The following is a 60,948-nucleotide window of genomic DNA, read 5'->3' as shown; positions in this document are numbered from 1 at the left end:
CTGTCGGATTTTTTGGGATATATTAAAACTTGAAATTAAAGAAGCTACTGTAATATATTGTAAATCAAAAGCTAAAACCAAACGAGAAGTCACACGCACCTTAGAAAAAGAATTACAAGAAAAGATGATTGAAAGAGACCAATTAAATTTGTGTTACTCTAATTTAGATGATCATATCAAAAATTTAGAATCAGAACTGAATAAGATTTACGATGAGAAAGCCATTGGTGCACAAATCAGAGCCAGAGAAAAATGGGTTGAATTTGGAGAAAAAAATAATGCATATTCTTTGGGACTTGAAAAACAAAGGCAAATTAAGAAATCGATAAATAAGTTATTAGATGAAAAAAACAATGTTTTAAAGGATCAAAGTAAGATTTTACTTGAAATGAAAAACTATTATGAAAAATTGTTTTCATCACAAAATCCGAATGATACATTATCTCAAGAATACATTAAAAATACAAAATTAGAAAAAAAATTAAATGATGAAGAAAAGCTATTGTGTGATGGTTCAGTTACGCTTGAGGAGTGTTCTGAAGCAATACAAAATATGAAATTGAACAAGTCTCCTGGACTTGACGGTCTAACCGTAGAATTTTACAAAACATTTTGGGAGAAGCTTAAATATTTACTTGTTAAAGTATATAATAAGGGTCATGAAGATAATTTATTGACTTACTCGCAGCGGTCTAGTGTTTTGTCGTTAATATTTAAAAAGGGGGACCCATTAAAATTAGAAAATTATAGACCAATTTCATTATTAAATGTCGATCTTAAAACATTGTCCCATGTACTAGCTCAACGACTGAAAAAAGTTTTACCAAACCTCATAAACACAGATCAGTCTGGATACATAAAAAATAGATTCATTGGATTTAATTTAAGGCAAATACAAGATATTATAGATTATGCAGATATATATAATATAGAAGGGGCTATTGTTTTTGTCGATTTTAAAAAAGCTTTTGACACTCTTGAATGGAAATTTATGTTAGATACTTTATATCACTTTGGATTCAATGAATCATTCATAAATTGGGTTAAAACTTTGTATACTGATATTCAAACATGTATTATTAATAATGGGTGGATTTCAGAAATGTTTAAGAATTCAAGAGGGATTTGACAAGGGTGTCCTTTATCTGCTCTACTTTTTATAATATCCGTTGAAATATTGGCACTGAGACTTCGAAATAACGAAGATATAAAAGGATTTCAGATACAATTTGATAGAAAAACACATTGTATTAAAATAAGCCAATTAGCTGATGACACAAATTAATTTTTTAATGATAAAAATGACATCGAACTAGCATTGAATGAAATTGAAATCTTTGGATCTTATTCGGGATTAGTTATAAATAAAAATAAAATAGAAGGGATATGGATAGGAAAACTCAAAAATAGTAAAGACAAAATTGCAAATATTAGCTGGACAGATAAACCTGTAAAAGCTTTAGGGATTTATTTTGGACATGATAATGAAGAATGTGAGAAATTAAATTTTGAAAATAAAGTAGATAAAATGGATAAATTACTTACTCTTTGGAAAAAGCGAAATCTCACTATATTAGGGAAAATTTTGATAATAAAGTCTTTGATTATACCACTCTTCACCTTTTTAGCTAGCTCATGTGTATTTCCAGAAAAATATAAAAAAGAAATAGAAAGAAAATGTTTTAAATTTATCTGGAATGACAAACCAGATAAAGTTAAAAGAAATACGATGATTGGTAGTTATGAAAACGGGGGTTTGAATATGATTGACATTGAAAGTCACTTTGAATCACTAAAAGCATCATGGATAGGTAGAATCTTAAATAAAGATATTGCCAGAAGGCAACTTATACCTTTAAAATATTTACAAGGCTCAGGAAAAAATTGCCTAGCAGTTTATATGAATATGGATTATAATAAAGTTGATCAATATCTACCTAATATTCCAAAATTTTATAAAAATGTATTAAAATGCTGGATGAAAGTAGGAGGAGGACAGACAGATATACAATGTAATTTTGCAAAAAATTGAAAATAAATCCAGCTGGATAGCTGAGTTGACATCCATAAAAAAAGCAATTCCAAAAGATTGGTTACAATGTATTAGATCAGAGAATTCCACGAGAAGTATAGTCAATGTAAACAGACAATGTTTGTCAATAAGTGGTAATTATATTGACATTTCTTTTTTGTCAAATAAATTATTATATAACAGATTAGTAAAGAAAAAAGTGGTGAAACCGATTGGTATAAATTTATGGTTAAATGTACTACCATTACAGAAAGAATTTCATTTGAAATCATTGTACAACTTTATTTTTCACTATTTAGAAGAAAATAAATTGAAGATGTATCGATGGAAACTTTTACAAAGTAAATTTACCTACTAAAAAGTTATTGTTTAGATGGAAGGTAACAGACAATGATTTATGTAACAAATGCTTTACTGAAGAAGATTATCAACATTATTTTATGTCATGTTCTTTTTTAAACGATTTTTGGAGAAAAATTCATAATTTATTGCAAAAAGTAAATATAGAAAAAGCTATCACATTGAAAGATATTGTTTTTGGCTATAAAATATCTGATAAATATTATTTTGGCTTTAACTATCTTATTACTATTATTGGGTTTTCAATTTATAAATCCTACTATGTATCTGATCAGAAAATGAAAAGACTTGATGTATTTTGTCTATTCATTAGAGAATTTACAAAACAAATGTATAATTCAAAGAAGTTAGAAGAAGTTAAATTTTTAGTTAATGTTAAGAAACATTTATTAGAATGATGTTTTATTTATTAATATAATAGAATTGAAAATTATATTTATTCTTCACAAGAAGCTTGGACTTGTTGAAGACAATGTAACAAGCAACTGATGGAAATAAAGAAATGTTTAAAAGAAAAAAAAGAAAAAAAAAAACTATTGGAGCTACCCATAATCATGCATTTTTATAGGTTGCTCAAAAATAGGACAATTGACAAAGATCTTATACTTGAGAATTTTAAATCATTATGGACTTTTTAATCTGTTTTTCATGATATTACATATGTTTATGCGACGCAGGTCGCCACAGGGTGTATTATTCGATCACTTGAATAACAAAATGTCCATAGAAACAGTAGAATTAGAATGTAAATAAGTTTACAAAATTAAATCACTGTACTCTATTAATGCGATTGAAAGCTTAGAAAAAACACAGGTACAGACACTGATAATTATTTCAATATACAAGAAAAACGCGGCTGTACTTTAAGATTTTATAAATTATTAACTTCATACATGTACAGAATGCAGGAGAATACGATGCTGTCTAAAGCCCGAAGTAGCTTTGTATGAAATTTAAATGCAGCAAAATATTTAAGTCATGTTTTAAAAAATAAAAGACAATGGTAAAATCAATACCTTTGTCGTCAAGTGACTATGCAAATCCAGAAGGACAGTTTCAGAGAATTATTCCTTTAATACTTTTCAACTAATAAATAAACATGAAAAACACCACTTTTGAATAATCTACTACTGGAGGATTTATACTTGCAAAACCCATTCCGTTATGTATGATAAATCAAGTAAAACATTAACCAATTTATGATCGTCTGATGATTTTATCATTTGAATCATTTGGCTTGGCTGGTATTAAAATCAAATCGTTAATTTACGCATTAATAACTGTAAATGTACTGCAGTAGAATTCTGTTGTGTTCAATATTCGTAGCATTTCACATGATCGTGTCTTTCTCTAATCCTCAAGTACACTAAACGGCAACAGAGTGTAGGACAGAATGATTTCATACCAGTAACTTCGAGCCATCATTGGTACTGCATAATCCGTTCCAAATTCTCACGATATCACAATATGGACACTTCATTTCAAAGATGGTGGGGTGAATATAATGCAAACACATGTCGGAAGAGACATATTTGACCTACAACCCTGTATTGTGGCAAAATTTAAAAATAATCCGTACCCAAAGCGATATTTTACCCATATCGATGTCTATACGTGAATATATTGGCAATATAGAGGACGATATGTCCTCTATTTTGTTAATTTATTGTTAATATCTGACCAGAAAAAACCGAGCTACGAATTTAACACCGGATACACATGAAGTCGAGTTTATGTGTTTGCTTTTTTTCAGATAAACAAATTTCAAAACCTAAAATGTTAGCTGTGTAAAAGCAAACTCCGGTTGAGGTCTGGTGGTAGAAAAAGCATATAAAAAATTTAGTTAAAGAAACAAAGTGTATGGCTTTGGCATGGATTTAAGAAATGCCTATTGTCTATTATTGTCATACTACCGTTATACATTCAATTATAAAAATAAGAAGATGTGGTATGATTGCCAATGAGACAACTCTCCACAAGAAACCATATGACAAAGAAATTAACAATTATAGGTCACCGTAAAACCTTCAACAATGAGCAAATTCCATATCGCATAGTCAGCTATAAAGGGCCCCAAAATAGTAGCTTGTGAGTACATTAAATAAAAACCATACATTTGTATGTCTGTGTTAGTAATATATCTACATTAGTAAGATATTGAAATAAACTTTAGAATTAAATTGTATCATTATGAAAAACGTTTAGTTGACGCTAAAGTGTCTGAAAACTTTTTATTAATGTAACGATCTTGTAGTTTTTTTTAAAAACCATTACGTATCCACTTGGATTTTAAAAGTTTCATTGACACTGACATCAACATACTTTATTGTTTTATTGACAATATATTTCTTATGTTTGGTAGGCTTGCTTTTATAAGACAGTCGAATTTCATATATAAGCCTACTTGTGGTTTTTGTGTCTTCCCTACTTAGTTGTTTTCAGCATACGGCCGATCAAAGAACGTAGTTGTTTTCAGTATAAGGCTGATCAAAGAACGTATCAAGAGTATTTCAAAAAATGTAGTATTATCATTCCATTTCTCATTCCGCCATATAAAGGATTTCTTTTCACTGAATTTTCAAAAGTGTGTTGACTTTAAAATTGTTATTGCATCTTATACATTTGTAATATCTCATATGTTCCAATGGAATTTGAAATCGTAATACTACACACAAAGTTAAGTCTTCTTCAAGAATGGATGCATCAGAAATAAACTTCATGACAAAAATATGTCAGTTTTTCCATTGCTAACGTACCGATTCTAGTTTATAAATCAACATTTTAGAGGAAGATAACATATTTCACAGTTGATTTGATACTCCATGGCTTGTCTTTCCGACCATGATTTTCTTAATGGAGTTGTGTTGTGACAATGAAGCTATTGAACCAATGATTCATAAATATGTTAGAGGTTGTAAAGACCTTTCTTCAGATGTATTAATGACGCCATCATTACTGGTTTGTCCGCTATGGGTATCCTAATCCCAATACCGTCCTCTTTTTCTTAATTGTGATATCACCAAATGTGACTTATTATCTAATTTGTTCTAACCATAAGCAATATGATGGGGTTGACTAGTGGCACGGGAACTGACTACGCACCTGGGCACCTGAGTTCATTCCTTGTTTATTTGTCAAAGGAATTCGTATTGCTTTTGCGTTTATTTTTAATGTTATATATTGTGTGTCACCCTTTTTACTCTAAATGTCTGTCTGTAATGTTTTTACTGGTAACACTTGTTATAAAAAGAAAAGGAGATATGGTACGATATCCAATGAAACAGCTATCCGCCAGGGTTCAAATTACATGGATGTAAGCTATTATAGGTCTCAGTACGACCCTCAACAATTAAAAAAACCCATAACGTATAGTCAGTTATAAAAAAATTGCCTTTCGTCTTTAAGACTTTTTTTTTCAAAATTTCATTTTGTGTAATTTTAGGTTAAGTTAATCAACACGTACCAGAGGCTTCTGCATTTTGTGATGTCGAACGGTAAAACTAGAGCCGTGCATCAATCCGCTGCGGCATGATTTTTTTTCCGTTTTTTTTTATATATGCGTTTTGTTTTGTGTTACCTTTATCTCTAATCACATGAATGGAAGATATTTTCTGAACAATTCACCCACTTAAAAAAGTGTATAAGTATTTCCGGTTAAGGTGTTTTTCTTACAATATATAAGTAAATTTATTTCCTTTTCAATTTGTTAGTTGAGATGTTTATCATGAACTGACATATGAAAAACAGTTCGTAGATCACTTTCTTTATTCAGTAATGGTTTCCAAAGTTTCAGTTTTCCCTTGCGATGATTTGAATATTACTGAATTCAAATACGCCAAGCAGATTACACCAATGACAGGACGGTTGACTGGGTATTTTGGGCTCACAATAAACGTTTTTACGGATAAGTTTATATTTTTTCTCAATTTTAGGAAAATATATTGCAAAAAAAAAAAGGAGATATTAACATTTTCTGTCGATCAGGTCAATATTATTCGTAGCGTACTTCCCTCAGGTCAACTTTTTTGTAGAAAAACATGTTTTTTTTAATATAAAGTTTATATTCTTTTATAATATATTTATTAATCGCGCAGATTTATTAATTTTATGAAAAAAATGATAAAACAAAAGAGATATTAATTAATTAACAGTTTTTGTCGATCAGTGCAATATATTTTCCAAGCGTACATCGGCGACTATGAAATCAGTCCGGTCAACTTTTTTTGCTCAAAAATATTTAATTTTTTTTTTTTTTTTTAGATTTTCATAATATATCTCAAAGTCTTAAAGGTCTCCATATAAAAAAAAATCTACCAAATAACAAAAAAGTTATGACCAATTATATCTCATTCGGTCAATCGTCCTGTCATTAGTGTAACCCACGTCAAGTCATTAAGAAAAGAAATGGTTTTACAAAATTGTGTTTTTATAAATAAAAAAAATATATATTATATACATTTTAAGTCAGAATGGTACTCCTTTTTAAGTCAGAATGGTACTCCTTTTTATTCGGCTTGAATTGATGTGGTTGCCTTGTTGATTGTATTTTTGCAGTTTAAACATTTCAAAATCTTCTTAAGTTCACACAAAACTATTCAAGCTTATATGGTCTATAATTTTCATTTGAGTTAACTATCTAAGATATATATCCATACTCGAAAACAGCAGTTTAAACTTTGTCAGAGTTAACAGTTACTGTCTACTTCTTACAATAGTAGTAGTGAATCATATATAATAATATAAATGTAGACGGATTTTAGCTTTTTTTAAATATAAAATATAACGTTTTTTCTTCATTATTGTAAATTCAAGACGGTTTTTTTTTGGGTTTTTTTTTGTCATTTTTTTTTTAAACAACGTTTTTTCTTCATTATTCAATATTCGAAATACAGGTGTGGCATCCTGCACGAGATAGCTTGTTGAGTAATTAATAATTAAGGGTGAATGGGTAGCAGCTAAATAATCATGTCAACATTTGACAGGTGTTCAATACAATAACCTCAGGTAGTGCTCCAAATCAACATGATCAACAAAAAGAAATTATAGGATCAAAAAGTTATAAAATTTTAATAACTGCTTATCAAGTAGGATAAATGTTAGATCTCTATTTTCTTTTGTTTCAATAACATTCCAAATATTTCTTTTGATTATATTTGAACAGTGCATCAGCTTGGACAAGCTTAGACAAACATTGATATAAAAAAAGATGACTAATGATAAAAGCTCTACCATTGCATTGCTAAAATTAATTAATTAGATTAATTGATAAAACAAAAAATGTTACAAAAAGATTATATTGAACAACCAAACTTATATAATAATCTTATCTTTCAATATATTCTAACGAAGAGTAAATACATTGTTTATAAGTTCCCTGTGAAAGGCTCTTAGAGTGAGGTGGATTCTTTTCACGATTTTGGGTGGATGAAAAGGGGGTGCGTATTATACTCAAATGCGTACTAATCACGGCTGATTACGGGAAATCAGTTTTTTTTAAGTAATTGAGTAAAATCTACACACTAAAGGCAATAAATCTCACGTTCAGCTTTAACTGAAACACAATGACTTGATTGTGTTTTCTGCATATTCCAAATAGCAACTCTTAATCATCTGAGTTAGCAAATAAAATTATTGTAGCTTGTAAAAAGAATAAGTAATGCATACTTAGACTGCATATATACTTTAAAATGTTATTGTTTGTGTTTTGACGCTTGATCGGAAATCGCCTTATTAAAAAAAAACAATTGACGACAGAAAGGGTGTTAACACGTTTATAACGGAAAGTGCAACGGAAAATGTCGAGATTAAGGAGGTAGTATTGTACATCACCCTACTATCCTTAGTATTAAATCAATGCTACTCAATGGAGGGTTCTAATCATAGTGAGTTCATATATATGTATATTCTACTTTTAAATGGAAATATGTTTTGCTTTAATTTGTATATTTGTTACAAAAACGCGTATTCAATTTATTTTTACTGTTAATTTCAAAATTTTAGGCAGTAAGACCAAAATTTATCTGTGAGATGTTTAGCGATTCTAGATGTTAATTTACATATTACAAAATGTATTTTAAAGACATGTTTTATTATAAAAGCAAAGCCTCAAGCAGACAAAAATCTAAGCACAAAAAATCGCAACGGTAATCAAAGAAATACACTTTGTAATACTGTACCACATGACTACCATCTTTTTTATTCTAATTAATTCTATATAACGCAATGGAGAGCTTCAATGTTTGGGTTATTTGTATATTCCAATGTTGTTTTCAAATGTTTCTTGCTTTGTAAATTTCGAGTAACATGCCTCAATTTATCCCTGTTAATTTTGATTTTAGAACAGCAGGACAGTTATGGCCTGTGTATTTTTTTTATCCATTCCAAAATAGCACTAGTTTTATTTTTGTAAACATATACATTTTAAAATAAAATGCAATACTCTGACACATATTTAAGCACAATATGTTGTTGTTGACAACTTTTGTGGTTTCTATATATTCAAAATCAAATCAAATATTTAATGCAATATCATACGTCTGCTTAATAATATTTCAGATTATACGTACATTGGATGCTTTGAAGATCGCGTTGAAAGATTATTGCCTGCTGGACCTTACACAACAACAAAAAATGAAATGTCCACCAACATCTGCTTTAACCACTACAATTCTAAAAGCTATAAATATTTTGCAACAGAGGTAGGGACTTTTTTTCCTAAATACGTATTTTAACTTTAATTTTGAGGTATGCTTAAGATATTAACGTTAAAAATTCAAAAAAATTGAGACCATAAATTGTATTTGTATATTGTATATTTATATACGTACTGTTGTATTTTTTTCTTCAAAACATATTCCTCAGTAACTAGCAATATTCAACATTGTTAGCTTCAAATGGACAAAAAGTAAGCCTCTCATTATAAAAAATAAAGCAGCATAATTTTGGGCCAGCTTATATTGTAGACATTAAGAATTGGTTCAAGACAGATAAGCCTCTGACAACGAAGCATAATAGTAAGGGCTGTGTCTGACAATGCTTGTTAGATGAACTCTATAGCCCGTGCAATATGATATACATATACATATACGGCTCTGGGCAATGTTCCACCATCAATTATAGTAAGTTGTGTGTACGACTCCAATCTCAATTGAATAGGATTGTCAGTATTTCTACGGAAAGTCGCTGGATCTTTCCTGGCACTCCTGCTTACTCCACCATTAAAAACTGACCACCACGAAATATCACAAAAGTGCTGAAAGTCGCATTAAGCACCAAACAATCAGTCAATCAATCAATCAAATCTAGCATATTCTCTTAAAATCATTCATGTCGCGCCAATATAACTAAAACAAGACTACTATAATGTTTTCACATTGGCTCGATTCGGGTTAGTCCGATTTGACAGCCGGTATAGTTTCGTAATGTTTGCATGTTGACCTTTGGCTTCGTTTTAAGCCAATATAACAAGCAGATTACCAACACTACGGCAAAGTGAAAAGCTTTACAAAGTGTACGATAAGTGCACTAGATTATACATTGTATTCTAGTACTTATGTCTATATTGTTTGTAAACGTAATTACAGTTCGGAACCGAATGCTGTTGTGGTCATTTGGGAAAAGTCGGTTCTGGCCAGTATCCAAGAAAAAAAGAAACAGACTGCAACAAAACATGCAAAGTTCATGTAACAACAAAATGTGCTGGCACATGGAGAGCGTCAGTTAAATAGATATGGTGAGTACATTTATTGCTTTTCAAACTGTTCATTAAAAAATATTAGAGCATGTTAAAGACACAAATGTGCGTATTGTTGAAATAACGCAAATTGTTTGTACGCCATGCCTTGTCTTGTCTTTCATCTTTTTTGTGTGTGTAGTATTGCACTGTCCCGTTTGTCGCTCTGAAAAAGTAATGCCGAAAAAAGACACAAAAATAATAACATTATCATTATCTAATAATAATCATGCTAATAGGATACAATAACATTCTCGGCACAAAAAAACTTGCTTTCTGTGGTGGCAATTTTTTTTTCCTTCATTTGTTTTAGACCTGCTGTGTAGTTGTTTTCTTTAGAATATAACACCTATTTCATCTTTAAGATTTTTAAGAAATAGATTAAAAATTTAATTTCAAAACTTACACTACATATGCTTTTTAAGTTAGAATTCGGTAAATTATCAATATTATCAACTATTTAATACGAAAATTTTGGCTATCCTGAACATAGCTATTGTTCTCTATTATAAAATTGAAAATTAAAACAACGGACATTTTTTCCTATGTTCTTATGTTTACTACAGTGTATAGGCTATGTCTTCACCTGTAATGGTCACTGTAATAATTGTCATAAACCTTCCTTCTATTGTCCTTACTGTTGCTAAGCTATTCATGCGTTTTCCAACGCTTCATTGTTCTATCGACTATTATGTTTCCCTAAGAAAATGTTATCACTTTATGCAATCTAATGATATTCAAGAAACTAAGCCTGTGAATGATGTATATGAAACACGAGAAGATACCAACAACTAGACTGATTATTTGTATGAACAGATCAATGTCTAGAGAGTTAATTTTTAGAAATATTATTTTGTGAATAGGTCACAGTCAATTATTTTTACTACATTTATATATTTATTTTGACTCTCAAGTCATGACGTCAATATATTTCAAAGAAATAATATATGGCATTACGTTTTCATTAATCAATCACCATAATATACTTTTTCCTAGGTAATCAGTTATCGACGACAAAACATACACCAACAAGTCCGAAACAAAGTCAATCTGTTATAGGTAAACCTTAAATAATTTTATAGTTATCAATAAGCACTATTTTAGTTTCGCGAGGAGCTAAATAACACTGACGACAATTGGTTGTTTTTGTGGACTTACGATCTTTAAATAGAAATAAGTATTTTCTAGAAAATAAGAGTTATATTTATCCTGATAATATTTAATCTTTCACTCGTTGAATATTTTCAAATTAAACCATTGTGGTGACGTCAGCCTATTCATCTACCGTGGATTCTTTTTCTAGAATCAACGCTTCCTAAATCTGCCGCTGCAATTGACTCACCAAATTATATTCAATTATTTCTTTTGTGTGCCTAATTTCATTAAGTTTGAATGGCTAATTTACTGATTTCTGTTCACTAATGGAATTAATTTAAAAACTTACCTTTAATTTTTGTAATTTTTATATGCCTTCACTGGGAATCGAACCCTTCCTTGAAATCTGTTATGTGTGACTGACATCAACACATCGACGAAACCTCTCGGCTACCAATGGGTTACACTATAGATGTCTATTTTATATATTTAAATGAACATCTGATATACATCGGTTCATCGGACACACAGGGCTTGTACCTTTATATAGACACAATAGGCAGTCGTATAGTATGAGTTGGTAGCCGCGAGGTTAGCATGGTTAAAATCAATGAGTTAAAGATAAGGATTTGTCGGTTCAGGTTCGAATCCCTGTATTTTCTCTTTTGTTCCAATTCTTAAGTTATCCTGTTTTTTTTCTAATTTTGCATGTTATAGTGGATAGTTTTGTAATAATAGCGAGTTTTACCGTTTTTTTATTATTATTATTGGCTATTTCACATGTTTGAAACAAAAATGATTACATTCTATTTGTCAATTTTTGTTTTATAAATATAGTATGATTTCATCTGTTTTACTACATAATTTTGCGAAGGTTTGTTCGCAAATTCCTATGCGAGAAAATCGTGATGTGCCTAGAGTGCTAGATAAATTTCGATAACATACTTATTATATATACTTTATATATGCTTTTTGGTCGGGTTGTTGTCTCTTTGACACGTTCCCAATTTCCATTTTCAATTTTATTAGAAATAATTTCGAATATGTCTTATTTTGTATAAACAGATAATATTCATATGCCTGGTAATATAAAGATCTTTAAAGGTAGAAGTGTTATATTTGTATTTTGTTAACCAATTAATTGTGATCTAAGATTTAGCAATGCATCGTTGGACACGATAACATGGTTATTTAAACTCACTTACAATACCTTCTAATTAAGAAAAGGCTTTAATTTTGAAAAGAAATTAACACAATAGTTTAAGTTATAGATACCATGGATAAGCGTAGATTCATGAAAAACAAACCATTCGCTCTCCGGGCTCATGGTTTCTTTTTCAAGAATCCACTCTTATCCATTGTATCTATATAACATAATATCTTTTTTTGCCCTGTTAGTTTAATTTTTACTAAATAATATTAGATATTAAATTTGAATTGATACGAATCCAGTAGATATATTCCACTGATCGAAAGACCATTTTATCAAATATGTGTCACGTGAAGATTTATTTGCCATTAACCTGAATATTGTTCGCAAATTCCATTTCCATAACATACGAATTTCCCTGTTTGTTAGGTAGGTGTAGAAATGTGATGTTGGATGAGAATGACTGTTTTTGTTTTTATTAATTTTGAAATAGATTAAAATACTCTAATGTCATTATAATAACATTGTGGTTATAGTATGCACAATTTGATATCAGATTTGTAAATAAATATGTTGACTTGAGGTACGCCAAATATCATTATCATCTTAATTATGTCTACTAGGAATGTATTTTAGACTAAAATGAAATTTAGATTAATTCATGTTTAGTTAAACCGTGTGTCTAATAAGATTAACAACAAATTTAGAGCAACGTCAATCACACCAAAGTGAAGAGTTTCAAAACAACAATGTAGGATACGTGCAATAGTTTAATCCTTCTTTTCAAGTACTTATGTCTATATTGTTTACGAACGTGTAGTAACAGTTCGGAACCGAATGTCTTTGTGGTCATTTGAGAAAATTCAGTTTTTACCAGTATCCAAGAAAAAAGGAAACATATTGCAACAATAATCTCATGTTTAGTTCATGTTTAGTTGAAGCGTATGTCTGATACGATTAACAACAAATTTAGAGTAACTCCTTTAATATTTCCTAAATATGACTGTATCAAGTCTGTAACAACATTAACAGAATTATGTAGTATTTCTGAGCATGTAATAGTATTAACGGTACCAGATGCGCATAAATGTGTCCTCGGTGATGCGCAATACCAAATATTTTGAAAAAATGAACCTTTTACAATCGTTGAAAAGTTGATAAAACCAAATAAGTAAAGATAAAAGCTAACCATTGTCACTTAATTATAAAAGTCTAAAGATAACTCTGAGCTGAAAAGTTTAACGATTTCGGCAAATGTTTAAAAAAAAAACAAAAATACAAGAGACAACCTTAAAACCCAATTAAAAATTGTAGCAACAGGACATATTGGCAGACTATGCATATAAAATTATTTCATTTTAGTTTTGGATGTTGTTTGATTCTTCATGTAACAAAAAAACATAAAAATTTACAATATTTTATCAACATTTTCAACATTGTTATTACATGTAATAGAAACGTTTCGCAATATATCTTTTTTCTCTAAACGATACCTTAAACATTGAAATTCATAGTTCAGTAGGATTCACAATTTTTTTTGCATTTTTACAATCTGAGCGAAACTGATCTAGGGGAAGTTGGCCATACCCTTTGACAAATAATAGTTTCATGTTTAAAGTAATATTTGCGACGTCTATGATTGATTGATTGATTGATTGATTGTTGGATGCTGAACGTTCCTTATATGATTGCAAAACGCTACCTGTTGAAACTGATATGTTTGCTGTTTTACACAACATGTAAACATTCCACTTTCTAAGACGAATATGACATATATACGCGGAAGATATCAAACATAGGACAAGACAATGTTAATTGTGTTTATAAGATCTCAAATTTCCTTTTTTTGGGGGAATATCAGGTAACAGGGGCTTTGAATAATCATGAGAATTGTACTATATCTTTAAAAAGAAAAAAAAAAGAATATTAAACAATTTATACACTGAAGAGTAATCAAAGGTTTGCTTTAACCAAACGTCCTTATCTCTAACGATACAAAACAATATCATTATGCATTATATATAGCCTTATATCTGAATAAATAATGTCAAAATATAAATGTACATATTATTATTTTGTAGCTGAATTTTCAATATACACGGTGGTTATCGAGCCTGTCTTGGTCTTATTATTCGTGGCTGCTTTAGTTGTCTCCCTTGTCGTTTGCTTCAGAAGAAAGAGAGGCAAGGATCATAATATAACAGAAAAAAACTGATTTACCCAGTTATACCACAGTAAATTACAATGAAATGAAAGATATCGTTGTCCCTGAGATGAATGAGAGCAGACATAGATATAACGCAGCTCAATGTGAACCAAACAACATTTCCGCTTCCATTCAACAGGAAGAAAACAACTGCAACAATTATGAATCATTATCAAACAACCGCAAGTCAGTTGAACATATTTATCAATCGGAATCTGTTCACAACAATCAGTTATCATTGGATGAACATACATATAAATCAACAGAAGAGGCAATGCAAGCATCGATGGGTCCAAACTTAGTGCAATATCAATCACTAACTTACTCTCTTGAATCAGATAACCACGTTTATTCATCAACAGTTCTATATAGTAACGTGCTATAAGTTAATAACTAAATTTAAAATTTAATACTGAAATTGTTATACATAATTTAATCTATTTATTCAACCTATTTCTGAGGTTAAAAGGGTAAAGGTACATCGTTTCCTCTCTGAATTTTCGAATTTGATTGATCAATGTTCAACTTGCATTTCTTCATACAGATAAAATCAGGATGATTTATTTAAGTAAATCATAGATTGTGCTACACCAAAACGCTTAGACGAATTTACAATTTAACAAATATATAGCACATGAATTAACAGTCAGTACACAGTGAGGTAAATCACTCTAGACCCATATTTTTTTTTCTCCGATTAATCTTTCTCCGTCCTCTTGCTTGGTGTATGGTTAATAAAGAGTCCATCTCAACAAACAGAGGCAGTCATATCGAGGCTGATATGTCTTTGTCAGGAGAAACCGTTCTATCATATCTATGGACTAAAACAATGTAAAACAGCGTTTATACTGCTCTATATTTAGATGTTTTAAGTTTGGTTGACAAATGGAAGCTATGTCAATTTCTACGATCCCCTTGAGTTTAAGTAAATTAAAGTATAAAGAGATTCCAATGGATATTCTATTAAGCAAGACTTCGTTGACCTAAAAAGTAAGATAACAAAAATACCGAACTCCTAGGAAAATTCTTAATTGAAAGTCCCTTAACGAATGGCAAAATCAAATGTTTAAACACATCAAACGAATGGAAAACAACTGTCATATGCCTGACTTACAGGCATTTCCTTATGTAGAAAATGATGGATTAAACTTGGTTTATAGCTAGCTAAACCTCCCACTTGTACGTTTAGCTATAGGTGGACAATTATTATTTCATTTCGTAGAGCGGTTTGGAATGTTTACAAAATTGTGTTTCGTTTGGCCTGTTTGAACCTATATTGATTATATACTTCAACCCCAAAGCAAAACAATTGTTTATTTTGTAATAACCATTGTAAACACATTCAATTTGGTAGACATAATTTTGTATACATCATACATTTTACAATACACCACAATAAAAATAATCTGGTGAAATAGACACCATAGAGATGTATACACATGTCAAATCAATATAGAATTAATTGCAAACAAAGAGTAAACCTGTACATTAAAAAAACCTGTTTGTTTTTACAGATATTTGTAATTGTAGCTCTATTTCGTTGAGTAAAATACGTTTGATCTGTTCCCAAAAGTGTTAAACAAAGTCTTGTAGCTTCGAAAAAGCTGTACATTAAGAAATATTCTAAATTGCTTTACATAATATATATAGAAATGTGCTTGCCAAATTACGTTCCAATTTAAATAGCTAGCTTGTGATTGCTTGTTTCTTAATTTACAAAAAGTAATTGCATCTGTGTCGAATAAAATGTCTAAATAATTTTCATTCTGAATTTGGTGTTTAATAAATTGGTAAAGAAGACCCTTATGTAATGTTTCAGTGTTTGAAAACCATTTCGGAAGAAATTAATCGACAATAGAATTGGGGTTTTGGTTAACGACTTACAATTCTAATTGGTTTGTGTCCACCATAAGTGTTCATGTCCACATGTTTTAATCGATTTTCGTTCCAATGTAGACACTCTGAAATAAAAGAAAAATATAATGTTTCAAATATATGTACAAAAAAGTGTTTATTATATATTTACAGCTTCATCAAATAGATCGTATTTACATTTCATGCGCAGTGTTTTCGTTCTCTTTTTTTATATTAGTCTTTCGTACATTGCTTTTAATTAGTAGTTTGTCAAATATAATCATAAAACTTTAGATAAAGTCCTTGAGCGAAAAAAATACAATTTCAATTTTATCAGAGTTAACTGTTAATGTCATTTGTTAACAGTGATCGCGAAAGGTATCCAATTTAACACTGTATGTCTCCTGTAATTCTTATTGTAAATCAGTAGTATCCGCAAAAAGATGAAAAAAATAATTCAATGTACATGTATCTATTTAGTAAATGATCTTTTCTGTCGAATATATAAGTCAAGCAATTTGCATATGTAGACAACACAAATCATCAAAATCATTTAGACACACCGATGAAACATTTCGCCTGCTTATTTGGGTTTGAGGCTTCCTGATGACGGTAAGTAAAAAAGTGATGATGACAGATAATCATAAAGCGACATTTTCTTGTTGTGTAGCAAAAGTCTTTGGAGATACCGCTGGTCGACTACTAGTTCCCAAGGGTATACATAATATACCAGCAAAGTAGTCAGTGATTCGACTATAATGATATATAGCATGCATTCTGCGAGAGTCATCACCGGCGAGACAAAAAATAAGAAAATAGTTTACCTTGTCTAACGCAAATATTGCGGGGTATGCATATAAAAAACACTTTCAATTTCTTTAATTTACTTTATTCCTTCCACAAATCTTTTTGTGATACAAAATATGATGTTTTGGTGAAATCTGTTAAACATTTTAAAAGCACAGTTTAACTTAATTTCATTAATTTCATTAAAAAAGTACTGCAATCATATGAAGAACTAATAATTTATTTATAGTTTCATAACACTTTCTGAAGCCTGTTAGTGTTTGATTCATGAATTATCTCCGTCTGAAAAGTTGTGAAAACTGGTATTTAAAGCTAATGTAAACGAATTGCCATATCAACTATAGTTATAGGTCAAATATTCTCCGTGTCTCTTTTTTGTTGTTGCCTTGAATCCATGAATATGTAATTGATTCCGACATGTACATGAGTCGTGCTTGATTCCACATTCAAAACAAATATTTCAGATACTCGTTTAAAACCAAATCAACATCTGGTCCTTTATTATCCGTTTTATTTGAAGCGAACATAAATTCTATTAAACAATTAAACAAAAGACTTATCAGAATAATTGTCCAATGTGTATTTGTTTGTCTTGGTGATTATGGGTGGAAGGGGGCGGGGGGGGGGGGGGGGGTGGGGGTTAAGGGTGTCAGTGTGTGTTAAGGCTTCATAAGAGTAAGAAGACATTTTCCGAACATACATGTAAGTACATTTTGGTTTCAGTTTATTGAATAATAAAGGGTGGTTAACAGTATATTGAAACCAAACAACAACAGAGGGATTAAGATCCTCATTGGAATGTACCATGTAAAAGAATTCAAATGAATTTTGAACACTATACGCTGTTAATATCACTACTCATATAGGTTTTTGTCATACTATCTGATAACGACTTCCTGAATGGTTTAATGAGAAATGAGCAGAAGAATGAACGGTCAACCGTTACTGGATTGAGATTTTTGCCAGACTATTTGTACAATTTAGAAAGCCGATACATTGTGGGAATCTATAGTATTCAGTAGTAGCTTTCATTTGTATATGACAACCTGATAACTGCTATTTATTAAGCAACAACTGAAATCATTAATAAGTTAGTTTTCAGCAGTGATTTCATATCATCTTTACTGCACAGTCATGTATCTGTTATTGTTGGATGCATATTTCGCAGTTATTCAGCTTTTCCCCAGTGTTTAATGCGCTTCTTGTCACGTTTGCTTCGCTCATATGGATTATCTAAGAGGAAAATAGTATAAAACTTCATCTATGACTTAAATATTGTACAGTGATTTGTAGTGTGCTAGTTAAATAAAGGCAACAGTAGTATACCGCTGTTCGAAACTCATAAATCGATAGAGATAAAAACAAATCCGGGTTACAAACTAAAACTGAGGGAAACGCATCAAATATAAGAGGAGAACAACGACACAACAAAAAACACAACTGTTACATTAAAATGTAACACACACAGAAACGAACTATAATAAAACAATGGCCATTTTCCTGACTTGGTACAGGACATTTTAAGAAAAAAATGGTGGGTTGAACCTGGTTTTGTGTTAAAACTCAATATAAATTTTAACCCCCCCCCCCTCCCTTATTTTCTTTTTCTTATTCAAAATAATAATTTTGTGTTTTTTTTATTTTCATTTCAAAATAACAATTATTAAACGATAATATTAAAAGAAAAATTTCTTAAAAGACTAATACTCGTAAAAAAGTTTTTTTTGTTTTTTTTTAAGTATCGGAAGTGACCTTAGTTTAAAATCTATGATGATAAAAAGGTTTGATGTTTACATGTTTATAAGGAAACTGCAACGGATATTTTTCAAAATAAAGTTCGTAATACATGTACCATATAACTAGTGTATTTGCCATATAATTTAAAGTTCGTGCATTTAACGCAGCGGAGAGATTACACAAAAGAAGTGAGTTAAACTACTTCAATTGATTCAATTTTTCTTTCCTGTATTAATTGAGAAAAAGCCACTGGTTAATTTTTTTCTTATTAATTGCAATGTAAAGGCACTGAGAACATAGTTTCCACGTGAAATGTTTTACAAGTTAAATGTCAATCCTTGATAACACTAAATGTGTTTTAATATGTAAACGCACTATTAGACCTTTTCAACAATTGTCTACACCGACAGTTGACTACGGCTACGACAGGTAAGATGTAAGTGGTCGTCTCAAAGAACTAATGGTTGTATATAATGGTTACCAGTAACTGAATTGAAAGGATTTTTTGTTGCCTATATGTATTTACCACAACAAATTTTTTTTGTTGTAAACCATTTACTGATTTAAATTCTTTAATTTTATTTTTGAATCAGTATGAATGAGGGTCTTGAGCGGGTTTACAGAATAGATATAAATGGACCAATACTACAGAATCATGGGGCAAAAAAATAAAGAATAGAGAAAAATAGGCATAAAAAAAGAATAGAGAACAATGGGCAAAATAATAGAAATAGAAAATGGCTTAAAAAGTAAGAGAATACAGAACAGGGATCCCATCCAGACCCCCATGAATGAATGAAAGGGAGATCTTTAATATTCTATGCAATATTTTTAGAAAATGAGATTAAAGCTACTTTAAACTAGGAAAATAAAAGTAGTAAATATTTAAACAGACAATTGTTTTATGTCTACTGACATGGGCGTCACATTTCTATAATACAAAGTCCGTTATTTTTGGCCTCAAGATTCCTTCGTACTATGTTCAATTTAAATCTGTATTTAGTGACGAGTTGTACAGAACATTTAGATAAAGTGAATGCTCTATTTCATATGTTGGTTATATTTTGTTATTAATTCCAAAAGCACATAACAGACTTTGACAATAATGGGAAAAGGCAGACATGGGTTATGGACACGGCACGAATAAAGCATAAAATCACACAATGCAACACATAAAACAGACATAAAACAGACCGCGTGATCTTCAATACTGTCGGGTAATCATTACCAAGCAACGCGATCTGATCGGCCCAACAAAAAAAAAAGATCAAATCCCATGCCGCAGCATAATATTGTAAAATAAAAATTATTCCGAGAAAAGAATATATCATTGACCAATATATTCCGGGCTTGGAACCGTCGCATAACACATTCGGCGGGGGTTTTACTTATATAATTGGATCTAACAGCTCCCCCTATGTTTGGTCAGAGGTGAAATAAAAAAGACAATTGGTAAGCATAGTGAAACTAGATAAGAGTAGAAAACCGAAGCGTAGATCAACAAAAGGGAAAATCAAGAAACAAAAACAAATCCGGGGACAAGAGAAAAGGGCAATTTTCTCATAGAAAACCAAAGTTATATGAGTAAAACCTGACACCCTTAAACGCAAGTGCTACGACAGGCTACGCAGTACTAGCTTCTGACTAGACACTATACGTGTTTCTAGTAAATGTTATGCCCGGTAACGGAAAAAATGTATCAATAACAAAGGGACAACTTATAACAGTCAATTATATTCAATATGTACAGGAGTATAGTGAAGATCTGTTGAGAAACGCAACCTCTACGATGTCCACAAGTGTGTTTTGGACGCGTAACGGAGAGACAGAAACTCCCGTTACAATTTCCTCTCCGTAACTTAATTACTATGGGGATGATAAAATGTAGAGTAAAAAAAATAACATTCCAAAAACTAGTTAACGGCTATTGGCAAACGGTGCGGTCTTCCATTGAAAACTCGTACAATTAAATATTAATAATGATATTACCGAAAAAGCAATGGATTCGGATGTGAATAGATTGCCGATTATTATTTTTTTTTATTCGATTTATAGAATTAAAAAAGAAATGGTTAGTAAATAAATGCTTACATATAATAAATTTTATATGAAAGAAAGGGAAAAAAACACAGAAAATCCACAACAGCTATATTTGCTTAATATCTGTTCTTTTTCAAAATAATACCGTTCAATGTGTACGTATATGTTACATGCATGTTATACCTGAATGATTTTTATCTTTGATACGACCCCTCTATTTTCTCCTGTAAACTGTAGGTGTCAATAGTCGGTGTCGAGAGTTGTTGAAAAGGTCTATTTAAGCACAAGATATTTTAATTGATAAGATATTTGAGTATGTTGAGGGTTTCCCTATGTTCAATATCAAATCAAACAGTAAATGAGTTATTCTATTTTCGCTCAACAATATTTCAGCATTACTCCAAAATGTATACATACATGGGATGCTTTAGAGATAGTGCAACAAGACTGTTTCCAGTTGGACCATACACACCAAGAAATAATATAATGTCCACCAACATCTGCTTTAACTACTGCAATTCCAAAAACTATGATTATTTTGCAACAGAGGTAAGAACTACTTTTCCTAAATACGTATTTTAACTTTAATTTCGATTAATGCTTAAAATATAAACATACAAATTCCCGGAAATTGAGTTCATGAACTGCATTTGTATATTGTATATTTATACACATATACTATTAGTTGGTTTGTTTTTCAAGACATATTGCTCAATAGCAAGCAATACGCAACATGAAAAGCGTCAAATGGATAAAACAACTAGAACTTTGATTAGGATTTTATTACTCCCAATAAAGCACCAAAATGCTTGACCAGGTTCTCAGGTAGACATGACGAATCTATTGCAAGACTTGGAGTTATCAGACAACTTAGGGTAAAGATTCAAGACATGTCGAACGGGGCTTTATACTCGCAAGCTCATGCATGTACTGCTGGGGACAACGTTGTTTATTAATGATTTAACTCAAGTTAATTACAACACAATTATGACAAAACGCTGCACCAATATGACTATAGCCAATGTGGATTCTTTCACCATCGATTTGATTCATTTCAATCTGATATGACAGCTGGTATAATTGCATAATACCCTCGTTATTTGGCCTTTGCTATAGACACCTTGACTTAAGGCTTTGTCTTATTAAACAATATAGCTGTAATTAAACAAATATATGCCAAAGTTTTCTAACCCTCTTTTCTAGTACTATATTGTTTTACGTACTTGTAATTACAGTACGAACACGAATGTTTTTGTGGCAATGGGGGAAAACTCGGTTCTGATAACTATCCTTTAAAAATGGAAACAGATTGCAACAAGAAATGCAAAGGGCATGAAACACAAACATGTGGTGGCACTTGGAGAGTTTCTGTATATAAAATAAATAAAAATGGTGAGTAAACTTGTTGATATTTTAACTTTTCGAAAAATTCTCCAGGGCTCTTGTTCACTCTCATATTTGCATAGAACTATTCTCCCTTCGTCATTAAGACTGTTAAGCTCAACTATGCAAATAAAATAATCATGCACCTTTTAGTGTGGTTTGCAAAAGTTCATTGTTTTATCTATCAAGTATAATGTATCCCTCTAAAAAATGCTATAATTTTTGTTGTAAACTAATGCAATGCTTATGTTTTACACAGAAATAAGCATTTCAATGATTTAGAGAACAAGAGAATATATATAATGATAAGAGCGAATGTGGATACAAACAACTGAACTGATCATTTGTTTAGGCTGATCGATGTGTAGACCGTTCACGGGAAAATAGCGCCTGATCATTTATAAAAAAATATGTCACAATAAAACTAGTTTTTTTCAAATTCTGTATGTTAAATCATTCTGAAGTCATTACACTTTTCAGTACAATACAATACTTCTCTTTTTTTTTATTAATTCTGTTACAATGATAATATACTATTTCCCTTCTAGGTCAAACGGTTTTGACGACAACTCATACACCAACAAGTCAGAAACAAAGAACATCTGATATAGGTACTTGCAAATCCTATTTTTTCATATTTATCAATGAGCACTTTTTAAGTTAAAATTGCTATTTTTATGATGAACTCAATAATATTGTTCGACGGTTTGTTTTTCTTTATTCAATTTCATAAGTATAGAATTTATTTTCAATTGATATTCCTCTACAGAAGTTTTATATTAACACGTATGTTCATGATCTGGATTAAATCTATTGTCTCCTTGAAAATACTACACACGCGTGCATTTTTTACGATAGCTTTAAATTGTCTTAAAATATATTCTTTAAAGTATGATTAATATCAACCTCTTATATGTGATACTATGTGTATAGAATTGGCTAGAACCGTATAAGTAAATATAATATTCAGTCTTTGGAACATTAGTTTAAACTTAATTTCATTTTTTTAAATTTACAAATTAAACAATTACTTTTTTTCTCTAATTATTACTATATACAAGTCTACAAAGTACAAAAACAAATATGATAGCGTTATATTTGTTTTTTATGTGACTTTCCTTCCTTAGTCCTTTGTACTAGTTTAAATTATTAAAACGTAAAAGCTAGGTCGTTAGATTAAGTTAACGACTTGTTTAATTATAAGACGACAGCTTAAGATTTAAATTTCGTACGTTTATTTTAACTCGCGAGGCATTACATTATCTTTAAAGGGCAATAAAATATATAACTACAGGTTCTTTATTCAGTTACCATGACATAACTTTCTATTCAAGGTCACCAGTTATCAACGACAAAACATACACAGACAAGTCCGGAACAAGGTAAAATATTCACACATAAGCAGTATAATTTTGATTTTTAATTGTTATTTTTACTAGGAACTAAATAATGCTGGTGACGATTTATTGATTTCGTTGTATTTTGATCCATAATTATAGAAAATAATTTTCTCCCAAATAAGTGAATTACAATTCCTTCTACGAAACCTTAGTATTAACATGATTAACGCGTATTCTCGTAGTATATATTTAATATATTGGCACATTGAGAATAGTATGTACGCATTAATTAATAGCAATAGCTTTAAATTGTATTAAACTATAAACTTTTTAAATCCCAATTAAAATTAAATTTTAGGAACTCAGCAAAACTCACGTAAGCTGGAAAAGTGGATTTCCTGCTTTGTACATAAGTAGTTATAGCACTTTTTAATATTTAAAAACTCAAATTTTATGGTTTCTCTGTACACTGCATGTGTTTTAGAATATTTTCCATTAGGTACGTTCATAACCAGCAGTGACATGAAGCTTGGAAAAGTCAAAAATATAAAACGTTCGAGAGTATTCAAAACTCAAAAGGACATGTATCAAATTGGGCATAAATAAACTTCACGGACACACACGATCAACGTCACACACAAGGCATTATACGGTCACATATTGTATATAACAAACAATTGTAAGGTATTTGGATAATAAATTGTTTGATCGATTCTGATATCGATTTACAAAAAGAGTTTTTTTTTTATTTCCAGGTTTTAAATAGTCACAATGTTTTGTTTATGTCCTTGTGATTTGTAGCTTTAACACATTGAATATTTTTAGATAATTTCTTTAATTTATATTTTGTTAACCATATCTACCATATAAGATGAACGATAGCAAATTTAAATTAGGGCCTATCTTCTTGAATTCATTTCCCATTATGGTCATTTAATCTTCTCTTAAATTAACAGTATCACAGCTCCGAATCCTACATTTTATCAATTAAGTGTTATGTATATTTTGGGTGAGCACATATTAATTAATTCCGAATAGAGTGAACATGCACGAGCATAACGTATTAACTGAGATATGTAAACGCCATATACTAGAGCAGAGGGAATGTTATTGCGTTGGAATGTGACGTTGACAATGGGAAAGTTGAAATTATCATGTTTGTCATATAATCTAGTTTGAAGTCGTTCGTCTGTGTCAATATTGAGGAAAAGATCAAGATACAAGGTAGACTTCTATTTTTAAAAGTATCCTGTATCTCAAGTTCACAAAGATATGAGATGAAAGCACTCGTCGCAATTTTAGTTATTGTTGACAGAACATTATCAATATATTTTAAGTGAAGTTAAAGAACTGTGCAAGATGGCTTAAATTCTTTTTGACTTTGCATACATTCTGTGTGAAATTTGCTTTATATGAGTACAATAACTAGTCGACCAGAAGTGGTGCATTATTAGCATTGTCGTCAACAGAGACGTTTTGCGTTATATATCAGTTATATTTTATTGATATCTGTAAAAATGATACTCAAAGTTCAGTAAGTTTCATGAACTTTTCGATTGTTACACACTGAGGGAAACAAATTTAAGAGGAATACCACTAAACAAATAGTAGTGTCATGTCCAGAGTAATTTTTTGCGACTAATATGATTTAAGAACGTTACGTGTTAAAACTGAATGTTAATGTTTCGTATTATAACATTTATGTTCATTACACTTTCGAAGACAAGTATGTCATACACACGCTGAGGAAATCAAACATAGGACACGCAAATTGATTTTGTGAGATCTCAACCTTCCTTATTTTTTTTTTTACATTTTGCTCAGTAATTGCAATAACTAAAAGATACAGGGGGAAATGTACCATATGAATACATTTGTATGTTATGTAAAGCAATTAATTCATTGATATCGATATTATACACAACAAATACATGAATATATGTAAAAAAAAAATCTAAAAAAATATTGCACCAAGATAACTGAAGCAACTACATAATTTTCCTTTATGATTACATATGTAAAAATAAGAAGATGTGGTATGAAAGCCAATGAGACAACTCTCCACAAGAGACAAAATTACACAGGAATTGACAACTATAGGTCACCGTACGGCCTTCAACAATAAGCAAAGCCCATACCACATAGCTAGCTATAAAAGGCCCCGAAATGACAAATGTAAAACAATTCAAACGAAAAAAATCAACGGCCTAATTTATGTACAAAATAATGTACGAAAAACAAATACACAGCAACAAACGACAACCACTGAATTACAGGCTCCTGAATTCGGACAGGCACATACATAATGTGGCGGGTTAAAACTAGTTTGTTGGCACCAAACCCTCCCCCTAACCTGCGACAGTAGTGTAACGACACAACATAAGAACAAACTATGTAAAACAACAAACGAAAAACAAGTATGAGAAACAGCAAACAAAAAAACGGCAATCACTTTTACAGGCTCCTGACTTGGGACAGACACATATAGAATGTGGCGGGGTTAAACTAGTTTGAAGGCGCCAACCTTCCTGGGACAGTGGTGTAACAGTACAACATAAGAACATACTATATAAATCAGTTGAAAAACGCTTAAATTTTGACTTGGATGGAGAGTTGTCTCAATGGCACTAGTACCACATCTTCTTATATCTATTTACTGCAGGGTTTGTTGCTCGTGCTGTGTGGATGCAGTAGAATGTGTCCCCGTGCTTGTGGTGTATGCCCTTATTTTTTTCAAATATGGGTTGTTTGCCTGTGAAAGAGCTTTCACATGTTTATTATATCTTTGTTCTTAATTGTTAATTATATATTATGGTGTTTGGATGTATAAATACTCATCCACGCCTGCTATTTTTATTATTGCCCCTGCTATGGTTTTCCAAAGTTTTCTTACAATCTCTGTTTTTGCCCTGTGTTTGTTATATGTCAGTATTGTAATACTTAAGTCTTTACGTCGGGCCTTTTATAACAGTTTTTGTAAGAGTTTACTGCTTTGCCTATTATTTCCTATTCCGTAATTGTCATCCTTATTCATTGTTACAACCTCCGGTCTTTTTTATTTTTCCTATACCCCTATTGATTATCTTGATTTTACGTAATGGAAAGAAAATTTTAACAACACTACTTCTAGGATATCCACGTGCTTAAACAAACGTATTTGTAATGCCTCTACAGCAAGATTGTTTAACAAAAATGCACGTGGATATCCACAAATTTTCCCGTGCAATGCCAAAAAGTGACTAACCTGTTTTAGATTAGCTTCACAAAATACTGTAAGGTCAACAGTGAACGGGAGAGCTTTTTCGCTCTCCTTTTCCTGTGACATTACCTGAAAAACTCAAAACCTTATATATGTGGTAACTTGAACCCAACCTAAGTGTGGTATTCAATATGTGGGACAGACGGGACGAGAGTATTACAAAAGAAATCAAGAACACCTTGACCGTAAGGTCATAACTTTTCTTAAGAAATGACTGAAATATCGTCCTCCATCTAAAATAGATTGGAAACAGTGTCGTAAGGTCATTAAAGACGCTCTGTCTGTCTACTGTAAAAATCGGTGTAAACGTGAAAAATCTGATAAAAAATCTCTAGACAGTTATTTGAATAAAATTATGAATACTGTTAATATTCGTATATCTCATTTTGAAAACAATTCTGAAATTAGTAATAGGGTCCATGATATTCCCATTTCTCGAATAAAAAATAAACTCCAAGTACTCGCAAAGCGGTTTGTGTTCGTACCGGCAGACAAAGCAGGAAATAATGTAGTGGTGGTGTGACGCATATACTACACGGAAGTTCTCCAAAACGAAATTACAAATTCATCTACATTCAGGTCCGTACGCTCCACAGAGAGTCAAATTGTAAACAAGCATATCATTGCCACTACCCAGCTTAAAGCCTCTTCCGAAAATTTGAAAGTCCCTACTATGTACTGGTTACCTAAATTGCACAAAAACTATTTAAATTCCGTTTCATCTCCGCATCTAATAAGTGTTCTACTACCAATCTATCAGTGTTTCTAACTACCTCCCTTACTACTACCAAAGAACTTGTTATTAACTTTTCTGATAAAGCTTATGAAAATAATGGTATTAATTATTTTTGGAGTGTTAAAAATTCCTTAGAGGTTTTAGATAAAATACATGCTTTTGCTGGTCCTTTTAATTCTGTTGACAGTTATGATTTTTCTACTCTCTATAGTACACTTCCACACAATCTTATTAAGAAAAAGTTTTCATATTTAATTAAATGGTCTTTTGAATAATCTCATTACAAATTTATTTGCTGTAACTCGTTTAAAGCCTTTTTCTGTAGCGAAGAAGGAAAGTATGCTAGATACACTTACTGGAAATGTGAAGATATGATTGAAGCTTTAAATTTTCTCCTGGACAACTTATATGTACGTTTCGGCGATAAAGTATATCGACAAGTAGTAGGTATTCCTATGGGCACTAACTGCGCCCCTTTAATAGCAGATTTATTCCTGTATTGCTATGAATCTCAGTTCATGACCAAACTCAGTAAAGACACGTCATTGTTATATTTGGTTGATACATTCAACAATACCTTGCGTTATCTAGTTGATATTTTGTCGTTAAATAATCCAAAGTTCTCTAAATATACTACCGAAATTTACCCTAATGAACTTACTTAAACTAAATCTAACATAAACAGCAGTAGTTGTCTTTTCTAGATTTGGACATTTTAATCTCTAAAGGAATACTCCATACTAAAATTTACGACAAAAGAGACGACTTTTCATTCCCTATTGTTAATTTTCCTTTTTTAGACGGCGATGTTCCTTTGGCTCCATCATACGGTGTTTATATATCCCAACTCGTTCGTTATGTCCGTGTGTGTAGTGATGTCATAGATTTTAACGAACGTAATCAATGCATCACTGGTAAATTATTAAGTCAGGGATTTCGTTTCCATAAATTACGTAAAACTTTTACTAAATTCTTTCATAGATACAAAGATTTGATTAGTAAATGTGGCTTTACCTGTAGAAAACTGATTAGAAACGGTATTTCACATCCTAAATTTTACGGTAATATTGTACTTAAAGCGCGGAATCACTATGTAGATCTTGGAATATAGTTTACATTGGCACTAATATCGATTTTGTCATCAGCAAATTAAAAGATAACTAAATTTGTATTCTTTTTAAACGGGATGTATAAAGACACACCCACGTTCATTTTGATCTATAAAGAGGTCAACTATCGTACTGCCTGTCTATACATTTATTTTTGGCATTGCACAAGTCATGTCTTCTTTGACTGTCCATGACGTCAAAATACGAAATCCCTGGGATGTGTTTTAGTTGATTTTAATCTCTGATTTATGATTTTTTATTATTAATTGTTTTTGGCTTTTAACTAGCTGTCAGTAACTGCGAGTACTCTCAAATCACACTTTCTTGTTTATTTGACCTGTTGATACTAATTGTAATGCTTTTTTGTTATTAAAATTTATTCAGGGTTATACATGTATCTGGTCTATATATCAGCGTTGATAAGTGTTTGGTATTACTATAAAGTTTCACTTCTTCGTACTATAAACATCAAAATTATTTATTTTGTAAAAATATTTCCTTTCTCCATTTGAACTGTACACGTATACCTAACAACAAAATTATTTTCATTTACCTGTGTTTAAATTAATTGCAAATGGCTGATAATTTTGTCCAAGCATATTGTTTTTCTTAAATTGTTTAGCATTTCACAGCGGTATAACATGTTACTTTAATTATTCTTCCCTTAGTTTATTTATTTTGTATTTACATTGTATCATAGATCAAATTTATTTGTCCAGTGTATGTTCACTGGTGTTAATATGTCTTTTGATTGAGTAAAGCCATTTCATTTGATATTTTATAGTGTGTCGTTTATGTTGTGATGTTACACTATTGTTTCAGATAAGGGTAAAGGTTTGGTACCATTAAATCGTTTAAACCCGCTGCAATTGTTTGCACCTATCCTAAGTCAGGAATCTGATGTTCAGTAGTTGTCGTTTGTTGATGTGGTTCATAAGTGTTTCTCGTTTCTCGTTTTTTATATAGATTAGACCGTTGGTTTTCCCGTTTGAATGGTTTTACACTAGTAAATTGTTTTCATTAAACATATTTAAAAAGAGCAAGACATGCAATGTATGATGAGTGTCCGGTTATAAGAACATTTATTAGCTACATACATGTTTTTATCTCTACAACAAGAAAAAGAATATATGGCAAACTTAGCAATTTCGACATTGAAGCGAAATGAACATTTTGTTTTATGCAAGTCATTCAGCTTAAGCTGATGATGATGATCATCATAATGATGATAATTGCAGATTGCCGTTTAGCGGAAAATTCAATGTATATTAAATACCTGTCTTTGTAAAAATCATGCAGAGGGTGATTCATGTCATGTCACAGAAGTAATTTTTTTGGCCCTATATCATAAGAACTTTGGTAGATAAGTAAAATTCTGTCTTTACTTTACCTGTATATTGCCCGTTGCCATGGTAACCATCAAAACAACATTTTGCATGAATATGTGAAAAAAGACCCTTTTGAAAAATTAAAAAAAGGGAATTTAAAGTCCCATGGAAATTGGGTTAGTCAATAAAAACAATTAGGGTTTTTACATTGTTAAAAAACAAAACCCCAAACTATTCAAAAACGTTAACATTTTGAATTTACCAAATAGTTTGTTTCCATAGCAACCATTTAAAAATGTGTTAAAATTCGAAAATGAAAAATTTCAAAAACTCCTAAATTTTAAATCTTTTTATCTCCCAAGACCAACAATACCATGACATTTCATTGACAAATTTTGAAAGACAACATATTTATTCATAAAATAAAAAGAGAGTCGTGTGTTTTTTTTTTCTTTAAAAAAATAATTTTAGTCAAAAATTGTAAATTTTCACCAAATTTCAGATTGCCAAACAGATGAATAATCAAACATTTTGAACTTAAAAAGCTAAATCATTCCATTTATATGTGCATTTCTGACACAAATTTAGTAATTATAAATGAGAATATATTATTGATAGAGATATGTTGGTAGAGAATGAAACTTTTCTCTCTGGGCATGGTGCCCCCCCCCCCCCCTTTTTCGAAAAAAAAATGATTTTTTTCAAAATTATAAAATTTATCAAAAATTAAAAGAAAGATGGTATTAAATTCTGACATTTCATTTTGAGGATTGAAGCATGAAATTTCTTCAAAGGGTTAGGGCAATGATAGTACCTCCTTCCCCATTTTTCGATATTAGATTTTTTTCAGAAATGGGGAATGTGTCAAAGAGACAACAATCCAACCAAACAACAGAAAACAGCCGAAAGGCTGATGACTGAATGAAGGATTGCTGCGTTCCTAAATACTTGAATTAAACTTGTTTTGTGCAAATTGAAATTTTTAGATGCTATTCCATGGTCTTGAAAATTAGGCCTCTGTACAAGTTTTATTTCAGTCTATGTCAAAAAAACTTAGTCTCAGACTGTCTTTAAATTTTAACTCTAAACAAGAGGCTCTCAAGAGCCTGAATCGATCACCTGTAATTTTTTGATTAAATCTTTCATCAATGATTATTTATGCTTTTCAATATATATCAATATCAAAAAATTCCATTTAAATGTTCTTTGTATCTGTCATATTTTCTTCAAAAGCAAAAAAATGCATTTTACCCCTATGTTCCATTTTAGCTATAGTGGCTATGTTTCTTGAATTACAAGGAAATAAAATACAAAATTTATACTAAATACTCCAAAGTTTGGCTGAAATTGATTCAGCAGTTTCAGGAGAAGATTTTTTAAAGTAAGCAAACTGGATGAACAAATTGTGAAAACATTCTTTAAAGGGAAATAACTCCTTAAGGGGTCAATTGACAATTTTGGTCTTTAAACTTATTTGAAGATCTTACTTTGCTGAACTATTTTGCTTTTTACAGTTTATCTTTGTCATTAATAATATTCAAGATAATAACCAAAAACTACAAGATTTCCTTATAATTACCAATTTAGTGGCAGCAACCCAACAACAGGTTGTTAGATTCATCTGAAAATTTCAGGACTGATAGAACTTGACCTAATGAACATGTTTACCTACATCAGATTTGCTCTAAATGCTTTATTGTTTGAGATATAAGCCAAAAACTGCATTTTACCCCTATGTTCTATTTTTAGCCATGGCGGCCATGTTTTTTGACAAAATAGAAAATAAAACACAAACTTTATTCTAGATATCCAAAGGATCATTCAGCTTAAGTTTGGCTGAAATTGGTTCAGTGGATTCAGAGGAGATGTTTGAAATAGTTAACACCGGACGGACGACGACGGTGGCCAAGTGATGGAACGGTGAACTAAAAAACTACGTCCGTTCTATCAGAAATATACTGAAAATGAAAAATAAAAAACTTGTACCCTCGAAAGCGCTAACGAGGCCACTTTCCATATATTTAATATTTCTAAGGTAATCAAAACACCAATATAATTTATAACTTGTTTGAGATGTTGCTTATATTAACCTAAAGTATTAGTTTCGTAAAAATCTGACAAGATTTGTACATGTTAGAGCGCTGCAAGGACCGGACAGACAGACATACAGACAGACACACGGACAGCCAGATGGACACAAGCACGGACGGCAATCAAAATTTTAAGCAGACCATGTTTAAGTTTAAAATTTTAAGTTCTAATATTGATTATTATTTTTTTGGCAAAAAAATTCAAAAAAAATAATCGGTCTTTTGTTTTAAATCAGTGGTTTTAATAAGAAAATAACACTCTGTAAAAATTAGACCAATTGGACAGTTGTTAAGTTTGGTACAGTGTTCCAATTTCATTATATATAAAAAAAATTTAATACATTGCCTTGTATCTTTTCTTTTGTTGACTAGTATACTATTGCGCAGAGTCAGATTATGTACACATAATGGCTGTTACTATTTACCTTCCATGAAATTCGACATGTATCGAAACCTTTATGCAAACACTTATTTGTCACTATGTCGATTTAACTGTGTCAAAATTGAAATTGAAGAAGAACTACAGAACCGTTCTTTCTATTCTAATATATAATGAATCTAACTTATGTAAAAGAGCTTGAAATAAATGCGGAATGTGTCCATTGGACACAGATGATGCTCCCGCTTGCATATCATAAAAGTTATAAACGGACATAACTGAAGAACGGTAAAAGTGACACTAACCAAATGTGTACTTTATGTAAGTTTTGTGGTCATAAGTATTGTGTAAAAGTTTCATAACATTTGGTTGAGGCAAACTAAAGAAAGAAAAAAGAAACGAAAAATTCAGCAACTTTTTCCCTTTGTAAAGAAGCATGGCTCTAGAACAGTAAAATAAAAGTGACACCACCAAAATTCAAACTTGATCTGTATTTGGTGGTTTTAAGCATTGTGTATGATTTAAATAACATTTGGTAAAGACAAACTAAAGTTAGAGAACGGAAACGAAAAATACAGTAATACTTCTATTTGTAAAAGGGCATAACTCTAGAACGGTTAAAGTGACACCACCAAAATTCAATCTTGGTCTGTGTTTTGTGGTAATAAGCAATGTGATTAAGTTTCATAACATTTGGTTGAGGCAAACTAAAGTTAGAGAACAGAAACCAACTTTGGGACGTACAATGGTAAACCTTAATGCCCCCTCCGCCACGGCAGGGGCATACAAATGTGTAAATATAACAATTGATCAAATTGAGCAAAATTCCATGAATGATCTTTGCATATGGTTGTCCTAAGGTTTTGAGAATCAAAACAGTATATACTAGTTAGGACCAGCAAATTTTCCTCAGGGCCCACAAGGAGAATATGTTTTGAGAACTATAAAGATGTGATAACTCTGCCTTATACAAATAATAATTCAGTTAGGTTATTTAAAAAAAAATTGATAGACAAGCTGTCCTTTTCCATCATATACCATACAAACATTGACAAAGTCTTGCACAGTTTAAGATAGATCGTTGGTATATATTTCTTCAGATAGAACACGTAGAATTTGTATGCCCCCACCGTAGCGAAGGGGGCATTAAGTTGTATCCTTGTTCGTAAGTACGTCCGTCCTAGAGTTATACACCTTTACAAATGGAAAAATTGCTGACTTTTTTGTTTCCGTTCTCTAACTTAAGTTAGCCACAACCAAATGTTTTGAAACTTATACACAATGCTTATTACCATAAAATACAGATCTAGTTTGAATTTTATTGGTGTCACTTGTACTGTTAATGAGTTATGCTCCTTTAAAAATGGAAAAATCGCTGAATTTTTCGTTTCTGTTCTCTCTCTATCGTCTGTCTGACATAGTTCATCTTACCCTGACCTCATTTTCTTAGAACATTGATAATGTTAAGTTAATATAATACTTGTATTAACATCTTAATATAACAGAGTTTCAAAAGTAGTTCATTGATAAATAAAACCAACGAGACATTTCAGGGTGTGCATTCTTGTTTAGCAGATCTTAGTCTAGGGCAATTTTTTTTTTAAATTGTTCATTAAGATTTGTTTTACAGACAATCATGTTATGCTCATTGTTGAAGGCTGTAGGATGACCTGTGGTTGTTCATTTCTATGTCATTTGGTATCTTGCGGAGAGTTGTCTCATCGGCAATTACAACACATCCTCTTATTTTTATACACAGACTTAAATGTTTTTGGAGTTCAATATTATTCTTTTTCACTAACAGCATCAATCCCAGGCAGGACAACGGGTTATGCATATTACCATTTTTTTCAAACTTCTGAGATATCTTACATATAACTATAGAAGTAATGTTCTGCTTAAATTCTTAAAATGCTTAGTTCACAAGTAAACACAATAAGATTCCACATTTTTTTCAACAAATTTTATAATTTTGAAAAAAATGATTTTTTTTCCAAAAAAAAGGGGGGTGCACCATACCCAGAGTGATGAGTTTTCGTTTTGTACAAGTATATCTTCATTAATCATATACTCTAGTTTAAAATTAGCAAATGTGTGTCAGAATTGCACATACAAATGGAATATTTTAGCTTTTTAAGTTCAAAATGTTTGATTATTCATCTGTTTGGTAATCTGAATTTTGGTGAAAATTGACAATTTTTTACTAAAATTATTTTTTTAAAGAAAAAAAAAAAAACACACGACTTTCTTTTTATTTTATGAATATATAGAATGTTGTCTTTCAAAATTTGTCACTGACATGTAATTGTATTGTTGGTCTTGGGAGATAAACAGATTTAAAATTTAGAAGTTTTTGAAATTTTTCATTTTCGAATTTTAACACATTTTTAAATGGTTGCTATGAAAACAAACTATGTAGAAAATTCAAAAGTTTAACGTTTTTGTATAGTTTGGGGTTTTGTTTGTCGATACTGTAAATATACTTATTGTTTGTATTGATTAACTTTATTTCAATGGTTCTTTAAAATCCCTTATATTTCAATTTCCAAAGGCTACTTTTGTACATATTTTGGCAAAATTTTGTAAGGATGGTTTCCATGGCAACCAAGGTTCAAAAGGAAAAAATTAATATATGAAACTTATTTTCATACCATACCTTCTTCATAAACAAAATATAAAGACATTTGAAGAGGGGTCAGGAATCGCCCATCAAGAGGAACCTGCATGATTCTTACAAAGACAGGTACTTAAGAATGAAAACATGCTAATGTGATATGAATATGAACACTTTTTTGTACTAGATTGACACCCTGAGTATGATTTTAAACATGTTCTAAAGGTTACCATGAAAACAGTCCACAGGGGAAGAAATTTCGCCCAATTCGGGCACTTAATATAAGCTTTCGATTATTAAGCTACAGAATAGAAAAAAATACAATAATGGATTTTATAAAGCCGTATATCTGAGTAAATTATATAAGTTTTTGTTGTTAAAATATGAATGTATTTCTTACTATTTTGTAGCTGGTATTTCAATATACACAATAATTATCGTGCCTGTCCTGGTCTTAGTATTAATTGCTGCTGTCGTTGTCACCCTAGTCGTATACTACAGAAGAAAAAGAGGCAATGATTTGGTTCCCTGTGAAATTCAACAATATCAAACTATAACAGAGAGGATTGCTTCTCACAGTTATACAGCAATACGTTACAATCAAAAGACAAATAGTAATATCGCCAAGATAAATAATAGCAGACATAGTTATAACACAACTCAATGTAAACCACAAACCATTTCAGCTTCCAATCAACAGAAAGAAAACAACTGCAACAATTATGAATCATTATCAAACAATCGAAAGTCAGTTGAACATATTTATCAATCGGAATCTATTCACAACACTCAGTTATCATTGGGTGAACATACATATGAATCAACAGAAGAGGCATTACAAGCATCGATAGAACCGGATGTAGTTCAATACCAATCACTTACCAACCCTCTTCAATCAGATACGCATGTGTATGCATCAACATCTCTATATAAGTAACGTGAAATGGTTAGAAATACATAAATTTGATTAGAATCTGATACTTAAATTTATTATTACTAAGTTAATCTATCCATTCAACTTATTTTGGAGCTTAGCATATACATGATATACATGATATACATGACATAGTTACACATGTTACATGATTTTGTAAACGTACTTTGTTTCTCCTCTATGTTATCCTAGTTGATGAATCAATGTTCAACGGCCACATAAATATAAATATAAACGTTTTGTGCGACATTGAAACACTGAGCCGAGTTTACAACATATATCACATATAACACACCAGTTTACAGTAAGGAGGCAGCGATTTAATCCACTTTGAACACGTATTGTCATTCCAAATATATCAATATTCGTTAAAAAGCCACTTTTGGCTGATCTGTCGGAGATTGCATTAACGGCTCTATCCAAACTCGAGGTATGACGCCTCTTTGAGACATTACAATAACGGTGCTAATAAGCTTTTGTCAGAAAAAAAACGTTATATCAAATGTATTGACAAATCATTTCTGTTTGTCTTTCAAACAATGTAAACACAGCATATACATTGTTTCATAGTTGGTTGTTTTTAGTTCGGATGACAAATAGAAGAAATTTCATTAACTACGATCTACTTTGAGTTCTGATAATTAGCGTATAAAGTATAGAGTAGAGAATGGAAACGGGGAAAGTGTCAAATAGTCAAAGATCCGACAAAAGAGCAGAAAACAGCTCAATGCCACCAATGGGTCTTCAACGCAGCGAAAAAATCCCGCATCCGGAGTCAAGCTTCAGCTGGCCCGTAAACAATAATGTATACTAGTTTAGCAAAATGGACGCCACACTAAACTCCGAAACATACTAATTAAACAAAATTAAGATAACACACAAGGCTAACAAATGTTAGAGGTTCCTGGCTTGATACATGCGCAGGATTGCGTTGGGTTCAAACATATGTTGTGAGATTTTAACACTCCCCCTCTAGTCAATGCGCAATAAGCAAACACACAGTTTGCACTTGTCCTAAGTCAGGAATCTGATGTTCAGTAGTTGTCGTTTGTTGATGTTACATAAGTGTTTCTCGTTTTTCGTTTTTTATATAGATTAGACCATTGGTTTTCCCGTTTGAATGGTTTTACACTAGTAATTTTTGGGGCCCTTTATAGCTTGCTGTTCGGTGTGAGCCAAGGCTCCGTGTTGAAGACCGTACTTTGACCTATAATGGTTTACTTTAATAAATTTTGACTTGGAAGGAGAGTTGTCTCATTGGCACTCATACCACATCTTCTTATATCTATACACAGCAATTAGCACAGTAAAACTCAGTTTAAAAAAAACCGAGTCCGCTTTTGTAATAGGTAACAGAAGAAGCTAATCAAGATGACAAGGATCAACATACATTAACTAAGGACTACTTGTAGTTAATAACATGCCAGCTAAAGACCTCAGTTAAAATGATCGAAATATTATGTCTTCATCATATGAATATCAACCACAATCTCTCCAGTTAGGGGTTTAGTATCATGCCATCATAAATTAAACGAGAAGAAAATAACCCGTATCATGCCAACAACTGGTTTTAGAATTGATGTATTTATGTTCAAAGCGAAGATACTATGAGTTAATCAATATTACTTCTTAACTGAGATATGACGCCTTTAAAACTTTGTTGTACTTATTCAGTAGAAATTGAAGTGGACAGGTTTCATTTCTTTATTTAGGAAATCTAGGTAGGTTTACAGAGAATGTGTAGCATACATATTTGCAGGTATTGTAAAAAATTTCAGTACATTGATGTTTTGTTCGGTCCGTGTCTTCCTTATTCATGAATTACGATTTATAACATAAAGGGGAAAAACTCATGATAAGATACACAATAACTTTCAATCGAAATACCAGTCACTTGATGATATACTTCATCTCTACAACAAGTCAAGATAGGAATTGTTTCTATAACAGAGTACATTTTGCACTACGTCACAATAACACAATCATAATGAAGCATACAACAAGCGGATGTAAAAATATGTAAAATAAATGCTAACCAAGAGAGCCAACCTGTACATTTATAAACCTGCTCAGTTTCATATGCACACAGTTTTCGTGTTTAGTGGTGCCTCGATTGGTAAGTTGTCTACATTGATCATGTTGATTATCTTCTGTATCACTAGCTTGTAAACGCTGATGTTATGGGTTCGAATCCCGGTCGTGGCAGATACGTTCAACTCCAATCATAATTGTCTAAGATTGTCAGTTTTCCTTTCGAAAGTCAGTGGTTTTCTCCAGACATTTGGGCTTCGTCCACAAATAAAGACTGGCCGCCAGGAAATAACCAATATTGCTCAAAGTGGCGTTAAACTATAAAAATCATTCTATTAAATAATGCATTTTTAGTTAAATAGAGATTTATAATAATATCCTCATAATATAAATGTTACAAAATCCTCATATTTCACAGCCATCAAATGAAATGGATTTTAAAGATTCATAAAAAATATCATACTTACATTTAACCGTCAGTTTTTTTCATTCTCTTTTTTTTTCTATACTACATTGTATTAGTGCTTTGGTAGTTTTTTGGAATATAATCATGTATCAAAAACTTTGAAATTAACATCCATCGGCAAAGAAAACAATCTCAACCTTGTTTAGGTCATTTGTAAGGTCATTTGCTTACAGCTATCGCGATCTGTATTCATTTGATAGTGTATGTTTCTTGTGATTTTGGTATCAAACAGTAGACATATTCGTATAAAGATGGAAAAATGATTCAAGGATAAAGTTCAGTAAACTTCTTTTTCTGTCGGTTACACAAGTCTAGCAATTAACATATGTGAACAGCAAACATCTTTTAAATAATTTAGATAAAACGAAAAAATAGGAGTATAGACGCTGATTTATTTCGCCTGCTTTACTTTTTTCGAATATTTGGCTATGATGGTTACTGATGGGATAAATCCAGAACAGCGGTTCGAACGCATAAAGATAACGTGTTATTTTCATTTTTGTAGCGCTTGGTAGACACAGCTTCTGTTCCCCGAAGTATCGTTGGCTCAGTAGTCAGTGCTGCGCTAATAACATGATTTTTTATATACCGTTCTAAAATTGTCCGTTTATAGAATAAGACATTTTGTAGAAACTAAGGTTCTAGCTCCCTAGTGCAAAATTAATCTCCGATTGATTTAGCTATTATATAATGAACCCTTTTGGTCATATAGCCCTTAATTTGTTTTGGTACTTATACATCGTTAGCTTTCAAATATTTAGAAGGTAGTATCAGCTCAGCATTCACTGCTTCGACATTGACATGATGTTTAATATACCTTACTAAAATGTCCGTTGATAAATTAAGAAAACCTGTAGAAACTAAGGTTACAACTCCTTCAGACTAAGTTATCCTTAGATGGATTTGGCTACTATTTTTAGATCCCTTTTGGTCATATAGCTCTACTCGTGTTTCAGTAATTATACCTCCTTATGTTTCATTTTTTTGGTATTGGGAGTGTCTGATGAAGGTATATCCAGAAAAGTGCGTCGGCGCACATAATTCATAAAGTTTAATTGTGATTTATAAAGTACTCGGTAGATACCGCTGCATGGTATACTAATAATTTTCCAATGGTTCAACAGATCCGTAATGAGTGCTACGATATTTACATGATTTATAACGTACCTTTCTTACTAAATAATTCAAAATTTGGTGACTATGTTGCACGCATCTATCCCATCGAACTTCAGATAAAGGATACAACAGATACAGTTAAGTCTGCCTCATATCTTGACTTGCATCTAGAAATTGACAATGAGGGTCGGTTGAAAACAAAACTTTATGACAAGAGAGATGATTGCAGCTTCCCAATTGTGAACTTTCCATTTTTATGTAGCAACATTCCAGCAGCGCCTACATACGGAGTATATATCTCCCAGTTAATACGATACTCCAGGGCTTGTATTTCCTATCACTATTTTCTTGATAGAGGGTTGCTGCTCACAAAGAAGCTATAAAACCAAGAGTTCCAAGTGGTGAAGTTGAAATCATCCCTTGGAAAATTTTACGGACGCCATCACGAGTTGGTTTACCGTTACGGAATATCCGTTTCACAGATGATAGCGGATATGTTCCTAATGTCGTAACTACGATCCCGTCCCCTTTTCCCGAATGAGACCTACCTAGTTTGTACTAACATGAGCAACACAACGGGTGCGGTATCTTTCGCTCCTCTTTTTCTTAAATTGTCCGTTTATAAATTAATACTATGATTCCAACTAACTCACGTAAAATTGGCCTAGTTAAATGTATTTTGCTATGATTTTTATGTCCCTTTGAGTCATATAGCTCGTCATGTGTTCCGGTACTTGGCTTTCAAGTATTTGTTATTGAACATTTTTTCAATAAGGTATATCAAGAAAAGCGCTTCAGTCGCATATTATTCATAAAGCGTTTTGATTCAACTGATTATAATTTGATTTATTTATAGTCTTTAAGATCAAAGTCTTACTTCAGGTATTTAGAAAAGTTTATATTTTCAATGTTCCATATAAATGAAGTCAAATTCAGATAAATCCTGTCAGATGGACATGCATATCTTACATTCATTATAAAGAACGAATTATAGCTGACAATTTTTTTAATTACGGTAAATAAACTATTTTTTTAGAGTAGAAAAATAACGCGAATATAAATCGTCACGAAAATGTAAAACTTGGATCTTTCTTTATGTAACTGCATCACATAAATTTTAAAATCGCAGAATTGAATCGCCGCGAAGTGGGCTAGAAAATTTAAACGCGAAATGAAGTTTCCCCAAAAATAAGTTGGTGTAGTATCTGAGAACCTAATCTTACTTTTTTCAATTTCTTTCATTAACCAGTCATGAATTCCGCAATTTATTTTCGCGAAATAGCAAAGATTAGTTTTGACAAAATTAGTAATTAGAACACTGTTTGTATCAATTTCATCAGACAAATTGTTTTATGTTACTTGTTTTTGTGCCTCGAACCGATCTTTTGAGTTAAACCAATTGTTACTGATTTTTACAGTTTTTTTCTTATGTTGTGCTGTTACACCACTGCTCCAGTTTAGGGAAGGGTTTAGCGCTCGAAAAGATGTTTAGAAGAGTATAACAAAAATACAGAACTCTAAGGTACATTCAAAATGGGGTGGTCCATGAAGATTGACAAAATCAAACGTTATCAATCAACGGAACGAGCGGAAAACAAATGTCATATTTCTGACTTGATACATGCATTTTCCGATGAAAACGGTGGATTAAAATTGGTTTTACAGCGAGCTTGTATGAAAGTTGTTTATAACCCCGCCACATTCTTTATGTTCCTGTCCCAAGTCAGGAACCTGTAGTTCAGAGGTTGTCGTTGGTTCATGTCTGCCATATTTGTTTTGCGAAAATTGTTTTGCTATAAATTAAGCTGTTAGTTTTCTCATATTTGTCATATTTTTTTTGTCGGGGCCTTTTACAGCCGATACGATACGGGTATTCTCATTGTTGAAGGACCTACGGTTGCCTATAATTGCTTACATCCACTTCATTTGAACTTTGGTGGATAGTTGTATTCTTGGCAATCATACCACATCTCCTTATTTTTATATAGATACATGTTTGTGTCATACGATTTTAAGACAGGGTGATAAACAGAGTAAAGAAATCATCAACCTCAACGGAAAAAATAACCTCATTTAAATGTAAATTCAAGATCATAAAAGAATTCCAATAAATTGCTGACATTTCAAGATGTTAATATCATTATTAATATTAACTTTCCCATCTTCGGGTATTTTGATAACGACGTATTTGTCAATAAGCATGAACCTTTATTGTATTGCATTATTTGTTATTTTATTTTTATAATAAAGGAAGCCGCTATATAGAAGGAAACCTTTTGTATTCAGTGGCAGCTTTCAATTCTGTGAACATGTATTACATTTCGTTCACGTGGTCATGATAGTGACTGTAACTCCTCATGCTACAACTGTTATCATTTATTTGTAAAATAAACTCTTCAAAAATACCAGGCTTATAGTTGTGTACGCCAGACTTGCGTGTCGTCTACAACAGACTCATCAGTGAAGCTCGGATCAAAAAGTTAAAAGGCCACACCAAGTACAAAGTTGAAGACCTTTTTTCGATTATTTCAAATCATCTTTGCTTAACATGAATCTGTTATTGTCTGCTGCACATATGCACATATTTCGCAGTTATTTCAGCTTTCCAGTGTGACAAGTATGCTTTCACTCATAAAAGGGATCTCAGAGGAAAATGAAATACTTTGTCACTTAAATAACGGATATAGTCCTTCAACTGTTTCGGTTTTATACATCCTTGGCTTTCAAATATTCGGCTTTGAGCGTTCCTGATGAAGGTGAATCCAGAAAGTGTTTCCGACGCATTAAATTTATAACGTGTTGTTTCCATTTTTTGTATAGTATATAATGATTTGCTGTATGCTAGTTGAAAACTGAATATAAATTTTCAGTTACATCATTTTTAAAATTCTCGTTTTCTTATTAAAAAAGTTAGTTTGTGTTTTTGTTTATATAGTTTAAATAACAATTAGATTACGATAACATTAAAAATAAAACTATTTTTGTTTGTGTTTTTTACGCATCGGAAGTGACCTTAGTTTAAAATCTATGATGATAATATAGTTGATGTTTACATGTTTATAAGGAAACTACAGCGGATATTTTTCAAAATAAAGTTCGTAATACATGTACCATATAACAAGTCCATGTGCCTTATTTTTGAAAGTTAGTGCATTTAACACATCGGAGAGATTACACAATAGAGGTTAGTTACAATATTTTAATTCATTTAAATATTTCTTTGCTTTATTGGTTGAGAAAAGAACCGCTTATTTTTTATTTCCTTTTAAGTTCAATGTAAAGTCAATAAGAACAGCAATTGGCACGTAAAAACAATCCTATTTAGAAGTCAACACTAAATGCATTTATTGAAGCAAATGCACGTTTTAAGCACACGATGTTTTAATCGACGTGATATTTAAGAGGTTCTTCTATATTCAATATCAAATCAAACAGTAAATGCAATATTTTATTTTTTTTCTTATCAACATTTCAGCATTTCATTAAAATGTACGCGTACATTGGATGCTTTGAAGATCGAAAGATAAGACTACTGCATGATGGACCATACAAAGCAACAAATAATATAATGTCCACCAACATCTGCTTTAACCACTGCAATTCTAATAACTATGAATATTTTGCAACAGAGGTAGGAACTATTTTGCCAAAATACTTATTTTTACTTGAATATTCATTAATGTAAAATATGTAAATTTCGAAACATTGAGTTCAAGGCTTTTATTTGTTAATTAATATTTATACACATGCACTTGCTTTTATTATGACATTCAGCTCAATAGCAACAATAGCAACAATACACAACATTGTAAGCGTCAAATAGATAAAACAACTAGGACTTGAAATTATATAATAAGTCAACTCAAAGCACCAAAATTCTTGACCAGATTATCAGGTAGACGAATCTATTACAAGATTGGAAATTCTCGGACAACCTAAAAGTCTAACAGGGCTTTGTACTCGCAAGTTCATGCAATATGATGTGCATGTACTGCTCGGGACATTGTTCCTTGTTTTATTTATTTCTTTTCTTTGACTTAAGTATATGCATATTCGCTCAATATTATGGCAAAAATCAAATACATTAAAAATAAATATATTGCATCAATATTACTTAGCAAGCCAATTTGGATTTTTTTTTTCACCGTTGATTTGATTCATTGCAATCTGATATGACAGTTGGTATAATTGCATAATGTTTGCATATTGGCCTCATTATTTGGCCTTTCCTATAGACACATTAACTTAACGCTTTGTCTTAAGCTTATATATCATGTATAGCTAGCATAGAACAAAATATATGCCAAAGTATTCAAACCCTCTTTTATAGTATTATATTGTTTACGAATGTGTAATTACAGTACGGGCACGAATGTTTTTGTGGTAATGGGGGAAAACTCGGTTCTGATCAGTATCCTACAAAAATGGAGAAAGATTGCAACATGGCATGCATAGGGCATGTAACACAAACATGTGGTGGCACATGGAGAGCTTCTGTATATAAAATAAATAGAAATGGTGAGTAAACTTGTTGCTCTTTTAACTTTTCAAAAAAATATATTATACAGTAATAAACACATTACTTTCTGTATTGTTGAAAAAACACAAACTTTAAAGTAACGCCATGAATTGTCTGTCGATCGTTTTTTTCGTGTGTGTATACTTTTTAGTATCATATTCTCTATCTTTTATAGCGTCAAACAAACAATGCCAAAAACAAACACACAGACAAAGAACAGTTCTCTTTGAATAAAATGCAATAATATCATACTTGCAAATATTTAGGCACATTAAATGACCTTCTGTGTTGTCAATCTTTTTTTTCATGTTTGGAAGTCTTATACTTACAAAATTTGCTGTTTGGTTGTTTCATTAAAAAAGTATACTTACTTTGTTTTTATGTGTTAGTAGTAATAGGTAATAAATTTAATTTTAAAACATTACATTTGCGTTTCATAAAGTGTATCGGTAAATTAATCACAATTATCAACCATTTAATACGACAATTATGGTAATCCTGACAATAGTTGTTGTTCTCTATTGTAAATTTGAAACAAAGATGGTTTCCTCAACAAACTCTCAAGCTAACTCCAGATCTCTTGATCACTCTCGTGTTTGCATAGAACCTCTTTTCTCCCTTTATCATCCAGACTACTAAGCTCAGCTATGCAAATAAAATCATCATGCAACTGTTGATGTGGTTTGCAATAGTTCATTGTCTTATCCATCAAGTATATTGTATCTCTCTAAAAATGTTATCATTTTTGTTGTAAACTAATACAAGCTATGGTTTTTCACAAAAGTAAGCATTTTAATGATTTGAAAAAAATAAATAAGAGAATATAATGATAATAGCGAATGTCGATACCAACAACTGGGCTGATCATTAATTTTGTATAGGGTGATCGATGTGTAGAACGTTCACGGGAGAATAACGCCTAATGAGTTACAGATATATGTCACGATAAAACTAGTTTTTTTTCATATTTCGTATGTTACATCATTCTGAAGTCATTGCAATATCTTTTCAGGACAATACAATACTTCTTTTTTTTTTATTAATTCTGTTACAATGATAATATACTATTTTCTTTCTAGGTCAAACGGTTTCGACGACAACTCATACACCAACAAGTCAGAAACAGAGAACATCTGATATAGGTACTTGTAAATCCTTTTTTCACATTTATCAATGAGTAATATTTGTTTGAATAGATGTTTTTTGTGATGAACTTAATAACATTGTTTGACGATTTGTTTTACTTTATTCAATTTAATAAGTATAAAATTTATTTTCAATTTTTCTTCCTCTACAGAAGTTTTATATTAACACGTATGTTCATGATCTGGATTAAATCTATTGACTCCTTGAAAACACTACACACGCATGCATTTTTTACGATAGCTTTAAATTGTCTTAAAATATGTGGTTAAAAGGATAATGATTAGTACCAATATTTAATGTGCAATAATATGGTATACAATTGGTTAGATCCGTATAAAAAATATAATATTCAGTCTCATTTAGTCCAAATCTTGCAAAGCTTTGATTCCATGTCCAGTTTTGGCTATACGTTTTGCTCTTTTTCGTTTTATCAGCTCTTCAATTTTTGTACAAGTTTTGGATTTTCAAAAGTTTTAACCTCGAGCATCTGTGTATTCACTGAAAAGACATAAAGTGTAGAATGCGCATCAGGTGCAGTAAAATTTGTACCGTTAATGTTATAATTACTACCATTGGGTCGATACCTCTCCTGATGGACTGTTAGTCCCCGAGGGTATCACCAATCCAGTAGGCAGTACTCGGTACTGGCATGAAAATATGGATATTGTGTTATTGAAATTTGCTGTTACATGTAAAAACTTTTGGGAATTATTTGAACTTAAGGAATATATCTTCCTCGTGCAAAGCTCTGATTCCTTATCCGGTTTTGGCTATACTTTTTCTCCTTTTCAATGTTTGAATAAGTTTTTCAAATATGTTGGACTCGGCCATCATTGAAGAGAAATCAATTGTCGAAATGCGCATCTGGTGCTGTAAAAATGGTACCATCAATGTTATTAGTGTTATTTTCTACAATAGACAAAAACAATTATCTTATGGGTTTTATTCTAATTCTTAGTACATACAGTTCTACAATGTATAATAAATAAAATGTTTGATTTTTTAAGTGACTGACCTTTTTTTGTCGTTGGTGCTAGTTTGAATTATTAAAACGTTATATTTTGTTAAAGACTAGTTTTTAAAATAATTAACATAAAGACTGGTATGTTTACCTGAACTCTCTAGTCATTATCTTTTAAGGGCAATAATATATATAACTAAATGTCTGTTAATCAGTTACCAAAACAAAACTTTCCATTCTAGGTCATCAGTTATCAACAACAAAATATACACCGCCAAGTCCGAAAACAAGTAATTCTGACATAGGTAAATACTCTTTTTATATACTAGTCAACAAAAGAAATGATACAAGGCAAATTGAATGTATTTTCCATATATAATGAAATTGGATACACTGTACCAAGGTAAATAATTGTCCAATTGGTCTAGTATTTACAGAGTGTTATTTTCTTAACAAAACCATTGATTTAAGGCAAACACGCGATTTTTTTTTTTTTTTTTTTTTTTTTTGGCGTTTTTTGTTATTTCAAAAATCGTATTTTCAACCAAAAATACAAAAATCGATATAAGAACTTAAAACTTTTAAACTTAAACATAGTCTGCTTAAAATTTTGAATGCCTTTACAGATATTTGAATACTTAATTCTCATCTTCGAAATTAAGTGCCGACTTTTGTCATCATTTTCCGCAAAATAAATTTGACCCCTGTGTTTAATAACACGGTATTTTCTCACTTTCAAATTTGGTCAGATTCTTTTAATCATATGTAATGATGTATTTGCTTTGCAAATGAATGTTTATTCATTGGGTATTACAACAGTTGTTCCTATTTATTATATTTTATGATAAATTGGAGTTCAAACTTGTGTATCGTTACTTTTGTTGACTAGTATATATTCACAAATCAGCACTATCTTAATTTTTATCATAATTTTTGCAAGGAATTAAATAACATTAATAACTATTTATTGATTTGGTTGACTTTCGATCCATAATCACACCCTGGGTATCCCGATCCGAAATCCGTGAAGGGATCGGAATCCCGAAGAACAGTTACACGAGACCGCAAACAGTGTGGAAGTAAAATCTGGATCCGATTCCTAAAGAGCATAATTCTCCACAGGAATCGAATGCAGATTGTACTTGCCTACCCAAAAAGCATAATTCTCCACAGGAATCGAATGCAGATTGTACTTGCCTACCCAAATAGCATAATCCTCCATGTGAATCGAATCAAGATTGTACTTGCCTACCCAAATAGCATAATCCTCCATGTGAAACGAATCTAGATTGTACATGTAGTTGCCAACCCAAAGAGCATAATCATCCATGTGAATCGAATCCAGATTGTACTTGCCTACCATTTGTGGTCTCGTGTAATTGCTAATCGGGATTCGGATCCCTTTGCAAATTTCAGATCGGGATACCCGGTGTGAATTATAGAAAATATATTTTTTTACCAAATAAGTGAACTTATTTTCAACTCCAATTTCTTCTCTTAACCTTATTATTAATACGTATTGTCATAGTTGATATTTAATTTATTGGCACATTGAAAATATTATGTACGCATTCATTTTTAACGATAGATTTCAATTGTCTCAAGATATATACTTTGATCTATAATGGTTTACTTTTACAATTGTGACTTGGATGGAGAGTTGTCTCATTGGCACTCATACCACATCTTCTTATATCTATTGAAGGCATGACTAGGACATATATTTTACTTTGTATGTGTCATACCACGTTGATATAATTGGCTGGAGCAATGCAAGAAATTTGAAAAATGAGTTGAAAGTTTGTTTTAATTTCTATGGTCTATTTTTTTTTCTATTACATACATGTATCATATAAAAAAATCCACGTAGATTAATGTTATTTTCATATTTTGAGTGACTGTTCCATCTTAGGTCTACTACGTATTACTCACTCCAATTATTCAAAGTAACGTAAATGCCGTTGGATTCAGTTATCGACGAACTTTCCATTTTTTAAGGCAATCAGCATCTGTATAAAGATAAAGAATTCAAAACTAATTGTTCATTCTGTTATGATAATTTATAATAATTAATCTGTATATATACCGTTGTAGGCATTGGTATAGGAATGACCATTGTATTGCTCTTAATTATAGTTGCAGTTATCAGTTGTTTGTTCTGGAAAAGAAGGTACATTAATTTCCAATTTTACGCTATTATTAATTGAAGTATAAATGATTCTTATTGTGTTCTGTGTATTATTTCATTCTTCTTACGTCGTACCAATAGTATACGTAAATATAAAGACAAAATACAACATGAATAGCAAAATCCAGTTAAAAAATTATTTCAAAAGATGAAATGTTTACAGACGACGGACGAGGACGGATTCAAAGTAATGGCAAAAACTAATATGGCTGTTCATGCCAGATAATGTATTAAAAGGAGAGGTATTATGCTATGTGTCATTGGTACAGCAATCTAACGTCATATACACAAAAAAAGACATGAAAATTAACGGATAAAAGGCAGTCTTAACCTCCTTTTAAGACTTTGAATCAGTTCAAAAGACAATAAATGTATTCTCATCGCTTGAATTACGTAAAGCCTTATCTCGATTTTTCCAAAGTTCTCATTGCTTGAATTACGTAAAGCCTTATCTCCTTTTTTCCAAAGTAATATTGTTTTTTGACAATTGTAAAAAGTGATAAAGGTAGTCTTTGTTTACACCTAAAGACAAATAAATATTAGTGTTTGCATAATGAAAATATTTTCTCTTTCCATGCCTATAGAGTCAGAATTTATCAACTGTATATAGTTTATCGTTGATTGGCAATGTAGTATACTTACTTTTGTTAAATCTCAATCAAACATCCTAAAATATTAATTTTACTTTTTCATTTTAGAAAACAAAAGGCTCATACAAAAGAATCATCAATGAGTGATCATGAGTACGATAGAAATCAGAATATAACAACCTCAGACAGTTCATCCATCGAGTTGAATGTCTATGAAAATGGTCATACATACGGAAATTCAAATTCGAATAATACAACACAAATTTCAAATGGATGCATCAAACCGCAAACATGCAAAACGAACGCAAAACACATGCATAGTAAACCTGAAACAGACCCCGAGCATGTGCATGATAAACTAGATAAAAGATCAATCCTAAAGAATATGTTGCCTTCCCTGTTATACAACTACTTTAAGTTAGATAATGATAAATTTGACAAAGTAAACGGAAACCATATTGCAGACGTCTCACAAACAGAAGTTGATTTGACAGCCGCTGGCAGCAATGGCGCATATGCTACACTAGATTCAACGGCAACAGGCTTCAAAAAAGGTAAACCCGTCTTCCCAAGAAATAAACAAAACATTGATCAAACAAAACTTGAAAAGAAAAAACATGTGACTAAAGGTGAAGGAGATTATTGCTGTGTTGAAGGGGAATATAATAAACTAAACCAAATCCGGCGATTTTCGAATAATGGCAATTTATACAGTCATGCCGTTGATGGTGTTTATGACATATCCGGAATTAATAACCAGCCAACAGAAAATACCTACGATCATTTCCTTGGATGTCAAACTGTAATAGCAGCTGATTATGATAATGTAATGAAATATTAAGAGGCAAAATTGATGTGCATATATGTTTAGAATAATTGATGTAATTGTAAATAAAAATTATTTCACTTGTTGTTTAACTTTTATCAGTACCAATAACATAAACAAAGCGGTGACCATATCTTTACAATAACTATACCTTTTTTACGAGTCCATATTCAATTTGATGGATTAGAGTTCTTCCACTTATGCAAACTGTTCCGTCCTTTCCTTGAATGGAGTTCGGCGGAACGGAGGAAGGACGGTTGATGGTGTGCATGATCCCTCAATACAAAAAAGACACAACGTACAGATCTGAGAGTACTTGCAGTTGTCTGAGATAGAAACTGCACACCATTCAACCGTCACGTCCGGTCTGTGTTTTTGTTAAATGTCTTTCTGCTTTGTATCGATCTGATGAGTTAAGCCCTTTTCAACTGATTTTTATAGTTAGTTCTTATGTTGTACTGTTACACCATTGTCTCAGGTTAGGGGAAGGTTGGCGCTTTCAAACGTGTTTGACCCCGCCTCATTCTGTATGTGCCTGTCCCAAGTCAGGAGCCTGTAATTCAGTGGTTGTCGTTTGTTGCTGTATGTCATATTTCTTTTTCGTTCATTGTTTTGTAATGTACTTAAATCAGGCCCGTTAGTTTTCTCGTTTGAATTGGTTTATCTTTGTCATATAGGGGTCTTTTATAGCTGATATGCGGTATGGATTCTGCTAATTGTTGAAAGCCGTACAGTGACTTATAGTTATTAACCTTATATGTCATTTTGTTTCTGATGAAGAGCTATCTCATTGCCGATCATACCACATCTTCTTATTTTTAAAGTTGGAATCAGACTTGATCCTTTGTCTGTTATATCCGGCACCAATCATTTTGAACTAACTAGGCGCCAAATAGTATTTATTGTTTTGACTGGACAATGAAGTTGATTCTACCAATAAATAGATATGCATGACTCAATTACTCATTTGAGAGCGAAGGACCGATCTCAAAGCCCTCTGAACATTGTTAAAGTAGAAAAAAAAGAAAGAAGAATGCATGCTTGACTTGGGATTCTAAATTTACTGAAAATTGTAGCAGACGGACAAATTTATATTCTATTTATTTTCCAATGTTCAATGGCATTGTCAGTTTATTTTCGACTAATGAGTTTGAATATTCCTTTGGTGTCTTTTGCTTCTCTTTTATATAGAAATTACTGTTTACACGTTCAACATAAAATTGCTTTCTCTTTAATATTGCCAATTTGTTTTTATTATACTTGGAACTTACAAATGTAAAACAACAGAAATAAGAAGATGTGGTATGAGTGCCAATGAGACAACTCTCCATCCAATTCAGAATGTGTAAAAAATAAACCATTATAGGTCAAAGTACGGCCTTCAATACGGAGCCTTGGATCACATCGAACAGCAAGCTATAAAGTGCCCCAAACCTGTTTTAGAGACTTGGGAGTTGTAATCACTTAGACTGAAATTAGTTTAGATTTAGAATGGATTAGCATCTAAAAATATGACTTTAAGAGGTTGCTATGTATATATATTTTTTTTTTCAGTAAAAACTAACTTATTGTTAATGTAGTAATATACTTATAAATTTCATTTTTTCTATATTTCTTTATTTCTTTCTTTATTTCTTTATTTTGTTCTTTATTTTTTTCTTTATTTTTTCTATATTTCTATATTTCTATATTTCTATATTTCTTTATTTCTTATTTTTTTTTCTTTTTTACTCTATTCCTAGATTTCCTTATTCCTTTCTTTATCTCTTCTTGTGTGAGTGTGTTTGTTTGTTTGTTTACTTGTTTTATATCAAATAAAAGTCGATCACAATCATGTTGAATCATTATGGTTTAAAACACCCTACATAAGATAAAAGATATGTAATTCTTCGGTTGTTACATATGATACGTCATAAAAACCACTTTTTCATGTCAATCGTGTTAATAGTGACATCAAATGTACAAGATGATGACCTCTGTTATGTATTTAACAATGAAACAATGTAACCGGAAATCGTCATTAATATCATCGGTGTGTAACTTCCCGTGAAAAATCGCGACCCTACTTCACTTTTATTGTATACGCGTTATGTATGGATAAATGGAGATCTTATGGATTTTCGTTGGTATTTGTGTTTTAATCTATTGTGATGGCGGTAAGTTTTGTAGTTTTAAATATTCAAAACGAAATTAAGTACTAGGTACAATGTAGTTAATATGCAATTAAAGATTAAAGTACATATTAATTATATATGAATAGCAATATAAACTTTTGCACTAAATTATACATTACACATTTGGTCTATGGAGGAGAGTTGTCTCACTGGCAATCATAACACATCTCCTTATTTTATACTAAATGTTTTTCTTAAACCAAAATACAACTTATAATTATAATATAAGGGAGCTACCATTTGATTTTTATGGGGGGGGGGGGGGGGGGGTAGTTTAAATCTCTGTCCTGCCTTTTTATTTTTCACTCTATTCGGTCCTGCATTTTTTTTTTTATTAGTTATCCTGACTTTTTTCACATAAATTGTCATCCTGCCTTTTTTTTGCCAAGTTGCTCATCCTGCCTTTTTTTTTACTCAAAACTCCTGTCCTGCCTATTTGTTTTCAAATTTCATCTTAGCCCCCCCCCCCATAAAAATCAAATGGTAGCTCCATAAACTGATGTATATGTGGTGTACAAGATGTAAGTTTGTACAAATTATAATTTGTACAGGGTTTTTGTACAAGTTATAAGTTTTTTGATACATACCTTTTTGCACCAGGTGATAAAAAGTTTATCCTCTAAAATGTATCAGTTTAATGTCTTAAATTAAAATTTATATACTTCAACCTGACATTTAGTGCTATTCTCCTTGTCCTCAAACTGGAAATAAGGACACCTGAATGGTTTAAATTCTTTTTTTATTTTTCTCCTTATACCAAAATCATAACCATAAAAAGTCTTTTTGCGTTCTTATAATGTTTTTTGTATCAATGCTCAGTATTAAACTGTATCATGTAGTCATGGAAATATGACAGAAATATGCGAAACAAAAGACTGTGTGCTTGTATCACCCATTTGTGTTTAGCGGTTCATAAAACACTGATAACTTGTACAAAAAATCTGTACAAATTATAATTTGTACAACATTACAATTTGTACACAACATATACACTAAACTATAAAAGTTGAAAAGAACAACTTACAAATATAGTTTCTAAGTCCTTATTGCAAAGATTGTTAAACCAAAGATATAAAAGACATATTATGTTGTGTACTGTGCATCTGATTCAAACTAAAATGCATTTATCTACTGCTTCTAACCATTCAGCACAACAATGTAGAAACGAAGAATGTAACTCAAAGAGAGGTAAACGGCCTGTCACATGTGTGGTAGAAGATATACCAGAAGATGGAAAAATTGTGTCCATTGAAATAATAGAAGAGAAAAGGAAAAGTCGGTGTATAGAATATGAAAATTATGGATTTACTACGAAATCAATTTGGGTGTCTGACAAATGCAGTGCAGAGTTCAAAGTCTGCTTTTTCAAAGGTAAATGAATTCAAATTTATAAACGACTATTACTTATAATAACTTTAATAGTGACTGTCATTTCTTTTTATTTACTTTTTAAGTTTATTTTAATATTCCATCCGATTTATATAATAATCCCTTACAATTTTGTATGTGACATGTACATTTTGATTATGTTTCGCACGTAATCAACTGCTTTAAACGCAAAACTGTTTTTTTTTCTCATGTTCAAATTTCTAATCTAGGGAAGACTATCGCGGCGATTTACTAATTAACAATTTACATTACCATTTTGATAAATCAAACTATATCATTGAAGGATTACAACTAAACTCTTTATTACATGTATGCATATGATCCTATGTCCTCAGGCAAAATATCGTATAATAGCGATAAATGCTTCTTTGAGCTTGACCCATAAAAAAAAATTGTCGTTCGCACCTTTTTACTGCCATCGGATTAAGTTATAAACCATTAAAATCAATAATCGTTTTTTGATATTCGAAATCAAACAAATATTTAACAATGACCACATTTTAAACAGAGTTGATGTTGCTATTCAGCGCACCAGAGACCTCATATTTCTTCTATGACTGTGTCTACGCTGTTCAAAAAGTTTTGAATGTCCCCATGCTATTGTCCACCTCTTTTTATAATGATGTGCTGCACTCCAATATTGGTCTGTTTGTGTTGTATCAACTGCTTTTGTGACATTTCTGCATTCTATTAATACCTTAAGGTGTAAACGTGTATTTGTTCCGCCTAACAGAAGTTCCCCTGGAAACTTTGTTACAAACAATCATGATGCCATAATATCTGTTACTTTTGTAACAAATATAATATTATATATACCCTTTATTTCGTAAAAGAGAGGCAAAAGATACCAAAGGGACATTCAACCTCATAAGTCGAAAATAAACTGACAACGCCCAGGCGCGTAGCTACATTTACGTCAAAACGCCCGGGCGTACACATGAATTTTGGAGAACAAATATTTTAATCTAAATGAATCAAAAGAAGTGGTTAAAAGTAATAACATTAACGGTACCAATTTTTCTGCACCAGTTGCGCATTTCGAAATCCTTTTAATTCTTTCTTCAATGACTTGTAATTGAAGATAGAAGTGACAAAATTTACTTTTTAATCAAATGGTATATCATATTATATATTTATTCATTTTCTATCAAAGTCTGAATCTATTGTGAATTCTGCTCAGTTTCCAATTGTTTAAAGCTGCGACTAAAGCAATTCATTATCTGCTGAGATACGATATGTGGTTTGCATTTTTTTTTCGAGCTAGTGAGATTTATGGCGAGAAAACAAGACATATCGATCCTAGATTCCGTCGGCGTCGCAAACATTTAGGATCAGTCTTAGGTTAAAGTTTTTACACATGTCTTTGTCAAACCTTCATCGAATTTTATGAAAGTTTGGCAGAAACTTTTTATAAATAAGAGATTATGTCTGAAACTTTGAAAGTATACATTTTTTTCATTTTTCTGCATTTTACTGACAGGCGGACTTATTTTTTTTTTTTTTTTTGCATTTAACGGACAGAATTAAATTTTTGTGACATGATAAATGTGTAAACATGCATAGATTGTCATGAAACTTTGACACAAGCTAATTTTCCCGCATTTGACTGATAAATAGATTCACTTTTTTACAGTCAACATTACGCTTTTACACTGACAGCAGCAATCCGGCGAGACACAGGGTGCCACGGAACAGGCCTTTACGAATTTTATGTTACAACTAACCATCTGTAAAAATTATTTCATGTGTCCATTAACGAAATTGATGAGTTTTAAATGACAGAAATGATATCTCTTTTCTAAATAATTCGTGAGCTTTCGGTGGCTTCGCCCCATCGAATCCCCTACCAGAAGGCCCTAGAGCAGGATCCTCGCCAAGGTTCGGGCGTACACTTAAAAATGGCCTAACCACGCCACTGACGCCATGGCTAAAAAGAAAAAGGCCAACAGACAAACAATTATAGTACACAAAACACAACATAGAAAACTAAAGACTGACCAACACGAAAGGAACAAATTCTGTAATATTTGTTCCAGTGGAAAAAGTATAACAGAATATTTCCTCCATTTGGAACTTATATTATGAAGGAACTTCTATTTCATGACATAAGTCTAGTTTTTCTGGACTAAAGATGACTTGTTTGCCTTTCATCTATTACTAGGACATGCTACGGATAAAATAAAACTCATACAAAAGGAGATGCAAAAACTAATATAATGTTTACTTTGTAGAAATGTTTTAAATCCATTGGTATATTTTTGTCATATTTAGACATAGATGAAGACTTTTCTACTACTACTGTCAAGATAACTAGTACAAGAAATTACAGAAATCCAAGTATAAGATCTACGTTGTTTCCGGGATTTTTTTCAAGGACCACACCAGGTAAATAATTCATTTTCAAAGTGCTGAGATTTAATACTATGGTCAATAGTGTGCACTGTAATTAGGATTGTAATGATGACGTCAAATGTAGTATTTGAAATTTGTCGGCAAAATGATAAATAGTAAATAATCATGATTTATATTTATTTATAGATCTTTAACGACGCATCACAGAGGTGCGTTCTCTTTCATTATTGTTTGTAGAAAAACAAATTTGAAAAGACTTTTTTACATTTAGTATGTTTTTCTCAATAGGATTCAAGTTGAAGTTGAGTACTGTTGTTGAAAATAAGAAGTCTTTTTGGTTTTCTGTTAGTTTAGTTGGTTGATGTGTAATTGAGGTGTACCCAACAAATGCTTTTACAAATATTATTTTAATCTATTCCATAGCTAGAATACCAACTAGTACCAGAGCCAACAGAGAAACTACAGATAAAGTCAAATATGGTATGTCGATTTCTTTATAAGTTTAAAGCTACTATAATGATGATACTAAATAAACATGAAATGTCATTAAAATGAAATGTCTAGCATTGAAGAAAAAACAGTCAAGAACATATTTAAATAATCCGTCCACAATTGTTGCAGTTTGATGATGATATAAGCAAGTCGATGATGTTTATATTTCACCAGTTTAAATTCCTCGAAGCAAAAATATGTGACGATATAGAGACTATAACCATTGCCTAATTTTTTGTTGATAACATTTTTGCTTGATTAAGGTTCAGTGGCAAATGTTTCTTGTATAATCATGACAAAAAATTAACAATTGAAACAATATTTATGAAACATAGTCAAAAAAACGTCTGCCGGGTTGAGGGACTGGAGTTTAAATTGACAATAAAACATAAGGTTTTATAGAAAGGGACAGACGTTTGGCCTTGCCATCTAAGGATAATTACCATCAGAATTTCTGCAAGGACGAGCGTGGTCCTGCACTACGGGCATCGGATTTAACGGCAGAGTTTCGACCGAACGTGGCTACGTATCTATACATTCTGGAGAACGAACGCTCTGTTGAGAACGTGATCGGAGAAGTATGTTTGGCCATATTTCTATACCCCCAATCAACCCTTATGTTTTTTGTTTTTTTTTCATTTTTTTTCGAAACAGGGGAAAACAAATCTAGAGGTGTGAAATTCAAAGATGCTTGAAAAAAATGTGAAAGTTATATATCGTTTTATCGTTTATTTTGTTTTCTGAAAGTTTCTTATTGTTAAAAGCAAAGTGTTGCACGCAATTTCGTAATTCAGACGAAATCAAACAATAAGTTGTATGCTATGAACATGAAATACACACTGTATGTATTGAAGTGTTATGGACTTTGTAAGTAAGCATGTCAACAATATATCTTATAAACTTAAGAATTATCCAGAAGTTGATTATGTGATCATACTTGACATATTTATGACCAATGTCAATTTCCTTTTGTCTTATCTACAACCACATTGCATGTAATTGTGTCAAGTGGTCAATAATGTTATTGTTGATACACATATGAGGGTCTGGATGGGGCTCACATAATAGAATAAAGGCCAATACAGAAAAATGGATAAAAATAATAAAGAATTGAAAAGAATGGGGTGCTAAAATATAAAGAATAGATAATAATGAAGTGCAAAAATATAATAGATAGAAAATAATGAGGTGCTAAAATATAAAGAAAACCAGAGAATCATGAGCAAATTTAAGAAAAATAGAAAAACTGACTTTAAAAATTACAGAATGCAGAATAATGGGCTAATTTATGAAAACTAGAGAAAACTGTCTAAACAATTAAAGAATGCTGATTTGAAGGACCCCATTCAGACCCTCATGTTTACTGTATGTACTTTAAAATCCCTTAGGCAATATTACCGTTAAGTACATGCACATACCATGATGATAGGCGTAATTATTCATTTCAAATTAATTGTTTAGTTAAAAAAATAATAAAGTTATCAGTTAACTTTTACTAGTTTATTAGAATAATTGCATAAGTGCAGCTACTTTAAAAATGCCAGGCTATTTATTTTATTTTGAAATTACATCACGGAACGTTATATAGCTTACGATCAGTATCATTTTTGCTCCTTGTTTTAGTATAATTGTCTCATTTGCAATTACACAAGTATAAGGACATAGTATATGGTCCGAATGACCCAGAACACCAATTATATGATTATGGATTTTTAATTTAATAATTAACTTTCATTTGTTATTGTAGACTCGTTCAGGGCATAAGCAATATAATTTCAACCAATCAAAAAAATTGATACGAACGAAATCTAAAGCCTAGGAGTAACTGAGATTATTTTTTGTTACAAAGCTACTCTCATTGCATGAGGGTCTGAATGGGGTTTGCAGAATAGAGAATAAAGGGTAAAAAATATAAAGATAAGAGAAAAAAGAGAAAAAAATATTTGAGTAAATTTAAATAAAGAATAGAAAAAATGGACTTAAAGTTTGAGAATAAAAAATGAAGGACCCCCCATCAAGACCCTCCATATATGCACATTGTATCACCAAAATGCTAAAACGTTTACTAAAACAAAAATGTTCATTTTCAGTAACACCTACATACACAACAAATAGTACACATGGAAACAGAACTTCTCAAGTGGATAAAATTCTAACAGCTGGTATGTAATGGTTTGTAATTATATTGTCATGATACATGTGCAAGTACTGCAATTTAATAGCCACTTGCAAATACATGTATATGTTTTCTTCTGAAGGGACTTTCAGTAAATGATATGGTTTTTTAAGTAGCAACAGTATGACATGAAATTCCCTAATGCTATTTACAGCGGCGGATTTGCGATTTTCAAGACAAAAAACTCCAATAAACTAAACTAGTAAAGTTTACTCAATTAGAATATAGAATGAACAGTAAAAAAGGAGAATGAAACACATGACATGCTTCCACTTTATTTGAACTTTGGTGGATAGTTGTCTCATTGGCAATCATACCTCATCTCCTTATTTTTATATTGTCTATAATATTTCGTCGTGTGAATCTTATAATGATGTGTTTCCAAATCTCTAGCGGTTGGCAAAATGAATATGAAGTTTAAGGGCGCAATATCATAAAAAATTGACTGAGACATTAAAAATTATATAGGAATCGAATTTACGTACATGAAGAAAACTCTTTGTTCGATTGGTTTATTAACAGACAAGCAACTTAGATAAATAAAGAATCCCCTTTTCTGGAGATAGCACACTTCACTACAAACAATGTTGTCTTAAAAATTTGTCCCTATATTTTGTGGACTTAGACCATGTACTTTTTAACTGTGTAATATTCCCAATTCTGGTGGATATAGTGGAGTTACAACAGTGTAAACATATTTTTGTCTGAACTAGCTAGATGAACAAGCTATAATTATAATCCGATATGAGTATGGAGATAGAACAGTGTTGTTCTGACAAAAACTCGTAGAATGTAGAAATCTCGTATAATAATTATAGTTTTATAGGGAGATAAACCATTGCATTTTGATATCAAATATATAACTATCTCTATTTTTATAAAAAGGGGACATATAAACTTATAAGATCCATGACACGACGATTTATCTGTGTGATTCATTTAAAGTCAACAATATTTTCTAAATCGCTAAAATAACGTTACAATTAATATAAATGGAAGTCCCTTTAAAACAATTTTAATTGAAACATACACAAATAAGAAGATTGCCAGGATTGCCAATGAGACAACTATTCGCATGGGTTCAATTGACATAGACGTTAGCAACTGTTTACCAATAGAAAAGAAGGACACATGTTCAGGCTGTGTCTGTATCTTGTTCTCTATGCCTCGTATTAAACGCCCATAGTCAGATTGGACGTAATGTTGGTAATTCAACAATTTAGCTTAACATTTGTTTTTATCGAGATGGTGATAAAACATATATTTAAGATAAGCATTAATACTTAACAGTAGCTTTAAAAAATAATACAAAATATACCAATCAGTACAGCACAAAATAATAAATGTGACTTGTTTTAAGGAGAACCAGTCTAATTGGTCTATAAATTGTTAAACCAACGTATGGTATACAATACACCGCAGTATACAGATATACAGATAAGCATGTGACATTAGCAAAGGTTAAATGGTTCACATATATATCAAGTGTACGTGTACTACAAAAGACAAAAATAGATATTCAACTTACCATAAATCTCTAAATAATGATCAGCTGTAAAACAAAAAAGTAGAAATGTTACCACACGTATTATACTGACTTGTTACAAATGTACGTTTTATATGTATATATAAAGATAAGAAGATCTGGTATGATTGCCAATGAGACAACTCTCAACAAGAGACCAAATGACACAGAAATTAACAACTATAGGTAACCGTACGGCTTTCAACAATGAGCAAAACCCATACCGCATAGTCAGCTATAAAAGGCCCCGAAATGTGTAGATACCTAAAGTGTACACTATAGTTTGATATAATTCATCAGTTTCGAAATTATAACATTACTTTAATTTGTTTATGTTATAGGCATTCTTGGAGGCGTGGTTGGAGGGCTAATATTCCTGTTATTGGTATTAATATTGTGTGTTGTCATCTTAAGGAGGTAAGCACACGAGCTCTACATTACGATATAACTACCTTAATTTTGAACCAGTTGAAAAAATCTTGATGGCAAAATGTTCATATTAGAAATGTTTTACTTATTGTGAATACCAAACTCAAGTTATATTTACATACTTTTTTAATTACTCATTTCACCAGTGACCTTAACTCTAATAACATAAATACTAACATTCTGTATTGATAAAGATGAAATTTCATATAAGCCTTATATATACTTACACACAGAAAGTAGGAAACTATTTTTTCAACTTTACGTTAGTGGACACGGAAACAAATCAAAAGATATCGCATATGTAATTATCACATATTTGCCATTGGCTATGGACGTTAAATAGCCATCCATCAGCATTGTATTACTACGTCTTTGACAAAACT

General features: G+C 31.3%; 2 protein-coding genes and 1 long non-coding RNA gene across 6 annotated transcripts in view; all 3 read left to right on the top strand.

Annotated features, from left to right (window-relative positions):
- The first annotated feature begins 8,146 nt into the window (after positions 1-8,146).
- Positions 8,147-16,571, top strand: LOC127707525 (uncharacterized). Of its 2 annotated transcripts, XR_007984948.1 has the most exons (5): positions 8,147-8,274; positions 8,948-9,090; positions 9,976-10,124; positions 11,121-11,183; positions 14,451-16,571. It is a non-coding gene; the product is annotated as an uncharacterized LOC127707525 (long non-coding RNA). The 2 variants fall into 2 exon arrangements; XR_007984947.1 differs by lacking the exon at positions 8,147-8,274 and having other exon boundaries at positions 8,828-9,090.
- A 2,510-nt stretch (positions 16,572-19,081) lies between these two features.
- LOC127707515 (uncharacterized) lies at positions 19,082-50,115 on the top strand. 2 transcript variants are annotated; one of them, XM_052212095.1, is made up of 7 exons: positions 19,082-19,161; positions 21,407-21,562; positions 22,249-22,405; positions 22,945-23,007; positions 46,667-46,729; positions 48,519-48,594; positions 49,311-50,115. In XM_052212095.1, the coding sequence occupies exons 2-7, from the start codon at positions 21,419-21,421 to the stop codon at positions 50,041-50,043; spliced, it is 1,236 nt and encodes a 411-aa protein (XP_052068055.1). In that variant the 5' UTR covers positions 19,082-19,161; positions 21,407-21,418; the 3' UTR covers positions 50,044-50,115. The 2 variants fall into 2 exon arrangements, with proteins under 2 accessions (XP_052068055.1, XP_052068056.1); XM_052212096.1 differs by lacking the exons at positions 19,082-19,161; positions 21,407-21,562; positions 22,249-22,405; positions 22,945-23,007 and adding exons at positions 43,278-43,429; positions 44,160-44,316; positions 45,397-45,459.
- A 1,936-nt stretch (positions 50,116-52,051) lies between these two features.
- The window catches only part of LOC127707513 (uncharacterized), an 11,346-nt gene continuing 2,449 nt past the window's right edge, over positions 52,052-60,948 (top strand). Inside the window, exons 1-6 of one of the 2 annotated variants that reach the window (XM_052212092.1) lie at positions 52,052-52,184; positions 53,352-53,573; positions 55,863-55,976; positions 56,367-56,423; positions 58,526-58,597; positions 60,478-60,553. In XM_052212092.1, coding sequence (XP_052068052.1) covers positions 52,130-52,184; positions 53,352-53,573; positions 55,863-55,976; positions 56,367-56,423; positions 58,526-58,597; positions 60,478-60,553 — 596 coding nt within the window. In that variant the 5' untranslated portion in view covers positions 52,052-52,129. Of the gene's footprint in view, positions 52,185-53,351; positions 53,574-55,822; positions 55,977-56,366; positions 56,424-58,525; positions 58,598-60,477; positions 60,554-60,948 lie in introns of both variants that reach the window. The other variant, XM_052212093.1, reaches the window with a different exon arrangement.

Source organism: Mytilus californianus, unplaced genomic scaffold, assembly GCF_021869535.1.
Source record: "Mytilus californianus isolate M0D057914Y unplaced genomic scaffold, xbMytCali1.0.p SCAF_7, whole genome shotgun sequence".
Classification (NCBI taxonomy): domain Eukaryota; kingdom Metazoa; phylum Mollusca; class Bivalvia; order Mytilida; family Mytilidae; genus Mytilus; species Mytilus californianus.
The sequence above is the reverse complement of the archived record's forward strand: the minus strand, read 5'-3'. Positions and strand labels throughout refer to the sequence as shown.

Coding starts and splice junctions, on each gene's coding strand:
- LOC127707515 (XM_052212095.1), top strand. CDS start 21,419: ATGTATACATACATGGGATGCTTTAGAGATAGTGCAACAAGACTGTTT. Junction 21,563..22,248: donor ATGATTATTTTGCAACAGAG/GTAAGAACTACT, acceptor TTGTAATTACAG/TACGAACACGAATGTTTTTG. Junction 22,406..22,944: donor ATATAAAATAAATAAAAATG/GTGAGTAAACTT, acceptor TTTCCCTTCTAG/GTCAAACGGTTTTGACGACA.